Raw genomic sequence first — 71255 nt, forward strand, 5'->3', positions numbered from 1 at the left:
TCTAATAGTTCATTAACTAATGATTTTCTCGTTTTTTCCTTTTGAGTGATACATTTCCTTTTCCTTAATTTTATATTCTAGATATATGTAATATACATTCCCCCAACTACCAATATAGTAGTATTTTCTTAGGGTTATCATAAAGCTGCTCTTATTATCACTTGTAATGATATATTTACACTGATTCCTTCCTCTCAGCGAGAATATGATGATAAAAGTGGTTGGCTTTTATAATTTTTATATATACAGATACAGCCATTGAAAATGCACAGTACAACCCCGTACTATGGAAAGTTTCTACAGTTCACCGAGTTGTACCGCAGTAAGTGATTGGCTGGCCAAAATGACTGACAGGCAGCACTCATGATGAATTGGTTGTTAGTGAAACGGTTGCTTCATTTGATCTCTTTACTTTGCATGTTTAAATCAGCTTAATATTGAATATTAATATGGACATTTTACAACTAAAGGGAAATTTTAGTAGGTGAACATAAAAAGAAGAGGAGTATAACGCGTCTGAAGGTAATGAATGATATTAATTTAGGAACATAAACATATTATGTAAAATGTATATGTCTGGTTTTGGTAATTTAAATAAAAAATACACACCAGTATTCCACTTTCTTCATAAATATTTTAAGCATCAGTCTTTCATTCGGTTACATACTGTGGTTATTTTGGAAAAAGTTTTACGTACTTCTGACTGTATTAAGTTTATATACAGAACTTCATTAAAAGTATATAAAAGTATATACTAAGTAAAAGTATAAGTATTAACTTCATTAATATTTATTCATATTTAATTGGGCTCGATATCACGGTAAAAAAAACGCATACTTTTTATAATTTGATTAATAGGGAATATAATATGTAACCGTGTATCTAAATAAATTAATAACGATATAATTATATTTATATAGCTCAAAATATTACAGTAGTAGGCTTTCTTTGTAAACATCTGCATCAATTTGACTCATTCACCCGCGATTACTTGGAAACTTTTGGCCTGCCCTGTTCAGTTATAACTTGAACTGTCAAGCAGTGTGTTGGTATAATGACTTAGGCATCTGACTTGTATGCTGGGGGATTGAACCCAGCTCTTGCCATGAGTTTTCTTTTAACAGATAAACATTTCTTTGAAAAACTAAAATAGTAAATATTATTGACAATATATTGAATTTGATGGTATTTCTAAATATCACAACACATTCAAAGTTAACTGAGTTAAGTGATTAACCTTTTCTTTGAATACTTGTGCTCGTTATCGCAGTAAAAAACCTGATATTAATTTACTGTAATCCACATTCTTTGCAAACATGGTTTATTTTTAATTTGACTCAATCGCGCATGATTACTTTCAAAACACTTTAAACTGTTCGTCTCAGCTGTGTTTTCGAGCAGCCCTTGACAATCCAATTTCAATACCTGCTTACGGCACAAGTTTTTCTTCTAACAAATACTTTAAAAAAATAAAATAGTAAGTATAATGTACACTATATTAACATGTTTATATATATATATATTTATCATAACATATTCAATGTTAATTTATATTAATAATGAAATAAAAACGTGAATTATCAAACGGGAATACTGTCAACTGTTCAACCGATTTGATTCAAAACACTTTATTCAGTTGGGCAGTTTAACAGACGCCTCAAGCCTTAAAACGAAGTTGTATGTATTGTAATTAGAATCGAGAAAAACAAATTAAAAATACCACTGAAACTATAATAATGTGTCTGGTCATTATTTTCTCAATTCAGGTGTAAACCTGAAAAAGACACATCATGTTCACAATAAGCTATAGTGGACTATAGTAGTAGTAGTAGATTAATAAGATCCCATATTAATATAACTATCAAGTGATGTTAAATCACTACAACATGTATTTTTTTACAATAACAGCAAGTGGTGTTTTTACTACGTATTCTTAGAAAAGGATAAAACGTTATAACTTTTTATGAATTACAGAATATAAGCTTAATAATGTTAGAACAAGCATGTTAAAACCAGAACCCATGTTAGTTACCAAGTTAAAGACTTTGATGCAAAAAATATTTATGCAGAATTAAAATATTTATGATGAAGGTGGAAGGTTGTGTACTTTTGTCCACAAGAGCAATCTTTCTTTTATAAAATGTACCTATTTTTTAATGTTTAATGATTGACATTCTGTAATACACAATTTCAAATGATTAAAAATCTAAAGAGTATGCAACTTAAATTCTTAATTGTAAAAAGACTGTCCCTCAGCAGTGACTGGGATTCGAAACCAGGCGTTTTCTGGTGACAGCTCAAATGCTGTATATGAGATGTTAAGCTTTATTAGCTCCACCTGGTGATTTTACAAGGTGCTTCCAGATACTATTATCATATTTCAATTCAAATGTGGTATGATTTGCCATGCCTGCCGTGTTTTACCGCCATGTACTCCACACATTTTGAATGGCTGGATCTGTAGGTGCCATTGCTCCAGGTGAGGCGTGAACACACAACATCGCCATGACTCTGCTGTGCACGCTGACTGATTGTGCCACTGGGGCTTCGCAAGTCGCAAGTCAGTCCAAAGACTTTGAACAAACAAATGGTGAAACAGGGTTTCGTCTGTGGATCCATCTCCACATGGGGGAAGGGGACAGTGAAACAGTAAGGAAAATACAAGAGAAGAAACTGAAAGAATTATAATCACTGCAAAATAGGAAGAGGTGGTTGGACATGTTAAACAGTTTGGCGGTTAATTTGTGACATTTTTGGTGACAATCAGCACACGGATTTCTCCTCATGTTCCTTAAGATGTGCAGTATATATTTTCATTGTAGATTGGTTACTTCAAAAGTCCAGTAAAGTGACAGTGGAGATCCGATACACATCTTAAAGAAGACTCCCTGTAAGTCGATTAAACGTTTCATTTTCAAGTCAAATCCTTTACATGAAATAGACACCAACAATAGAAGGGGACTAGAAATGTCTTTTATCAAAATAAACCTGCTATTCACAGACCTCGGCCACAACATCTCCCAGGTACTTCTGCAGGATAAGGTCAAGCTCGGCTGCAGCCTGGCGGAAGCACTTGTCCACCTCAGATAAGTCACACCTGACCATTGTATTTTCGAAGTAGGATTTCAGCGCCTCTTTCACCTCCTCATAGCTGTCCTGCTTCATGATTCCTGTGCCCTGGGAGAACAAGAAAGGTGAATATTCATCATCATCCCTCAACGATTCTCCAAATTGCCTGACTGCAGACACCACCATGAGGAGGAGCTGGAGTGACATAACATCATCAGTAGGCAGTGAGTCAAGAGAGGAGGAGTCATTCCCACTGTTATCCTTATCCATGATCAAGAGTCTCACCCCCTGCATTACGCTGTCCCTAGTGGTGATCTGTAGACAGTGTGTCTTCCACCTCACCCACCTCCTGAGGCAATAATCTTGAATAAACAGAGGGCTGGAGGCCCAGCCCGGCTCCTGTCTCTCTCCCCTTGGGGACGGGAGATTTTCTCAGAACCATGTTGAGGTGAAATGGGAGTGGGATGATGCAGGTGTCTTGGAGAGGTGAGTCACCCCAGCCCCTGCATACCTCAGTGTGATTCAAGCAAGGGGGAGGGGTTTAAGGGACTTACCAATCCCGCGTATGCACCCTCTGATTCAAAGTCAGGCAGGACTTCATTGTACAGCGCCAGGCAGTCCAGCTGGATAGATGATATCATGTTCTGAGCCCAGGTCCGCACCTGTATCTCCTCCTCCTGGAGCAGCCCCTCCAGCTCGACCTGCAGGCCCTCCCTGAGCTGCCACAGGGCCGCTGGGGTCAGGCCCGGGTGAGCGGGTGTACCAGGGGGTGGGTGAGGGGGTGTGTGAGGGGGCGAGCAATGGGGTATGGGGGCTGCCAAGGAGGAGGTCCATGCCCTGTCCTCCTGCAGATCCCTCTCCGGGGCCTTAGGGTGTTTCCACAGCTGGGTCTCGGTCTCCTGCCTGGTGATTGGCTGGCTGGCCTGAGGGGACAGGGGCACAGAGAGGGCATGAGGAGGACAGAGAGAAAACTGAGAGGGTCTTCTCCAGGAGGACCAAGCCCTGCCCCTGGTCTCCCAGCAATCACAGTCACCATCATTGCAGCTGAAACCAAACTTTTGATAGACGTCACAGACATATCAGGCTCACAGACTTGCAGCTCTCGGCTGCCTGGGGCGAGACACAGGGGGAGTCTGCTCCCTCTTCCTCTGACAGTCCTATCAGATGACAGCGGCAGACCTGATCCAACCCCACCTTCCCTTTCACACACAGCCACACACAGGCATGACTGTGTCACCATCATCAACACCTCCACCATTATAATCTCCACTATCTTCGTCACCATCATCTTCATCACATTTCTAATAAATGATCTCCACCATCTTCATCACAATATCCTTCTTCATCATGACAATCATCATATCCACCATCATCATCATCAACACCTTTCCATCAACATCATCATCATAACCACCTTCATTATCTACACTACCATCTGCATCACCATCATCATCCTGAGCAGAACACATTGGTTGTCTTACACTGGACGAATCTTTGCTCAGAGCCTCAGTATCGGTTGCCCTTCTCCGGCCTTTCAGGGTCACGTCCGTCTCTGTCAAGACCTGTCAACAAGATGACTGCTTTAGTCTCACCAGCAGAAGCCAACCAAGTTTGTGTCTCAGTACAGGTTTATTCGTAGTCTGACAGTATTAATACAGTATTCTTTACATAGAGGAGGGTGGGGGTGTGGAACAAGCTGTCTAGCCATGTTGTTGAAGCCGATAGGGTGGCTTATCTTAAGAGAGAGCTGGATGAGACCCTACAGTCAGGACAGGAGGCACTACTGTATGTAGAGGGTGGTGGGTGTGTGGAACAAGCTATCCAACCATGTTGTTGAAGCCAATACTCATGTTCCTGTGGGATCTGCCCCAGGTCTCGGTGTGACACCCTTCTCTCTGCTCGGCCATTCCTCTCTCGACTTGAGCGAGTTTCTCCCGGCGGTGCTGGGGAGGAGAAAACAGAGTTACCAGCCAGTCACACAAACACACATCATCATCATGGGCCAAGATGACCCTACATGACAGTGGCCTGTCGTCCTCGATCCAGAAGCAGTGTCCAGCCCTCAGCTATCCAGCTTCATGATCCCCAACATCCCTGTCGAGACCTGTTGAGGCGCCAGTTCTGCTAGACCAGGGGTCTCAAGCCCATTCACAATCCCTGGAGAGCCAGGTGCATCTCCAGGTTTTCGTCCTAAACGGGGCTAGCCAATTAAAAATTTAATCTAATTATTTTCATAAGAAGATGTGGAAATAATGTGTTTAATCATATATTTTGATGTCTCTCACTGTTGAAGACTCAAAATATTCAAGGCATAGTTGGATATTTAAGGTCTGGATAAAGGTACAGTATTAGAATATTTTTTGTTTAATTAAAAAATTAGATCAACTTTGTAACCAAGACCTCTGGGCAGGAAACCAGATGATGCACCAGACCCTCTAGGAATGGAGTTTGAGACATGCTCACCCTCTCTCACACACAACCTCACACACACTCACCCTCTCACTACTACTACTACTACTACTACTACTACTAATAATAATAATAATAATGCAGACTCGCTTTTCTTGGGGTCTTGGGTCTGGCTCCTGTGTTGGCTGAGTCTCCTGTTACCTCCTTCCTGATCTGGGGATGTCAGATACAGTTCTGTTACAGACACGGGCTGGACTAGACTCACAAGCACACACACCCACAGACACACACTCCCACACACTAACACACACGCAGATGCACACACTGACAGGTAGAGTCTTTCTCTTCCTCAAGAGAAAACAACAGAGCCCTGCTACAGCGATGAGCTTTAATTTCAGGAGGAGGAAGAAGAGGAAGAATCACAATATGAAGAAGACCAGCAGTGGACTCACAGCTCTCTGGGTCTGTGGCCTGACTCTCAAACTTGTCTCCAGTCTCTGGTGGGTTTGGACATCTTCTCTGTTCACCTCTGTTGACATCTGTGGACAGGACAGTTCAGTTAGACAAACAAGTTCGACCAGACTTCACTCTCATAGTCAATCAATCAATCAATCAATCAATTTTTTTCTTATATTTTGCCTTTTAATCCAGAACATCAAAGCACTTTACAAAACATACCTGGAAAATAGAGTATAAATGTGCAATACTGTAGTTCCTGGAGTAACTGCTTGGATAATCCAACTACCACTGTTGTTACTCCTGCTGCTAATACTATGACCATGACTACAAATTCTAATACTAATTCTGATATTAATACTACTACTGCTGTCATTACTAGTAATAGTGATAAAAACAGAGCACTCACAGCTCTCTGGACGTTGGTCTGGAATCTAGAAAGTGGTTCCATTCTCAGGCGACTCTGGACCTCAACACCTGTTGATGGGTCACTTCTGTCAGACACACGAGTGGAGCCCAAGCCCACCTACACACACACTCACACACACTGACAGATATACACCCACACAATCACACACATTATCACACACTGCATGACACTCACCCACATATATTCACACACAGACATTACACACACTCACAGACACACATTCACACACTGACAGACACACACACATACACTACACACACTCACAGACACACACACAGACACAACACACACTCACAGACACGACATACATTTATACATACAATCAGACACTCACACACATACTCGCACACATTCACAGACACACACATAGACTACAAATACTTATAGACACACACCAACACACACACACAGACAAAAACACACACACTCATAACTACAAATAAGGTATAACTAACACTAACACAAATGCCACTAACATTAAAACAGTAACACTATCACTAAGAATTACACTATCATTATCACTGACACAAACTACTACTACACTACTAATACTAATAATAACAGTAATGCTATCACTAAAACTAACATGACTACTAGTGTAAATACTCTAACAGTAACTCTATAATTATAACTAATATTAACATGAATACTGGCATCAAAACTATCAGAAGCACAATCACCATTAATACTGACATGAACACTAGCATTAATATTAAAGCTACCGATTGTACTCTCACTAATATTAAATATGAATACACTCGCATTAGTATTAGTCCGTGACGTCAAACCACTCTTTTTGACGAAGGCGAGACACCTAGCTGGGCACAGTGAAGTGGCACGTGTCGCCATGGTTACCATACTTTTAATTTGTAAACAGTGGAAAAATGCATTTAAACTGTTACCTACACAAATTTATCAACTTGGAATATAATTTTCAAGCTCTAGAATACAATTTCTAAACAATCATTTGAATAATCATTCTTTAATTTGGGATTGAACAGTATGAACACTAAACGCACTATGGTATTTGATCGATACAGGCTGTATTGACTGTTTTCTAGATATTTAAAGAATTTAAAGAAAGAAAAGAATCAGTACTCACCAATCGGTGAAGTTAATCGATGATTCTAAGGTTTTTTAGTTGAATTAATTGGTTGTCGATAGATAAGTGATCAATATCTCTCCTCAGTGCGCTCCGCGCGCTTCCCGCGGTCTCGCTCTCTGATCCCGGCACTCTGGCTGGTGTCTGTGACGTCACAGCGCTCTTTCTGACAGAGCAGAGCGCGTCTCCGCTGGAAGAGACATAACAGCTGGAAATGGAGAGCGACAAACCGAGGAATACAATTTATTAAACAAAAAAAATAGTTTACTTCGCAGACTAATGCGTTGTATAGCATACTCCGGTAGAGCAGAAGAGAAAGGGCACAAGTCCCTGTAATAAGCGCTTTTAAGGTTGAAGAGCATCTCCTGGTTTTATTTCCACTCGAGCTCTCAGTTCCTCAGCCAGTTTGGTGATTTAATTAACTGTATAACTGTTATCAGACTCTGTTTAACTGTATATTTATAAGACTCCGTGAGAGACGTGTGGGAGACGCTGTATCCCAGGGCTGGTGTGGAATAACACACAGACAGGTCTTCTGTGTGATCTGAGTCCCACTGCTCAGAGGTACAGACTGGTCAACTGGTCACTATTGTAGACAAGACCATTGGTCTGCTGCTGCTGATAATCATATTACACTTATAAGAGTAGCAATACTGCTGTTCATTAAATCAGTAAAAATAATAATAAGAGATAAACACATATTGCTCAATTTTCAGTAAAACACTTCTGACAGAGGGTTGGAGGAGTGACTTACAGTAAAGACAATGAATCAGGGCAGTAATACTGAAGGGCTGGAGGTCCTGGAGAGGGTTAATAGAAGCTTCTTGCTTCTGACCTGGAACAGAGCCCACAGCTGCCAGATCAGTGACCCCTGAGCCCAGTTCACAGAGAGGAGAACCAGGAGCTCTTCTCTGTCTCTAAGAGGCTGTGAGGAAGGAGAAAAGGGGGAGATGTGACCTGAGTCCAGGCTGTTCTGTCTGATATTGTTCATGTAGCAGCACTGATTGTCTGAATGTCCTCTGGTTCTGAATTGTCAGGATAAAGAGAAGGAAGGAGATGAGCTTCTGTCTGTTCAGGAGGTAGGAATTTGGGTAAAGTACTGAGGGACCCAGAGCTCTGTGTGTGAGTCTGAGCTGTGAATCTGACTGAGAGGAGAAAATATGTTTGTTTTATTCTGCCTCTGAGAAGTCTTTTCCTTTGCCAAGCAATGTTACATCCCCTTCAGATACTCTGCACAGACTGTCAGAGTGAGAGAAGAGGAGAGAGAGATGGACAGATAAGAGCACACACAGCGAGAGAGACAGGAAGGTGGAGAGAGGGAGAAGGAGCAGAAAGACAGTGCAGGTGTTCAACCACACTGTGACCACAGGAGACAGGAGGCTTTTCTCAGCTGCTGAGGAGCTCAGTGCTCATGGCCACTCAGGCTCAGAGGCTCTGGCAGCAGTCAAGTCTGAGAGCTTCTCCTCATACTGACACTGGAGCTCTGAGAGTCAGCCTCCATTCTGAGAGGAACAGCCCCTCCTGTTCAGCCCTGAGAGACACACTGAGAGAGCTGTGTAGGGAGGGGAGAACACTGAGGGTCTCCCTGTGCAGCACTAGAGCTCTGAACACTGGGCTCTCCTGTGTCTCCCTGTGCAGCACTGGAGCTCTGAATATTGGGCTCCCTGTGTGTCTCCCTGTACAGCCCAGCTCTCAGCTGCCTCATCACACTGACACCCACAGCCTCACAGTACAGCCTGGTTTCCTGTGCTGGAAGAGCTCGGAGGAGCAAAAACCACAGACTCACTGCAGAGCCTGACCTGTAGCTCCAGTGAAGCTCTGCCTTAAATCACCGCTGTATTAACAAAGACTGAACTTTTTTTTTCATAATTGTGTTGCTTTTTCAAATTTGAAACTGACTCCTGCTCCGTGGCTCCTGCTGCTGCAGCTATTATGGTGAAGCTGTAACACAAGAACTCTGCTATATTGAACAGGAGAGTTTAAATACAGCATAAATGCTAATACTACTACTGCTACCACAACTGCTGCTGCCACTGATACTACTGCTACTACTAATATTTTACTGCTGCTCCTACTGCTGCTCCTACTACCCATAATGATAAGGAAGAGGATGTGAGCTGTTCCCTCACACTGTTCAGACTGGGGGTGTATCAGTGTATCAGTATCAGTTCAGCTCCACTATGCTGTTAGAGAGTCTCAGTCATGCAGTCGGCTTCACACAGAGAGACACTGGGGCCACAGCTGGAGGGGTTGGAACATCTGTGTGGACTGGAGCTGCGCAGAGACAGACTCAGGGTCTGAGGGACTCAACTGGAAGAGCTGCTGTCCAACAGGCTCAGTACATAGGGGACAATCACTGCTGAGCTTTTCTTTCTTTTTCATTTAAATTATTGATCACAGTCACAGGACAGCCAGTTCTTATTCAGTCCACCTTGTCTCTGGATTCCTGTGCTGACCTGAATGACCTCACTGCCACCTTAAGCACAGGCTCTCCTCACACTGCCCTTGAAGAGGACCAGAAGACATTACTGTCTGGAGACACGACAACTCTGTGGCTCACTGTAGGACACCAGTCATTGGACACTGCCTGACACCGACAGCAAGACAGGACCATGTTTAGGACACCAGTCACTAGACACTGCCTGACACCGACAGCAAGACAGGACCACGTTCTAGACACTTCCTGATACAGACAGCAAGAATTACAGGACCATATATACATAATTGATTATCTTGATACTGATTTAAAAATATAATACTTGTCTACAATTTTTTCTTAGTTTAATATCTGATCTCTTCCTGCCCCTGCAGCACCTGCAGCCCTGCTGTCTGTATCTGTATCTGTGTTTCCTCCAGTGAGACACAGAGCTGCTCCTGTCTCTCCTCTCCTCCGCACTGCTGGGAGTGTCTTCAGGGAGAGGAAACAGTGATGTGTCTCTGATATATATGGAGAAGACTGAAAGTGCCCTGTGTGATTGGCCGTCCCGCCTGTGTAAGAGGTTCCTGCTGTCAGTCTGAAAAGGCAGTGCTGTGTGTGATTGGCGGGGCGGGGGGCTGTGTTGTTACTGGGGGTCTGGGGTGCGGAGCAGCAGCTCAGTTGCCCTGTGGGCTCAGGGGTGAAGACAGGGGTCTCAGCTGTGCTCTGTCCTGATGACAATGGAGAGCTGCCTGTCCATCTTCTCTCTCGCTGTCCTGGTGCTGCACAGCTCAGCCAGTAAGTGACCAGTCTTCTGCTTTCCAGACAGACAACAAGAATTAAAGTTAAGATGGAAAAGCTGCACAACATAATTTGTAAATGAGCTCGGAATTTAATGTTTTAATGTTTTATTTTAAATCCAGGACTGTGGGTATTCATAAGAAAACATTAAAACTATTTTTGATTGGTCTGTAAGTCAGGTAAAATAATTAGTTGCTAAGAACAATTTTATATTTTTAATAGCATCACCTCTGCCAATCTACTGCTACTTACTATTATCTTCAGTTTATGTCTCCAGTATAATTATCTGTATGCAATATTCTTATTCTTATTCTTAAAACAGATAAGAGTGTTATAAGAGTATATTTTATTATTATGGGTTGTGGCTTTATTACAAATGGAGCTTTTATATAAATAATGTCTTGAGAAGGTGATATTTTAGCTTGAAGAATTATTAAGGGCAGGTATAATAATATATTTAAAGGCATGTTTAAACACTAGAAAATGTCTGAGGAAGTAATGTTTTCCCACTAAATAATTATAAGAAACTGAGGAAGCATTGTAGGTAAATGAATTATTAAAGATGTGTATTTTTTCATTATGTGATACTTTCAGTGTTAAAGCTCCTTAGATAGTTCAGTATTAATGGAGGTAAATCTGTGTTTAAAGTCTGGAACAGTTTTAATTCAGTAATAAATATAGAAAAATTAATTAAAAGAGACTGAGGCACTATTGGAGGTAAATATGATGTGAAACTATTTTTGACCCATACAGTGCCTTGCGAAAGTATTCGGCCCCCTTGAACTTTTCAACCTTTTGCCACATTTCAGGCTTCAAACATAAAGATATAAATTTTTTATTTTATGTGAAGAATCACCAACAAGTGGGACACAATTGTGAAGTGGAACGAAATCTATTGGATTTTTGAAACTTTTTTAACTAATAAAAAAATGAAAAGTGGGGCGTGCAAAATTATTCGGCCCCCTTGCGTTAATACTTTGTAGAGCCACCTTTTGCTGAGATTACAGCTGCAAGTCGCTTGGGGTATGTCTCTATTAGTTTTGCACATCGAGAGACTGAAATTCTTGCCCATTCTTCCTTGCAAAACAGCTCGAGCTCAGTGAGGTTGGATGGAGAGCGTTTGTGAACAGCAGTTTTCAGCTCTTTCCACAGATTCTCGATTGGATTCAGGTCTGGACTTTGACTTGGCCATTCAAACACCTGGATACGTTTATTTGTGAACCATTCCTTTGTAGATTTTGCTGTATGTTTGGGATCATTGTCTTGTTGGAAGATAAATCTCCGTCCCAGTCTCAGGTCTTTTGCAGACTCCAACAGGTTTTCATCCAGAATGGTCCTGTATTTGGCTGCATCCATCTTCCCCTCAATTGTAACCATCTTCCCTGTCCCTGCTGAAGAAAAGCAGGCCCAAACCATGATGCTGCCACCACCATGTTTGACAGTGGGGATTGTGTGTTGAGGGTGATGAGCTGTGTTGCTTTTACGCCAAACATATCGTTTTGCATTGTGGCCAAAAAGTTCGATTTTGGTTTCATCTGACCAGAGCACCTTCTTCCACATGTTTGGGGTGTCTCCCAGGTGGCTTGTGGCAAACTTTAGACAAGACTTTTTATGGATATCTTTGAGAAATGGCTTTCTTCTTGCCACTCTTCCATAAAGGCCAGATTTGTGCAGTGTAAGACTGATTGTTGTCCTATGGACAGACTCTCCCACCTCAGCTGTAGTTCTCTGCAGTTCATCCAGAGTGATCATGGGCCTCTTGGCTGCATCTCTGATCAGTCTTCTCCTTGTCTGAGCTGAAAGTTTAGAGGGACGGCCAGGTCTTGGTAGATTTGCAGTGGTCTGATACTCCTTCCATTTCAAGATGATCGCTTGCACAGTGCTCCTTGGGATGTTTGAAGCTTGGGAAATCTTTTTGTATCCAAATCCGGCTTTAAACTTCTCCACAACAGTATTACGGACCTGCCTGGTGTGTTCCTTGGTCTTCATGATGCTCTCTGCGCTTTCAACAGAACCTTGAGACTATCACAGAGCAGGTGCATTTATACAGAGACTTGATTACACACAGGTGGATTCTATTTATCACCATCAGTCATTTAGGACAACATTGGATCATTCAGAGATCCTCGCTGAACTTCTGGAGTGAGTTTGCTGCACTGAAAGTAAAGGGGCCGAATAATTTTGCACGCCCCACTTTTCATTTTTTTATTAGTTAAAAAAGTTTCAAAAATCCAATAGATTTCGTTCCACTTCACAATTGTGTCCCACTTGTTGGTGATTCTTCACATAAAATAAAAAATTTATATCTTTATGTTTGAAGCCTGAAATGTGGCAAAAGGTTGAAAAGTTCAAGGGGGCCGAATACTTTCGCAAGGCACTGTAGCTGTTTCTAGATAGGAGTATATATATATATTAGAGACTGTGGTAGTTTTATTACAGAAACTTCTTTTTCTGTATGGTTCATGCAGGTTTGCTGTGTTTAGACATTGAAAAGAACAGCCTGTACTGTAGAAAAAAAAATATTTACTGCTTAGACAATAGTAAAATATGATTTTGTATTATTATTAGGAACCAGGGTAGAACAGTTACAGTTGCTTTATTGAATGAAGAGTCCCAGGGCAGCTGGAGTCAATCCCAACAAGCACAGCGGACACAATGCGGGCGACACACTGGAAAGAACACCAATCCATCACAGGGCACACACACAGACACAGACATGCACACACTCCCACCAGGGTGAATTTTATAGCATCTGGGAGGAAAACAGAGAAGCCAGAGAAAAAAAAGATGTGAGCTCAGGTAGAACATACAAACGCCACACAGATAGCAAACAAGGTCTGGAACTGAACTGGAAGGCAGCAATTATATTGACTTTGCACATTTGAGTATAATTTGACAGATACATGAGTTGGTCTTCTAAGGTTAAGATTCAGATAATAAGGACTATTTTTCTTTTTGATAATGTGGAGATTTAATAAGAATGGTTTACTGCAATCTGGTTGGTGTGCATTTGAATGCTAGTTTTTAAGCATGGATAATGAAAATCAAATGATTGCTTAAATAATATTGTACAAGTTAAATAAATACTTCTCCTGCCTCCATCAGTTGGAGATTCATGATCAGAGTACTCAGGCTTGCTATTTATTAGGACAACTTCACAATAACACAGAGAGTTAATGAATTTACTAGTTAGCAAAATATATTAAACTTATCTGGTATATTTGGAATATGATTAATCTCTGAATCAGGTGTTAAATGATTCATGTGTTAGATCTTGGCATGTAAGGGCTTGAGATTAGATGTATGAAAGAAAGGGGTACCCCTCTTTTTTGTTTGTTTAAATGTGGTATTTTTTATTTTTCTTCATGATAATACACAACATGAAAACTCCTAAGAGGATGAGAACAAGCTTCAATGCTGTTTAATAGTTTATCCTGTAGATGGCGCTTTACCACTGCCAGTGATAAGAAATCCGCGGTTCTGGCAAGAGTGAAAAGGCAAAGTAATTAAAGGCACCGCCAGAACATTCTGCACACTAATTCGTGTCTGGTCTCCTCATCACTTTGCAGATTGATAAAACTGTTTAAAACCTCATAAATATAAAATAAAGTGAGCACAACGTGAATGATTGGATGTTGTGGCTAATGTATAGAGTTTTTGTATCCATCGCTGGTCAGAATGATTACGTTGTCTTGACTATTTTTCAGCTAAGCTACCAGCCATGGTCCTTATTGTCACTCCCGCCGTGGAGGAGTAAAAGCACCTATTTCCATTTTAGGTGATTTTGTGTGATTTGTGTTATTTAACTGCATTCTTTGTAATGGTGCTTGTGTTGTTGAGTGGGCAGTGGTTGAGTCTGTAGTTCTGGGAATAATGTAGGAATGCGCTGTGTGTCTGTTGAGAAGACCGTCTGTGGTGGTGTTAAAAGCAGTTTTAAGCGGCTTCTGTATATGTGTATGTAGGGCCAAGGAGGCTTTTTGCAACTGTAAGACTAAATTACTCTTTAGTTTTGATTCTAACTTATCTTAAGCTCTGTTTTTTACAACATTTTGAACAAGATTTGAACTTTAAATGTAGTGTATGGCAAAGTTGTGTAGGGCACAGTTGTGTTTGTTGATTGGGAGTGATGTGAGTTGGAGGGGCCCCCTGAAAGTCTATAGCCCTGAGGTCTGTGATAGTCTTAATGTTGCCCTGGGTATACAGGATGTGATTATCACACACAGAAATGTGGTGTTATGTTTGAGTTGTGGAAATAACTAGACATTGGTTTAGCATTTATGTAGAAGCCACACGAGGTAAAGATGTGTTGTTAAGAGTAAACATTGATTGAAAATATTACTTATGCCGTGCAACTATACACTGAAGCAAGATGGTGAACTCCATTGTAAGAAACATGGTAAAGCAAATGGTGACATGAAAGGAGTTGATGATAATAGTGGAAGTGTGAATCTGAAGTGCTTCAATCTGAATGAGAACTTGATAAGGTGGGTGCTAAACTTCCTAACTAACAGGTCTCAACAGGTCAAGTTGGGGGAAGTGCTTGTCTGACATTCGCTACACTTCAATTGGATCACCACAGGGCTGTGTCTTGTCCCCTCTGCTGTACATTTTGTACACTAACGATTGCATAAGCAAACACACAGATATACATCTCTTAAATTTGCAAAGGAACAAGTAATAGGTTTATTCTATGCTGAAAAAAAGAAGAAAGTAAACACAATGTTTCGGCCTTGGAGCCTTCTTTAGGTGGCTGAACCTGAACCTGAGCAGTAATGCTCGGTGTGTTAAATGAAACTGTGTAGTTCAACAGTTATTGAATTGTTTAAACAGTGGAAATCTGGAAAAATTGTGTATTGAAACAGTGAAAATGTCATGACCGCTAGCCAGCGGAGATCAACCCATAAGAGAACTAATCAGCACCAGCAGCGGGTTAATAATAACAAGCGCCGCTGCACGTGTTAATCCACCAGCACACACTCTACCGTGCAGCACACAGCTCTATTTAAACCATCCAGACCCGCTTCCCGCTGCTCGGTATTGAGTCTTTTCTCAGAGAGCTCTACCCTGCCTTTGTTTGTACTTCGCTTTCTATACTTAAATCAGTTCTTAAATCTCATACCGTGTACAGACCAGTATTCAGTTTCCGTTCTTATTTTGCAGTTATTACATGAGGCCTGATACATAGATACAAACAAGCATCAGTGATTCAGACTTCTGACACCAGAGGCACTGAAAACTCTACTGACCACAGCTCTGAGAAAAAGAGAAATACAAGTCCCAGCCCTCTGAATTCATAGAATTACTACATGTATGCTGGTAGTCTCTCCAGTATCTCACACATAGAGTCACTGTGCTGCTAAACTCTCCAGTATCTCATACTGCAGAGTATGAAGTATCTCTCAGTCACTATGCTGTTAGACCCTCCAGTATCTCACGCAAAGTCAGGATCTGAAAAGGCAGATAGTGGGTGTCAATGTTTTACAGAAGTTGAGTTAGTATACTTAGTATGCTTTCTGTGTTGGTTTCTGCATGTAATCTGCAGAAATAATGTAATAATGGAGTAGCAGTCCAGTAACACAGAAAACTAAACTATCAGAAATATTTTCAATATGTATATGTACATATATAGAATTTTTCCTCCAAACATGGTAATATTATTTTCTCTGTCTCCAGGTAGTGCTGATGTGAGGCTGGTGAAGGGTGCCAGTCCCTGTGAGGGAACAGTGGAAGTGTATCATGATGGAGAGTGGGGGACAGTAGCTGACTTTGGCTGGGATCTGGATGATGCTGCAGTGGTATGCAGACAGCTGGGCTGTGGATCTGCGGTTTCACCACCAGGAGGAGCTCACTTTGGACCAGGGTCTGGATCAATTCTGCTGAGCTGGGTCCTTTGCAAGGGGTCAGAGTCTGCACTGAGGGACTGTGGAAAACAAGAAATGAAACAGTATAGCATTTCTCATGGCTTTGATGCTGGAGTGAGGTGTTCAGGTAGGAGACACTGATCTAGAGTTTATCATCATGATCCATCAGTCCATCCTCTCATTTCCACAGCTGAGAGCTGTGACAACACTCCTCACTGTAACTACTGTATGTGTCTCTCTACCTGTGTTGTATCAGTGGTACAAACACAGGCAGGAGACCCTGTCTGAGTGTCATGCTCTGTACACCTAGATCCCTGTGATTATTCATGTCTTTCCGGTGTGTCTTATTGTGTAGCCTATTTACTTCCTGTGTCTGCTCTGCTCCTTGCTCAGCATTAAGGGTTCGGATGTCTTGAGACCACCTAGCACCAAGTCCTCTCCTCTGCGGCCTGTGGGCATAGGTTTCTACACGACATCGTCTGACCTCCTGAGTTAATCCCTGTTTTTCTGCTACGGATAGGGTCTATTTGCTCTCCTGCCATTTCATGGCATTTCACTTTTGCTTGCCACTGCTGGCAAACGGAGCAGCAATGTTTTCCTGTTGCTGTTTCAGTTTTAACAGGATAAAGTTGTTAGACTTGTGCCCTTGGCACCCCACATAGGACACAAACCCACTGCCCTGAAATTATGAGTTTCATGCTTTCAAAAGAGCTAGCCAGGGCCAAGGTGATTATTATAGTTGAGGAAAATATCACATGATATTAATAACAGTATTACTAGTGTAAGTAATAATTATATGTTGTGAATAATATTTATTATTATTATTCAATATCTATTGTAATTAACTGTGGAAGAAGTGTAAATTTGGGTATTAAATTTAGGAAAAGTCTTCTCCTGTATTTGTGTGTTTTTGCAGCTGGACAACAGGAAGTGTCTCTGTCTCTCTGAACATGTAGTTTATCCTGTCTGTCCAGGAACTTTAGTGTTAGTCAGTTTAAACAGCCAGACTGTGGTCTGTGAGTATCAGTGCCCAGGTTATATAGTACTGCTCCAGCAGTGCCAGGCTGTGACAGTCCTGGTGTTGTCTAGTGTTTTTCTGTGCCCAGGTCAGACAGTCCTGCTCCAGCAGTGCCAGCCTGTGACAGTCCTGGTGCTGTCCAAAGTGTCAGTCAGTGCCCAGGTCAGACAGTCCTGCTCCAGCAGTGCCAGCCTGTGACAGTCCTGGTGTTATCTAGAATATCTCAGTGCCCAGATCAGACAGTCCTGCTCCAGCAGTACCAGGCTGTGACAGTCCTGGTGTTGTCCAAAGTGTCAGTTAGTACCCAGGTCAGACAGTCCTGCTCCAGCAGTGCCAGGCTGTGACAGTACTGTTCTCTGGGCTCTATGAGTGATGTAGTTTAAATGATTCATAAATGTTCATGAGTTTTCAGTTTCTCTGACTGTTGTTGAGACTACAGGAGCTGCTCCTGCTGACTGTCTAGATGTCAGTCCTCCTTTATTCTCTTTTAAGGCCTCGGTGCAGTATGATTTTTTCACTGTCCTTCTGCACCTCTACCCTGCAGTATTATTGCCCTCTTGAATATTAAATTCAAAACTGAGTTTCTAATTTTTCCTTTTTTTTCCTAACATGACCGAGCATATTAATACTTCAGAAACGTTTAGATTAAATGCAAGTGATGATTTTAATATCTTTTAAATTGAAGATTACAATGATTTAATACAGGTAATCTAAAGAATATAATTTATCTGATTTTATTTTACTTTGACGTACTGTATTATACACACTGTTAATGTGCTCTAATACTGTTAAAATGTGTACAAATGTTTTGTTACATGTCAGGGGTGCAGTTAATAGGAGGCAGGAGTCTCTGCTCTGGCAGAGTTGAGGTTCTGCATGGGACATCCTGGAGTACAATCTGTGAGGCCGACTTTGACATGAAGGACGCGGAGGTCGTCTGTCGTGAACTAGACTGTGGATTTCCAGCACAGCTGCTGAGAGGGGCTCATTTCGGAGAGGGACAGGGGCTGATCAGGACAGAGGAGATCCAGTGTCGGGGAAATGAGACCAGAATCCAAGACTGTCCCACCTCAACCAGGGAGAACCAGAGCTGCACTCACAGCAGTGACATCGGCCTGGTCTGTACAGGTGAGAGCACTACTGTCTGTACTGATCCTCAGCAGTACAAGCACTTCAATATCTTGAAGAAAAATCAAAAGAAAAGATGTGCACAGTTGTTGTCAGTCAATATTTATATATTCTTACATGTAATAATGGTATTAGAAGAGAGTATAGTATTAGAAGATGGAGTAAATGTGATGTTAGAATTTCACACCCTAGCAAACTTCTTAAGCAAGATTATTTAAAAAAATATTATTACTATTGTTCAGACACAATAAACTGTGGTGTATCAAGTTAATTTTACAAAAAAAATATTTATGATAACCCGTCTACGGGTTTGTTTTATTTTACTGATGTGCGACTGAAAATAAACATGACTATTGATTTTTATAGGTTCATCCTTGTCAGCTCTAGACGGTGGAGTCTGGCTTTCAGGAGGAGAGAGTCACTGTGATGGCAGGGTGGAGATTTACTACAACAGCACCTGGGGAAGACTCCTCCAGCACTCCTGGGGCTACAGAGAGGCCTCTGTGGTCTGCAGACAGCTGGGCTGTGGCTCAGTGGTGCAAATATACAACTCCTCTGTGTATGAGACAAGCGACAGTGCTGTGTGTGTGACAGGTATTCAGTGCTCTGTAGTACAAGTCTATAACTCCTCTCTGTATGGCACATGGTAACACTGCTGTGTGTTACGAATGATGTGTCTACGAGTTAGAGGAAGAACACTGTGCGTTATTCTGAGAGTTTCGGAGGGTCGGAGAGAGGGGTAAAAAGGGAAGGAGATCGATGGCTACTTACCCTAGATGCTTGGCTGTAGTTGAAGTCAAGGGACGAAGGTTGAGTATCGAAGGCCAGAGGTTCAGTCAGGAAGAGTATTTCTCAGTAAAGAATGGTGAGGTAGGAGCTCCTAGAAAAGAGTCTAGTACCAAGCACAGACTTGAAGGTAGCGAGGGTTAGAATATCCCAGCAGTTGAGGGTGCGGACATTAGTGTGGTGTCATTGCTGGTTAATTGATCAGCTAGCGCTTGCTGGAATTACCTGTAGGTGTGGCCTCATTAGCGAGAGGTCATTTGCTGGATAGAATGCACTTGCTGGTGGACGTGACACTGCGTGTCTGACAGGTATTCAGTGCTCTGTAGTACAAGTCTAAATCTCCTCTCTGTATGGGACAGTGACAGCCCTGTATATCTGACAGGAATTCAGTGCTCTGTAGTACAAGTCTATAACTCCTCTTGATGGGACAATGACAGTGCTGTGTGTCTTACAGGTATTCAGTGCTCTGTAGTACAAGTCTATAACTCCTCTCTGTATGGGACAGTGACAGTGCTTTGTGTCTGACAGGTATTCAGTGCTCTGGGGACGAGACTCATCTGGTGAACTGCAGTTCTCCACAGATAGTCAACTGTAGTGATGGACAGGAAGTGTCCCTGATTTGCTCAGGTAGGAGCCACTTGGTCTATTTGATCTTTTTTTATTAGTTTAACTATATATATTTTGATACCTGCTGCACTGATCTGGTAGAAGAAGATTGAAGCCAAGATGTCTGAGTAAAGCAGGCTGAGCAGACAGACAAAAGTGAAAATAAACGTGGACAGAATTAAACAATTCACTTTCTCTACCGAAACACACAGGTCCTTCTGTAAAAACTTTCCTGGAGAGTTTGTCTCGGGTTGACTTCTTTGGCATCCTTTCCTCTCTCCAGTGAGAATCACGTCTGTCACGACCACCAGCCAGCGGAGATCAACCCATAAGCAAACTAATCAGCACCAGCAGCGGGTTAATAGCAAGCGCCGCCGCACAAGTTAACACACCTGCACATGCTTTACCGTGCGGCACCCTGTGCTATTTATACCATCATAACCCACTTCCCGCTGCTCAGTATTGAGTTATCTCCCTTAGAGCTCTACCTGGCATACCCTAACCTTATGACACATGGATTTTGGACTTCCCCTATTGCCATTTGACTTCGTACCTCGCCTCTCGACTTGGATTGTTTGCCTCCGGTGTCTGTCCTGGATTTCGACCATCCTTACTCCAATTGACCACGAACTCGCCTCTCGATTCGGATTGTTTGTTGCCTTGTCTACCGGCTACTCCTGCGGCTTCACAGGATCCATATCTCTACATTTGGGTATCCTCACAACAGTTCTCACTACAATTTCAGCTGACATCTTGCCCTCTTTTTAAAAATAATTTCAAAGGGTAAAAATTCACCTCAGCCCCTAAACATCTCCTATAAAGACCCCCCTTCTTTCCAAAACCCAGTCAACCAACCTGTTCTACATAATAACAAATTTAGATTTTTAGGAGACTTTTTTTCACACAACATACTAAATAATAACTAATTTAGATTAAAATCATAATATCAAAAAAACATCTGACTTGTTGTGTAATTTGGAAGGTAATTAGTTACATCAGCACAATTTTACAATTGCTTTTACTAAAGGGTATATGATGTTATCCTATCAATTTTTCTAGGGCTTTAATATATAATTACTTCAAGGGGAGAAGCAGGGGTTGGTAAAGTAGAGAAAAGTAGCACCCGGACCGCAGGGGGGAACCCAGGTGGATTGGCTGACTTGGCAGCCTCCGAAGCACGAAAACAAACACCCATGACACGTGGAGTGTCGGCAGAGAGGCGCTGCCTCATGATTGGGAGCTAGGCTCTCAGGGAAGGAAGACTCCCCTGACTCTTTGAGAGTCACTTTGAGAGGTGCTGCCTTGCAACCAGGCTCTGCTCTCAGGGGATAGAAAAAAGGGGATAGCCCCTTGAGTTGCATGAGAGGTGCTGCTTTGTGACTGGGAACGAATCCCTTAAGAGGGGAAGAGAAAGAGTGCCCCGACTCAAGGAAACATATTAAAGGTGCCGGCTGAGGGGTTGAGAATGAAGGGAAAGCTGCTTGAGAAGGAAACAAAAGAAGTCCCCAGAGTTGCTGAGAGTCGGATTTGAGGCGGCGCCCTGCAATTGGGATAAGACCTCAGGGGACCGAGAATAATGTGGCTGGGGTCCCCTCTGGCTGACTTTTTGAGAACCTCCCCAGAAAGGGTCAAGGTGGTGCTGCCATCCAGAGGTTGGGGAAGCGAGCTTCACTTACCCCCCAGAGATGGAGCCCCAGCCCAACATTTTCTCTCCCAACACCTGTGAGGACAAACAAAGTGTGTGCCAAAGCATAAGAAAATAAAGAAGCAAGAGAAAAGAACAGGAAAGAAATGCGTAGAGGCTATGTGTGAACCTGACCGAACAGTGGAGAGGAAAAAACCCTTGGTGCCAATTCAAGGGAAAACCTCTGGTGGTCTGGAGGAACAGACGCCCCCACTCCGGGCATTCTATCGCATCCACTCTGGGATAATGAGTAGCTGAAATGCCTGAGAGAATGTAAAGGTCAACTGAAGAGGAGGGAGGACAGCTGAGTGTCTTAATTGAATATCCGAGTGAGCTCGGGCAGTGTAGGTGGCAGCTTCAATTCAGATTACTGAATGATCCACAGTGAACTGGATTGGGTTGGAAGAGCATACAGATGCAGCCATTCAAAATGGGTGAGTTATTTTGCGGCATGCCCCGGTGGGCGTGTCGCGGTATCACGCGGTGTCACGTGATGTCACGCAGTGTCACGTGGTTAATCGCACGTCATTTGACGCTCTGCCCGAAACTATCCGGCGTCACCTTGTAAAACCGCCAGGGGGAGCTTAACCTCTCATGTACAGCATTTGAGCCTTTAATTTTGAACAGTGTATTACAGCATGTTAATCTTCAGTCATTAAAATGTTGGTATATTTTATGAAAGCAAGATTGCTCAGTTGGACAAAAGTACACAACCTACCTTTATCAGAAATATTTATGCATCAAAGCCTTTACCGAAGATATTACTAATAGTATTAATAATGGATGACTTTGGACAAGCTGTATACTCAAAGTATAATTTCTTTAGCACATTTGTACAAGCACTTGGAATCTGTCCAAGCCATACTTTGTCAGGCATTTTGTTTTACTTCAACGGGCATAAAAACTTCCTTGCTTTTAACAGGGCATTTCATAATTTCTAACTACGAAAATGATTTAAAATGCGACACCTATCATTCAACTAGAGCTTAAAATATCACAAGGAAAAATACACACCGGTATTCCATTTCTCCCTAAACATTGTAAGCTTCGAAGTCTTTAACTAACGTGATACCGGAGTCAACAAGCATACTTTTAGAATTTGATTAAAAGGGAATATAATATGGAATCGCGTATCTCAAGAATTTAATAACGGTATGATTAGATCCGTGTACTGCGGCAGGGCTGTGTAGGGCTGTTTCGCCTGCCTGCTCATGCGAGCTGTCTTGTAGCCTACTGGTCTAGGTGTGTGACTACCAACTGGTAGGTTGTGTGTTCAAATCCAGTTGGTGCTGGACCTTACAGTTTTATTTATTTATTTTTTAATCGCGTAACATAAACATATTACCGTATGCAAACTGTACTGTATACAATATGTATATGTATATTTAATGTCTTAACTGTGCCCGTTTAAGTATTGAATATTCATATCTAATTTTACCACTGAAGGGAAATCTTAACATAAACATACAGTATATGGCTGGTCTCGGTACTTTAAAGAAAACATACACACCAGTATTCCATTTCTCCCTAAACATTGTAAGCTTCGAAGTCTTTAACTAACGTGATACCGGAGTCAACAAGCATACTTTTAGAATTTGATTAAAAGGGAATATAATATGGAATCGCGTATCTCAAGAAATTAATAACGATATAATTATATTCATGTTGCAAAAGAACTGCAACGGACATAAAAACTCCCTTGCTTTTAACAGAGCGTTCCATAATTTCTAACTACGAAAATGCCAGGTGAAAGGATTTGTAAACATATTTTGTTAAAGCAAGTCAGTTTTTTCTGCAACACATAAAATACATTTTTCCAACAAAGTTTAGCCTTTGTCACTAATGAAACCACTAAATAAAGACATAAATATAGAAATCTTAAGATTTGTTTTATTTAATGTTGGTAGCAGGATGAACTGTCAGAGTGTATATTTTGTTCGCAAAGTTGCTGCAAGATGTTAACAGTGACAAAGGTATTTAGAAATGAGTTATTTCAAGATGAAAAAGAAAACATACACGAAACATGGTTTCATTACGACCAGAATCGGTCTTGAGATATTTTTAACTTGATTTACAGTATTTGAGAGGTATGTCTTAACACCGATACTACAGTGCTTAAGTACTGCTCACGTATATGTTTCTAGGTTTATATTATGCATTTCATACGGTCAAATTACTTTTGAGCAACTAATAAGAAGCGCGAAACGGTATGCATTTTACTTTCGTTTTGTGCTGGGACCCGTGGATTGATTAGAGATATCAAGTACATACAAGTCATTTTTTAAATGTTGTAGTTCGTCTTGAAAAAATGTTACGAGTACATCATCTATCAACAATCACACAGCTTCTGTTTCCATATTGCGGATTTTGGTTAGGTATTATCAAATCCAGTGGCGCTGTTAGTTTACTGAGTCCCATGTCACATGGTCTGTGATTGAAACCTGTAAAACCAGTTTAATTCCTCACAGCCAGCACTCTTCAGGTGTGAGGGTCTTCTGCTCAGAATGAAACGCTAAAATGTTTGTGTATATTCTAATGGTAGTGGGGGCAGGGTGTGTGGGAACAGGTTTGGTTGAAATTGCATTAGAGATCTATGTTCTTCACACCTGAAACATTTTCTCTGAAAGCATTTTCTTCGCAGTTTAGCCGATCTTGTTACAGCATGTTACAGTTTACTTTTATTAACCATATTAATTTTAAGTGCTTAATGTAAAATCTTGTAAAAATATATTTTCATTGTTCAAATATACATTAAGTCTGACTATCATATAATACGTTAAATACAAAACTAAAGAAAAAATAGGGTTAAATATAATTCAAAATATTTTGCTAACAATGTTAACTGTTTATGAATAATAAAATGTATTAACTAAGGAGTAGGATGGCACAATTGTTAGTATGTTTTTTTGGTTTGTTTCTTTTTCATAAATACAACAGTAGTACCTGATGTTTCAGTGGCTTTCAAAATTAAATTATGCATGCAAACCTGTGAACTAGAAAGATAACTAAGATATCCATCCATTTATAATGGTGGCAAAGTGGTTAGCATTGCTATCTTGCAGCACTGGGTTCCTAGGTTCAATTCCCGCCATCCTGTGTGTGTGGGGTTTACATGTTCTCTCTGGGTTACATGGTTTTTCTCCATATGTGTGATATGACTCCCTCTCGCACTCCAAAACATACTGGTAAGTTAATTGGTTTATGGGAAAACTGGCCCTGGTGTGTGTGTGTTTGTGTCTGTCTGTCCTGTGATGGACTGGCGCTATGTCCAGGGTGTATTCTGCCTTGTGTCCGTTGCTTACTGGGATAGGCTCCAAATCCTCTGTACTGGATAAAGAGATTAGAAATGGAAGTAAAGGCACTGTGTGGATGGAACTATACACAGTGTTAGAAACCCACTATGAAATGGCAGCATCTCACTGAGAATAAAATATTTTATACCGCTGGCTTAAGGAAACAGCCTTTCCACCACTCTTGCACATCAGTATCCATACCTAGTTATTTAAACAAATTGCCTCTAATTATAAACATCTTAATATGCTGGCTCTGTGGATCCGCATCAGCTATGTTTGCCCATTCCTTCAATTCATGTGCATCCAACACACAGTTCAATGCCAGCAACTACACATAATCTAAAATACAATCCTTATTTCAGTATCTATGTAAACATATAGTCTGTTAACTTCATCATCTTCATCAAAAGTATGCCTAACTCCATTAGGAAGTGTTCTTGTTATAAGTGTATTCCTCAGCTTTCCCCAAACTATCTTCTTCTTGCCAACATCTCTAGTCTTTTATCCTGCAATAACTCAGCCAACACTTAAATCTCCAAAAGCTGCTTGTGTTAATTTCTTTAAATCACAAATATCATGTGTAAATACTGGCCATGTAATACTCTGCATTGTGGAATAATAGTTTATTTTAAAGGGAACTAGAGAAACTAAGAACTAGAGAAATCAAGAAAGGCTTTTTTTCTAGAATTAATAAATGCACATCCTGTTCACTGGGGAAATTAAATCCACACTGAGCAATCTTCAATATGTTCAGAATATGACAGCAAGAATCCTATCAGGGATGCATTACACCTGTTTTCAAGTCCTTGCACTGGTTACCTATCAGATTTCGAGTCAACTTCAAAATCCTTATCCTCCTTATATACTGTCCTACAACTGTTATTATTGATCTCCGAATTATTGTACTTGACATGACTTCATTCAGCCTTTCCTGAACGTCTATGACAGGCAGAGAGAGTGCTGTTTCTGGTGCGATCTTTTACAGCTGACATTTCACTGTTTTAAACGAACAAGAAATTAGATTGCTCATAAATCACTTATTCTATATAAACACAGCGTAATTGCCCTCCGAAAATCTTCTTTTTCTTGTTCGTTTTAGAGACCTTGATCAAAACTGATTTTAGATGTCAGAAAGGATTTATTTTCTCTGTATTTCCTACATTGCTTTGTCGAGATTTTAACTTTATATCTAAGCTCAGATTTCAACTATAAATCGTACAGTAATTAATAGCAGTAAATACTGATGTTTATACATAAAAAAGTCATGCCTTGGAGTATAGACCCCCAAAGGAATGCCATAGACTCAAACTGCAAAATAAACACATACAGAAAGAAAGTATTTGTATTGTAATTGCAAATCCTGGTACTGTATGAGTGATTGGTATGACTTTCCTCATTACAAATCTCTTATTAGAATTTAAATTTCTCTGTAACTCCAGGTCAGAACAGAGAAAATGTAACTGCCTTAAGGAGTTTACGATTATGAAAAATAGAAGGATAAGCATGATACGTATGTCTTCTGTCATTTTCTAAGTCATGTTACTGAGCACCAAATCTTATTGAGAATATGAATCCATTTAAGGTTTATACCATTAAAGTAACGGTTTATTCCATGCTGAAAATGTTTGTACCAGACTTTTTTGAGGCCTGTTTAATTGTGTCTGAAGTCTGATGTTGTAAATTTTATTGTTAAAAAGATCCATGAAAATGTCACTACTAAAGTTAGCTGGTACTGTTGGTATTGTAAGTGGCAAGTAGATTTTGTGTAGTTGCTAGCGTTGAACTGTGTGTTGGATGCACATGAATTGAAGGAATGGGCAAACATAGCTGATGCGGATCCACAGAGCCAGCATATTAAGATGTTTATAATTAGAGGCAATTTCTTTAAATAACTAGGTATGGATACTGATGTGCAAGAGAGGTGGAAAGGCTGTTTCCTTAAGCCAGCACTATAAAATGTTTTATTCTCAGTGAGATGCTGCCATTTCATAGTGGGTTTCTAACACTGTGTATAGTTCCATCCACACAGTGCCTTTACTTCCATCCATTTCTAATCTCTTTATCCAGTACAGAGGATTTGGAGCCTATCCCAGTAAGCAACGGACACAAGGCAGAATACACCCTGGACATAGCGCCAGTCCATCACAGGACAGACAGACACAAACACACACACACCAGGGCCAGTTTAAATCTAACCTCAGAACCTTTCTTTTCAGAAGACTTAGTGTCTGTATCTGCTTCATTTTCTAATTTTGGTAGCACCTCTAACTGCTTGTCTTTCTTATATGCATTTACTTTGTAATCTGTGGTCCTTTTATCTGTTTTTACATCTACTGTATTGCTTTGAGATGCCACCTTTAATGGTGATATATCAAATAAAGTTTTTTATTATTGTTATAGGGAAACATGATCAGATTTTCCCTGGTTCAGAAAAAAAAGATCTAAAGTATACTAGTTTGTCACTCTTCTCATTCCCTTTGCTAAATGACTTTTCATACTAATCTGATCAATCTAACTGCCAGTTTTCTGTGCTTTCTCTATCCTGCTAGATTTGCAATTATTCTAAAAATTTTTATCTTGAAATAACTCATTTCTAAATACCTTTTTCACTGTTAACATCTTGCAGCAACTCTGCAACAAAATATACACTCTGACAGTTCATCCTGCTACCAACATTAAATAAAACAAATCTTAAGATTTCTATATTTATGTCTTTATTTAGTGGTTTCATTAGTGACAAAGGCTAAACTTTCTTGGGAAAATGTCTTTTATGTGTTGCGGAAAAAACTGACTTGCTTTAACAAAATATGTTTACAAATCCTTTCACCTGGCATTTTCGTAGTTAGAAATTATGGAACGCTCTGTTAAAAGCAAGGGAGCTTTTAAGTCCGTTGCAGTTCTTTTGCAACATGAATATAATTATATCGTTATTAATTTCTTGAGATACGCGATTCCATATTATATTCCCTATTAATCAAATTCTAAAAGTATGCTTGTTGACTCCGGTATCGCGTTAGTTAAAGACTTGGATGCTTAAAATGTTTAGGGAGAAATGGAATACTGGTGTGTATGTTTTCTTTAAAGTACCGAGACCAGCCATATACTGTATGTTTAAGTTCCAAAATTAATATCGTTTATGGACTTCACACGCGTTGCAGTATGCTCCTATTCTTTTTATGCTCAGGCACTAAGATCTCCCTTCTGCTTTGTGAAAGGATGGTATCAAAAGCAATCTTAAGTGGTGAGAAAGCTGTGATCAATGTATTTAAGGGACTTAAAATTAAAAGGAGATGCTTCATATTGCTTGACTAATTTTAAAAACTAAGTTAAAAATGCAGACGCTCCCTCGGTGCGCTGCTCTGGTGCGCTGGCTCTTACACAGTGCCTGTCTGCCGTAAGCGTTACAATATACATACCCAACACTGCTTGTACCCATCTGTCATGCAAATAAAACACCTTGAATTGAATTGAATTGAGGGGAGAGGGGGGGGATACTAAAGCCAATACTGGCTCAATACCCTCAATGGGCTTTGACGTGCTAATGCGTTGGTTTAACAGTCCGGGTGTGGCAGGCTTCCAATGTCAACTCGACTCGATTGGAAGACAATGAACGTATTTTGTGATATTTAGAAATATAAATTTGTTTGGTGCGAGTGAGGTTTATTTTAATCTCTGACCAAGGGAAACGTTTCATTTTTTCAAAGAAATGTTTGTTAAAAAATAAAGTCATAGTTCCATGGGATTCAATCACAGACCATGTGACATGGGAGTCAGGAAACTAACACACAGCGCCACCGGATTTAATAACGCAATAAAAACGCTATAAAATAATGTGACTAGGCACAGAAAAAGTTTACAGCACAGTACAATAATAAATGCTGACCATGACTTTAGAAGCATAAATTACCTTACACTCAATTTAAACACAAGCTGTCTTTTAATCAGGCTAATGCATTTCTACATTTTCTGTATGAACCAGCTTAGAGGTTCATACAGAAAATGTAGAAATGCATTAGCCTGATTATGATTAAAAAACACATAATTAAACACGCGTTTGCGATTTAAATCAGAACACGATTTAAATCAATATAAATGTTTATATTGTAACGCATACTGTCCAGCCTCCATTTCTCTATAAAAATTTACTCTGTTGCACACACACACACTAGAAGCAGGAACCGCTGTCAGAAGGGAAGATATGTTCAAAATATCGCAAATATCGATCATGTTGCGATATTTTGAAATATAAAAGTCAATTGATTGTCCATAATATCGCTATTCTATTTTTTCGAAGAAATGTTTGTTAAAAGAATAGTCCAGTACCAGCTGGATTTGAACACACAACCTACCAGTTGCTAGTCACGCACCTAGACCAGTCGGCTACAAGACAGCTCGCATAAACAGGCACGCGAAACAGCCCTACACAGCCCTGTCGCAGTACACGGATATAATCATACCGTTATTAAATTCTTTAGATACGCGATTCCATATTATATTCCCTTTTAATCAAATTCTAAAAGTATGCTTGTTGACTCCGGTATCACGTTAGTTAAAGACTTCGAAGCTTACAATGTTTAGGGAGAAATGGAATACTGGTGTGTATTTTTTTCTTTAAAGTACCAAGACCAGCTATATACTGTATGTTTATGTTCCAAAATTAATATCGTTTATGGCCTTCACACGCGTTACAGTATGCTCCTATTCTTTTTATGCTCAGCTACTAACATTTCCCTTCAGTGGTAAAATTCAATATCTACAACGGGCACAGTAAAGACGTTTACAGTAAGTCTTTCTCCGACAGACCAACGGACCACGAGTGCCCCGTCGGTCAACCAATCACGCACCGCGGTATTTTGCGTCATCGCGCGTCACGATGCACGACGCCGTAGCCAATTACCTCCGGTACGTGTCTGTACCGCGCACTTTGAATGGCTGCATCTGTAGCTAACCAGAGACTTGGAGAAATGCAGTAATGTTTGTAATAATGTGTAATTAATACTGTGATAACATGTTAATGAGTTGCTTATAACAGACCTGAAGTGTCACCAGAGTTAAACAGCTTCATTCTCGAAATCCGCCGTTTTTTTCCATCTAAAAATGACATCTGCCTCTTGATCCAGCCCCTCCAGCAATTCCTGTTTTCCTCCTCTGCCTCCCAGGATCCATTGGCGATCCCAAGATGCTGGCGGAGGTCCAGAAGTGCCTGACCAAGATCCAGGAGATCCTGCTGCAGATGAAGAAGTTCTGGGAGACGACCGGCATGGCGCTGGACAACCTCAAGCAGAGGACCTTCACCGGAGAGGACATGCTGGACTTCCTGGAGGACTGCGAGATGGACTTCCTGTCCAGCCTGGATAAGGCCGAGCCGATCAGTGTTGTTTTTTTTCCCAGAGCGATTCTGGTAGATCAATCTCAGAGCGGGGGTGGACAGAGCTGTCCTGCCTAGCGTCTCTCTCTGTCGGGTTGAGCTTCTCTGATCTGGTACCTGTTGGCCCAGATCTTTGTCCTGCACTCCCCAGACACTCTGACTTGTCCAGACATTGTGCTGCAGCACCAACAATCCTACAGGCAGCCCCTGAGCTGCTGATGCAGTGGTTACTGTGGCTTCTGATGGGTGCCGTGCTTGTCCAGTATAGGCACGGGTGGTGTCGTGGGGAGGCAAAAGTGTAGCCTAAGGCGATGGAGACCAAAGGCTACGAGATTGAAGAGCAAGGTGGGAGGTTTAGCAGGGGACGCAGGTGATCATGAGCTGTAGCTGTGGATCAGAGAGTAGTCATGTGCTAAACATCCAGACGGCTCCCATTGCCTTCTGGGCTAGAATTCGGTCAGATCCTTCACGGGTCAGGGATAATCCTGCGGGTGGATTATCGCTGCAAGGGTTTGCGAGACATGTGGACCACCCCCCAATGCCTTCTGGGATAGCCCCCCCCCGAGCGAGCAGATGATTCCTGGCGGGCCGATGGGTGCGTTTTGATTCCGATTGGTCCACGTTATCTCCAGGCCTAGGTGCGGCAGGGATAAATCCTGTTGCTCTCAACTGCGCTTCACTGAACGGACTCAAACCCCCTCTCGCACCCAAGATGGCAACTGGCAACCCACTGAAGCTACGCATGTGTGAGCCTGGTCAGTACCTGGAGGGGAGACTTCTGGGAAAAACTAAGGCTGCTGCTGGAAGAAGTGGTAGTGGGGCCACCAGGGGGCACTCACCCTGCAGTTTGTGTGGGTCCTAATGCCCCAGTATAGTGACGGGGAAACTGGACTGTAAACAGGTGCCGTCCTTCTGATGAGACATAAAACCGAGTTCCTGACTCTCTGTGCTCATTAACAGTCCCAGGATGTTTCTCGAAAAGAGTAGGGGCGTAACCCCGGTGTCCTGGCCAAATTTCCCATTGGCCCTTACCAATCATGGCCTCCTAATAATCCCCATCTCTGAACTGGCTTCATCACTCTGTTCTCCTCCCCACTGAGAGCTGATGTGTGGTGAGCGTTCTGGCGCACTATGGCTGCCATCGCGTCATCCAGGTGAGGGCTGCACATTGGTGGTGGTAGTGGGATTCCCCATTACCTGTAAAGCACTTTGAGTGGGGTGTCCAGAAAAGTGTTATATAAGTGTAAGCAATTATTAATTTTTATTATAAGATCTGCTGCTATTTATCCCGACCACGTGGGTCTGATTGGGGAAATGGAGTCACGTGGTTCAGACATCAGCGCCCCCTTTTCCCACAGCAGAAGGATCGCCAGCAGCAGGAGCGTTTCTTCTCTGCCCCGCGGCAGTGAGATCTCACTTTTCCCCGCACCACTCGGCTCAGCCTCACGTCTGTGCTTCTCCTCCCCTTCCCCGCAGATCTGGAAGAGCTTCTGCAACGTCTGCATGCACGTCCGTGGGATGTTCATCCTGCAGTCCAAGGAGGCCTACAGGTTCCTGGAGGTCAGCCCCTCGGCCCTGAGCCAGGAGCAGTGGCAGCATGAGTACGACAGCGTGGTGGCGCAGCTGGACAAGCTGAACCCCCCCACCCTCCGGGAGCTGCCGGACCAAGATGCTGGGAAGGCTGTTGAGGGGCCGAAGTAGGGCGGTGCTTCAAGTCGGGGGGGCTGCTGGGATATCGACTGCTCTGAAGGGGTCGACTTCTCCCTTCGCCCCCATTGTGGGGTTCTTGGGGCTCCGGCGATGCTCTTCACACGCAATAAAAAGTCGATCAGCACCTCTTGCATAGTGGCTTTTTTTGCAGTGATTATCTGTACCAGAGGCTTGACCCCTTATTTCTGGGGGGGCGAGGAATGACGTGCCTTTCGTCGAACCTCTGTATGGTGAAGGCAGATGGGCCTCGAGGGGCCCCTGCTTTCAATCCCCTGCCCATCAGCGGGTCCTCTGCTGTCTCGATCGTGTGGTGCAAGAGGGGACGAAGGTCTGACAAAGATGGCAGCTCGTGTCTGAAACTACATTTCCCAGAATGCATTGGGGTGGGGTGGGGGGGGGGGGGTTGACCTGTGCCATCCTCCGTCACCTGACTGATTTGGAAGCAGACCATTGGTCAGGTGACTGCTTCAAGACAGGAAGCTGAGGACTCTAGGTCTGCTTTCTTCCCGCTGGTTGTACTTCAGATATATAGAACAGCATAGTGCCTTACAGCGCTGCGGCCCCAGTTCTGACTCCTGGAGTGCTCTATCTGTGTAGAATATGTATGTTCTCTCTGTGTCCATGTGGGTTTCCTCCCACAGTCCAGAGACATGCTAGTGGGTTCATTGGCATCTAGGAAAATTGGCCCAGGTGTGTCACCTTAGACTTTTTCTACATTTCTAAATCTCACAGTGTTTTCCTGCTTGCACAGTAGCGGTAGAAACCATGAAGTTAATTCTTACGATCGGCTTTAATTCAGACCTCTGTCTGCTAATTAGACACCCCACCATCCCGATGCTCAGGGCATGACCATGACTCTCCCCCCCCTCAGCTGCGTGTAAAACACAGGAGGAGGAAAGAGGCTGGTTCTCTTTCGTCTGGAGTGATTCATGGGGGGTTTGACTGGATTTGGGGATGGGGATCGGGGTCCAGTCTGTTTACGGAAATAAGCAGCCATCACATTAATAATTCAGTAGATCACACATATTAAAAGAACATGGCATGCTGTAACCTTTCACAGAGAACATTTCAGCTCCCATGAGAAGGTCAGATGGTACCGGCTGCTCTGGTGAAATCCGCCGACATTGTGAATACATCACGAGTATTCATACATACAGTACTAGTATTGAGAAGTAATTGTGAAGACATCCCCTGAGTTGGCTGTTCGTCGCATGAAATACTAGTATCAGGTGCCCTAGTAGTTTTCCCTATTTTGGGCAACAGCCATATAACTCCCAGCTGGCAGCCCCACTGAAGCTCAGCAGGTGTGAGCCTGGTCGGTACCTGGATGGGAGACCTCCTGGGATAAACTAAGGTTGCTGCTGGAAGAGGTGTTAGTGGGGCAAGCAGAGGGTGCTCACCCTGTGGTCTATGTGGGTCCTAATGCCCCAGTATAGTGATGGGGGACACTATACTATAAACAAGCGCTGTTCTTCAGATGAGACATAAAACCAAGGTCCTGACTCTGTGGTCATTAAAAATCCCAGGGCATTTCTGGAAAAGAGTAGGGGTGTTACCCCAGTGTCCTGGACAAGTTTCCCATTGGCCCTTACCAATCATGGCCTCCTAATAATCCCCATCTATGAATTGGCTTTATCACTCTGCTCTCCTCCCCACTGAGAGCCATGACTCCATACTTCACCTCTACATTAGAGCTCCTGACAAGCCAATCTCTGTACTAATCACCGTGTTACTGTCACTAGTAACTAAATTGAAAGTTAACATGAGGACACAGCCAGGACTTGAACTCCTTACCCTCAGGCTGAGAGTCCTGCTCGACAGAGACACAAGCCTTGTGACTGAGTCTCTTTACTCATCAACGTGTTACTCTCAGGAAGAATGTGATTGGGAAGAAAAAGAACAGTTCTCTGGCAGGACTTCCCTTCAGATCCGCACAGCTGCTGTTCCTCGGTCCTGAGTTGAGAAGATTCGTTCCTGTCACGACCGCCAGCCAGCAGAGATCAACTCGTAAGCAAGCTAATCAGCACCAGCATCGGGTTATTATTAACAAGCGCCGCCTCACGAGTTAACACACCTGCAATTGCTCTACCGTGCGGCACGCCGGGTTATTCATACCATTCTAACCCGCTTCCTGTTGCTCGGTATTGAGTTAACTTCTTGTAAACTCTACCTAGCGTTTCTCTACCTTTTTGCCTTCCTGGAATTTTGGACTACACCTTTTTGCCTTCAGACTACGGATCTCGCCTTGCCCCTCGGATTGTTTGCTATCAGTGTCTATACCGGATTTACTACTGCTCTCTTTTCGACTTCGATTCTGTCTCACGTTTTGGATTGTTCGCCACCAGTGTCTTTACCGGATTTCGACCTACCTTACACCTTCTGATTCAGCTCCTAGTTTCGGTTTGTTCGCTTACTTACCTCCCTACGACTCCGGCATCTGCATTGGATCCATTTCACCTCTTCAGAGCAGCATTATAGAATACCGAGCCTTATTATGGATCATGCGGACGCACAGACACTTCGTTCCCTTCTCCCGCAGCATTCCCAAACTATCACCCAGCTTCAATCTTCACTCCAACAGCTCACTAACCAGGTCACCTGGCTTTTTTCTTCCCCTGTTTCGCCGGCTCCTGCACTGATTCCTGTAACGCATTTTGCACAAGCACCTGCTCCAACCCCCGCGGCCCCGCCCACCACTCCCTCAACCTTACCATTTGTCCTCCCGGAGAAGTATGATGGCAAACTTGCAGGCTGCATGGGCTTTATTGCTCAGTGCTCCCTGGCTTTTCAGCTAAAGCATGAGCGTTTTTCTACTCCTCGGGAGCAGATCGGATTCGCCCTTTCCTTGCTCACAGGCAAAGCATTGGATTGGGCAGCAGTATTGCTTGCTAGGGGAGATCAGCTGTTCTCTGACTTTCAGCTTTTTGCTGACCATCTCCAGGCATGTTTTTCTCAAAGCAACCCGGATTTGACTTGCCTTCGGCTTTCCTCTCTTCGCCAGGGCAACTGACCACTGCAAGATTATGTGGCTGAATTCCAAGCCCTCGCCACAGAGTCTGCCTGGAACCCTGAAACTTTGGTTTGCCTTTTCTCTAAGGGTCTCTCGGATTTAAAGGACCACCTGATGCTCAGGCCTCTACCCACCTATCGCTCAGGTGGTTGAATTGGACACCCACAACCAGCTTCGGAGAGCAGAGAGACACCCAGGAAGCAGACCTGTGCACCCATGGATCCTCCCCTTTTGGCACCCACCCTGCCACATGCACCCCTGACCTTGGAGGAAAAGGAAAGGCGCCGTCAGGAGGGGCTGTGTCTGTACTGCTCTGCGTCGGGTCACCTGCTCGCCTACTTGTCCTTCGAGACTCCCACATCCATCTTGAGCTCTCCCACTGCCTACTCTTAGAGTCAGTAGTGCTGTTTTTTCACAATCCTCTTCGGGGCCTTTATTCCCAGCTGAGATTTCATGGATGGACACGCCCCTTCCCCTTTCGGTTTTGGTGGATTCAGGGGCAGCGGGGAACTTTGTGGATGCCTCTTTTGCTAAGAAGTGGGATATTCCTCTTGCTCCGGTTTCACCCCCTGTCTGCATTCAAACTTTGGATGGGTCACCGATTGCTCCTGGACAAATTACCTGGCAGGCTATTTTTTCTATCCCTTACTGTTGGTGCCACTCACGTGGAGAACATTTCACTCCTTCTCCTGGATTCCCCTGCTTACCCTGTGATCCTGGGCCTTCCCTGGCTCAAGAAGGATGATCCCCACATCTCCTGGGCCACCAAGAATGAGATCATCGCCCAGAGCCATGCCTGTCGTGACAACTGTTGTTGCCCACCGCTCAAGGTTGCTGCTGCAGTAATCCCCTTGGAAGAGCAGTCTATTACCCCCCCCCCCAATATGCACATCTGAAACAAGCCTTTGACAAACAGAAATCTCTATCGCTCCCCCCTCACTGCACCTGCGACTGTGCAATAGATTTGCTTCCAGGAACCCTCTCACCCAAAGGACGGATCTACCCCCTCACAGGCAGAGAATGAAGCCCTGCAAGATTATATCAAGGAGACCCTGGGTTCCGGTTTTATTCATCCCTCCTCGTCCCCAGCCTGTGCAGGGTTTTTCTTCATAGGGAAGAAGGACGGCTTCTTGAGGCCCTGTATTGACTACAGAGGGCTGAACTCCATTACAGTCAAAGATCGCTACCCCTTGCCTTTAATCCCGGCCGCTCTGGAGTCCGTACGTGGAGTGTCCATCTTCTCAAAACTAGATCTACAGGGGGCTTATAATTTAATCAGGATCCGTGAAGGGGATGAGTGGAAGACGGCCTTAATGACCACGCACAGCCACTATGAATATCCGGTTATGCCTTTTGGACTCACTAATGCCCCGGCAGTCTTCCAGTCCTTCATGAATGACCTTTAGGGACATTATTGGAAAGTTTGTTTTGGTATACTTGGACGACATCCTCATTTCTTCCGACGACCCTCAGGAACATTTCCATCACATCCAGGAGTTCTTGTCCAGACTCATCAACAACCAGCTCTACGCCAAGCTCGAGAAATGCGTTTTTCATGCTTCTAAGATTCACTTTCTGGGCCATCCTGGATGCAGACGCACTCTGGACCTCCTCACAAGGGACTTCTGTTGGCCTTCCATGCGATCTGATGCAGCAGAGTACGTCCGGGCTTGCCCGGTCTGTGCCAGGAGCAAGACTCTGTGCGCTAGGAAGGCTGGTCTTTTTCACCCCTTTCCGATCCCACACCGCCCTTGGTCCCACATAGCTGTTGACTTCATTACGGACCTTCCTAACAGTCAAGGTCATACGGTAATCATGGTGGTCTCCGATCATTTTTCCAAAGCAGCCCATTTTGTCCCCCTCCCAGCATTGCCAACAGCCCAGGAAATGGCGTCAATGTTTGTGCAACAAGTCTTTAGGTTACATGGTTTGCCTGACGATGTGGTCTCGGACAGGGGACCTCAATTTGTCTTGGCCTTTTGGAAGGCTTTCTGTCAAGCTCTAGGGACACATGTATCTTTGACTTCAGGTTATCATCCTGAGGCAAATGGTCAGGTGGAAAGGACCAACCAAAGCCTCCTGACCTTTTTGAGAACCTTCACCTCCAACTCACAGGATGATTGGTCATCGCTGCTTCCCTGGGCAGAGTATGCCCACAATTCTCTTACCTTCTCCTCCACAGGTCTCTCTCCCTTCCTCTGCTCATTAGGTTATCAGCCCACTGTCATCCCTGTCACACCTCTGGACACAGCAGTGCCATCAGTGCAACAATATATTTCCAAGCTGCGAAGGACCTGGAGAATGGCGAGGACAGCTCTCACCAAGTCGGCCCAGCGCCACGCCAAATTCGCCAACCGACACCGCAGACCAGCCCCTCATTTTCGGAGAGGACAGTTTGTTTGGTTATCTACACGGAATCTACCTCTACATCACCTTTCCAAGAAGCTTGGGCCTAGGTATATCAGCCCCTTCCTGATTCTCTCCCGGATCATCCCGGTTACCTTCCGCCTTGCTCTCCCCCCTACCCTCAGAATCAACCCCTCATTCCATGTCTCCCTCCTGAAACCCTTTTACCGCTCGCCCCTTGCGGCTCCCCAGCGTCGCCCGACTTATAAGGTCCACAAGATCATCGACTCCAGATGGAACCTCGGTACCCTTCAGTACCGACTGGGAGGGTTTTGGCCCCGATGAGAGATCTCAGGTTCCGGAGAAGGATATTTTGGACACTACACTAATCAGCGACTTTCACCGTCTCGGCTGTCGAGAGCCGCCCGTGAGGGGAGGGTACTGTCACAACCGCCAACCAGCAGAGATTAACTCGTAAGCGAGCTAATCAGCGCCAGCAGCGGGTTATTATTAACAAGCGCCGCCGCACGAGTTAACACACCTTCAATTGCTCTACCGTGTGGCACGCCGGGTTATTTCTACCATTCTAACCTGCTTTCCATTGCTCGGTATTGAGTTAACTTGTCGTAAGCTCTACAGCGTTACAGTTCCCCTGGAATACCTGGGCCTCAGAGCCCGCTAACTGTTCGAACCCTGGCCCACAGGGGCCAGACACGCTTTCCCTGAGATCTCGGTGGTTTTGACCTCCATGAAAAGAGTGGGCGTGGTTTTCTTTTCCAGACTCCCAGTCCTGCTGCTTGGAGCTCGGCGGACTGGGCACAGCAGCGTCCTGCAGACTTGCGCTTCAGAAGAAGGCAGAGTCCAGGGGAAACGAGACTGGCTGTGGTGTCTCTCCATGTTTCCTAACAGCCGTCCAGCCTGCAGAACCACACACGCAGGGCGCCCAGCTCCTGTCCGAGGGGAACCGGTCCTTCATCATTCCCAAGAGAAGACAGGAGTGAAGTTGACACCCCTAGGATTGCTCCCTGAGTGTAGGCTGGGCTGCAGTCTTGAATTAAAGAGATCTCCTCAGTTTATTTAATTGATGTATTATTTTGATGTTGTATCTCACTTCTGCTGGTCCTATAGGGGCTTATTTTAATGTTTGTGTCACAGTAAGGTGAACCCTGTGGGCGAGGAATGTTCCTGCCTCGTGTCCGACTACGCCACCTAGCAATACAAACGGGGTGTTAGGGCCCCTCTCCATTACCACAGGTTCTGTTTATCTCCCAGAATCACCAATGCACACAAAGACCAGTGACAAGCATTTGTATTGTATAAGTGCCCTTTTTATTTTCCAACTACATTCACATTCACTATCAACCAAAAGCACAACGAAAACAGCAGCAGCAGCAAAAGGTCCTTCCCAGGGTCATAATAAATACAGAGGGGCAGCAGTCTTTTCTGTAAAATACTGAACAGAGGCCACTCGAATGTTTCTACTTAGTACCTGTAGTGTCTGATGGCCCACTTGGAAGAGAGGGGTATCACCCAGTCCTATTTCCCCCAGTCTCCGTTCAGGTATCAGTAGAAATCCTCTGCGGACTGTATTACATTCCCCTCAGTTTGAATCAGCTAGCTGTGTCAGTTTCCTTGTTCCTTGCCTTCCGGTATTAGAAGTCTCTGCACAGTACCTCTGTGCAGATTCCCTTGTGCTGCCTGTGTCGAGTCCAGGGTCCAGTGGGAATCAGGAGCCCCCTCTGTTCTGTCTCAGGTCTTTTTATCCCACTCCTATCCAATCCCTTTCAGGGAGTTTTCTGCTGTCCCTGTCAGAATCGGGTTTGCTTAGTATTTTTCCAGGAGGAAGCTTGTGCTGTTTCAGGGGTGTGGGAGTGCCGAGCTAGGTGTCATGGGACCTTATCAGTTCACCCCTGGTCTGGCTAAAACTGGCTCATCGACTCCTCACACCTCCAAGTCTTGATACCTAATTGCTTGGGTGTGAATGTTTTTACTGACTGTTCCTGCTAGACAGTATTCATTGGGACAACTGCAGTCGCCCCCCTTGTGTGAGAGGCAACATTGACACCATCCCGGAAATCAACATAACCTAATCAATCACAGCCTGTTTCTGCCTCCGTGGCCCACATCCTGCAACACTAATCAACATAACCCAATCCATCCCGGCCTGTTACTGCCTCAATGGCCCACATCCTGCGACACACACTTCGAATTAGCTTTGACCTAAATACTATCTACTCTAAATGTTGAAGTAAGAGACAAGATGTTAAAAGGGTTAATAACTTAAGTCAGTTCTGCCTGAAAATTAGACTTCTAAGCAACAGGGGTTTATGGCAGGAAAGGGGGTTAACTGATAAGGATTCCAGATGCGAGCATGGAACCCCCTGGGGGCATAATCTTAAACTGACCATTTGGCCAGGGTCTCTTAACTGGCCAAATACCATGACCCCCCCCCCCCCTTACCATTACACCGAATGACGTCCGAAGCAGCAAGGAAGGACTATATAACCTAAAAGTTTGTACCGGCACATCGAACAATACTTCGGTTTTGTTGTTTCTTGCGGGAAACAAGACTTCGGCTTTATTGTTCCTTTCATGCAATAAACTCATCTGTTTTACTTCATCTCGGGATCAAGAACCTTATTCCTTCTGTTACAACAGTATCTTGCCCTATTTCGGGCTCTTTTAACTGAAGGGCTTTGGCTATATCAGGCTTAAGACCGCTCAAATAAATTTGTTTAATCACAGCAGAGGCGTCACTATTCACATCATCTTCGTCACTTAGTCCTGAGCATTCCAGCCAGAGTGTGACGAAGCGGTCAGTGAAGTCAGCCACATCCTCGCTTTCTTTTTGCTGAAACGCAGATATCTTTTTCCAATCTGTCTTTGGTGGATAATTTTGTCGCCAAACCCATTCCCATCGCCCTCCCCTGCCGTTATCCTCACACAATTGTATAAGTTCTCCGACACGCTTTTCCCCTGTCCTTCTGAGGATCATAGCGGCAGTCAGGGGGGAGATACCATAAGTATCTTTTAATTCCTGAAGCGCACTCCAGGTTCTCTGCATCCCTAATTTTGGGTGCGGTACTTCTCTAGCCCACCGGTCAATATCCTCCGGTTTTGGATTTGATCGTATTGGGGTTCAGGGAAGGTAGGTGCTAGAACGGACCCCCTCGGTGGGGTGCGAGACGGAGTTAGAGTGGCGCTGTCATCAACGGCGCCAGCCCCTGCTACATCAAGTCCTTTCCCACTTCGAGTGAGAGTACAGATCTGCGGGCGCCCTCCCTCTAACAGGGGAGACCCTGATCCGTCTTTATCACACTCATACCAAGTGTTATCCCAATCAGCCCCCATCTCCATATGGCCACTGTGGGAATTGACAGTTTGTTCCCCTGTGGGAGAACAGGATATAACTTAGTCGCCGGCTATAACACATTAACCAGTGCAGCGTGACCAGGAACTAATTCCTTCTTTAGTTTCTCATTCTCCTGTACTGCCTCTTTTAGCTTTTTTTCTAGTTCCTCTTTTGCCGTGAATAAATTATCTTTCCTCTCATTTAACGCTTTTATTTTTTCTGTGAACTCCTTCTCTTTTTTATCCCATTCTGATTTCTCCTTTATGCTAATCTGCCACCTCAGGTGTCGGCCGATCACCAGGGCTGCAGCTAAATCTTTGTTTTTGCTCCAATGTTCATACGCTTTTTTACAGGCATCTTCGCCCCAAACTCCTTCTGACAGACTCAGCTTCTTCCTATATTTTTCTTCCCTTTCAGTTAACTTACACTTTTCCGATATGTAATCAGATGCTTCTACCACTTTCTCAAACACCCGATTAGCACACACGTTTGGTTTCTTTAAGATTTACTTTTGTCGTGTGTGAGGTAACAGCTCATTCAGTAGGGGGATGTTTTCACTTGTCGCACAGGAAAAACCTGTGCATTACTGCACTTGTTCAGCTAAGGGCGTCTGTTACCTCCAGATCTAAATGCCTCTCAGAGACTTTTAGAGAGGACTTACACCGCACTGTTCACAGGTAAGGAACGAGACCTCGAAAACCCCCTTTCTTGATCAGTAATTCACCATCCCCAGAACGCCAGCATCGCTGCTTTTGCCCCGGGGTGGACTTACACACTGAGCTCAAGCAGGGCGATTCTCGGGTCTCAACGTCCTTTAAATCCTGCTACTTAATGCTTTGCTCTTTTATTATGAGGTGTGTTTATGTTAGTGTCGTGCGTGTGTATATGTATTTCACAAACAAGGAAAACACCAAAAACATACATACATATATATATATATCTTCTACTTCTGTTTCCTTTAAAACAAAAAACCACGCCACGCCAATCCGTGCACGATCAAGGCGTAGCTAATCTCAGGACCCCGGGCGCAATTAAGGCCCACACTAATCCTGGATTATACGTGCATTTAATGCACCACTCAGCTCCAGAACCCCGGGCGCAATTAAGGCCCACACCGATCCTGAGCCTCAGAACTCCGGGCGCAATTAAGGCCCACACCAGTCCTGAATTACGTGCATTTAATGCACCACTTGCTCCAGAACCCCGGGCGCAATTAAGGCCCACACCGATCCTGAGCCTCAGAACTCTGGGCGCAATTAAGGCCCAAACCAGTCCTGAACTTCAGAACTCCGGGCGCAATTAAGGCCCACACCAGTCCTGAACTTCACGGTAAAGAAAGAAACAACAAAACCGAAGTATTGTTCGATGTGCCGGTACAAACTTTTAGGTTATATAGTCCTTGCTTGCTGCTTCAGACGTCATTCGGTGTTATGGTAAGGGGGAAGGTCATGGTATTTGGCCAGTTAAGAGACCCTGGCCAAATGGTCAGTTTAAGATTATGCCCCCTCGCATCTGGAATCCTTATCAGTTAACCCCCTTTCCTGCCATAAACCCCTGTTGCTTAGAAGTCTAATTTTCAGGCAGAACTGACTTAAGTTAACCCTTTTTACATCTTGTCTCTTACTTCAGCCCTCTTCCATTTGCTAGTTCAAAGTTGTACAACCCATTTGTATCTGCTAGGTGGCGCAGTCGTCGTGCACAAAGAACGCTTTGAAAAGAGTCAAAGGCAAGTCATTACGAGTTGGTCGTTTGTGTTTTCCATTCAGATGCGAAATGCTGAAATGATCTCTCGGCTCCTCGGTTGTCATTTCCACTCCATAAAGGAATCACAGCACGCGTCGGCTTCCAGCACGGTGGGTCGGGACACGATGCCGGGGGTCGGAGAGAGCGATGTCTTCCTCGTTAGTATAGGACCTGTCACCTGTCCCCACCTGTCACGTGGGAGACCGGGGTACATCAGGACGCGCATTGAAGTGAAAGCAAGATGCGCTGCGACATGCACTGTGCAGATTCCACCACACTAAGAGGTGAGTGGGTCTGTTCGATCACAGCGCTAAATGAATCCCCAATCCCCTTTTGTGCGTGGTGACAAAAGAAGTCTGTTTCCACCCGGGGACCTTTTGCATGTGAGGCAAACGTGATAACCACTACACTACAGAAACGGTGGTAAGACGTGCCCAGCGGCCAAGCGCTGAGCTTCGCCAATGCGATTCAGCTGCTTCCAGTGCCTTTATTGGAGTGCGCCAGAGACCAGCACGCCTGTCATGGACGGAGCAGGAAAGGCGGCGCCACATTCTACAGCCCTCTCCACGCAATCGACGAAATCGGGCTACTGAAGTGGAGAAAATCGTCTCTCCAGAAAGTGCAAATATCATCTTGGAGAGTATAAATCCTATTGCTGAAGGACCAGGGTAAAGTTAGCTTGAAGTTCGAAAACGATTTTGGCACGCCTGTAGCGCTTTCACAAAATCTCTTAGAGTTACAAAAACACTTGCTTTGTGTATAAAATACATTGTGAATGCTTTCTCAGCCTTTACTTTCTCGTTTTTATGACATTTTTCTGACCAAGCACGAATATTCTTTTGTCCATATCTCCGCAATGGAAGCACAGAACGCCTTTAAACCAAATGCATTTTAAAGACCACGAACCCGGGGGACCGCTGTGCACACGTTCACAACGCGAGAAATACTGTTCAATACGGCTTCGTGCGAAAAACCTGTATATGACCATAGGAAGCAGAACAGCGTAGTCTCCAATTACCCAGACTGTAAGCACGGGAATAAAGCTTTGTTTGATTTCTGAAACCCTTCCTTTACATCCTGTTTTCATTCAGGTAAGGGTCAACTATATTCACAATACTACTGACAGCAGGAAGATTAAAATATTCTTTACTCAGCGGCTTATTAAAAACAGCTCCCATGATGTTCATACCGACTTTTTACACAGAACACTGACACAGCTTTGTGTTCTGAATCTCTTTTTCTCGTGCTTTTATTTCATGTGGCACAATGCACTGGGATGGGGGTATTCTGTTCACAAACCAATAGCGTTTAAACCACAGCACCCACAATTCTGCAGGTTAGTGTTTTGCACACTAAACAGGTCCTCTGACTTTTCCCAGCTTTGTTTTGGGTTGTGGAACCTTTATTTTTTATGATTTTTTGAAGATAACACTACAGGTAACACACTGGGATAGGTGGGTCTTCTTCATGGCTCAATAGCATTTCAAATACAACAGCCACACTGCTGTACCCAAGTGTTTTACACACCACACAGGTCCCCTAACCTTATACAACCTTGCTGTGGTTGTGGCCCCTTTCTTTATTTTTTTTAATAAAAATTTTAGTTTTTCAATATGGCACCATTAGACAGGCGGTACATGGGGATTGGGGGGTGCTATTCATGAGTAAATAGCTCTTCAAGCACAACAGCCACAGTGCTGCAACCAGGTGTTTTACACCAGACATTTCCCCTAACCTTATACAACCTCGCTTTGAGTTGTGGAACATTTCTTTATTTTTTAATGATTTTTTGACTGTAATCAAGTGTTGTCCTCACTAGGCAGGCCTCCTGATCTTTCACAGTCATGCTTTGTTGTGTGCAACTTTAATTCTCTTTTTAGGATTTTTTGAACATGGCAACTTCCACCGAGACGGGTGGGGGGTGTTGGGGTGCTCTTCAATAGCTTTTTCATCTATACACACAAACGGATTTAACCAAGACACTCAGAACCTGTCACACAGGGGCTGACTGCTGAGGATAGGGATCCAATGCGGTGCCCTTGGTAGGGTTGGCGCGAGACGCAGGAGTAGTCGGAGTTAACAGGCAGGGGTCCGAGTCCGGGAAGGCGTAGTACAGGCGTAGGCACAGAATCGACAGGCGAAGGCGTAGTCAAGGGACTGGCAGGGGTCGGAGTCCGGGAAGGCATAGAAGTTGCGTCGGTAGGCAGAGGCGTAAACGAAGAGACAGACTGGGGTCAGGATCCGAGAAAGCGTAAAACAGGCGAAGGTACAAAATCGAGTGGCTAAAGCGGTTGTCGGAAAAGCGGGGTTGAGGTCCAGGGGAGAAGTCATAGTAAGGCAAAGGCGTAGTTAGTAGGTAAGCTCTGGGAGAGAATCTCAATCGTGAGCAATGACCGGGGGACAGATGAGGGTTTAAGTAGAGGACTGATTGACGCGTGCACATTTGGTATGGGGAGAGCTCGAGGGAATGCGGGAGCGCTTGCCTGCGTGAGGGAGATTCGTGACAGAACCAACAGAATCAACCTTAACTCATAGAAAAACCTGCACCCCCCAGAGACACCTGCACCCCCTCCTGGACCACTCTGGTATCAACACCCCCAAACCCATCCATACCAGCTAACAAGACTCAGAATCGGTGCAACCCTCCAACCTGGACCAAGAGCAGGATGGGACAAGAACCTGCACCACACTACGTACACAGGTTTGTATTTTTGGCTGAAGATGAAAATGTCTAACATAGATTGTTTTTGTTCTAGCAAACAATAATTATAGTTGTTAAAATCCAAACACACATAATGAGATCACTCTCTGTCAGTATGTGTAACATTCTGGGTCTGGGCTCCTCTGTATTTGGGCTAAAGAGAGTTCAACAACATTATTAAATGCACTGACATCATAATCTAACAAGAGACATTGTTTAGGGGAGACTTGACCACCCACTGTCCCCCTGGTATCGTGAAGCTCATTGTCCTTTAGCTTTCCAAAACCAGAATCATTTGGGACTCCGGGGGGGATCGGTGTATGCAAAATATGAATTCCTTATGCAAGAAATTGTATATGGTCAATATAGCGATCATATCTTATCAGTAGATGGTAATCTCCAAGGAACAAGTAATAGGTTTATTCCACACTGAAAAATGATCAAATGATTGATGAACCCAAGTGATTTGAAAGAAATGTTAAACAACTCAAAGCGAGGTTGTATAAGGTTAGGGGGCCTGTCTGGTGTGTAAAACACCTGGTTGCAGCACTGTGGCTGTTGTGCTTGAAGAGCTATTGACTCATGAAGAGCACCCCCTATCCCCATGTACCGCCTGTCTAATGGTGCCATATTGAAAAACTTAGATTAGCATCCAGCGGGGCTTCTTAGTGAGCCCAAGATCTCATCAAGAATCGGCTCCAGCAACAGGGCTGGGCGCATTGTTCCATTCTCCGACCACTCTCGGTGTAAACAAGTCCCTCCTGGTCTCTGCTTGAATTGCACTTTCCTGCGTTTGCTTTGGTGTAACTGGCTTCCCCTGCATGGGCGAATGTGAAGAAGATCCTTAGTAAGTCATTGAAGAAACCCGAGAAGAGGTCGGAGTGGCCTCTGTCGTTCATCAACGATCCAGTCAGGCAGTACTCCTCTGTAAAGCGCCGTTCGTTCACATCGATTGGCTTTTTTTTGCCTTCATTCGTGCAAGTAGTAAAAGCAGACGCCCCTAATCTGCCGTGACCCGGATTCGAACCGGGATTGTTGCGGCCACAACGCAAAGTACTGACCACTATACGATCACGGCGAGTTACCGATACACACGTGGCAGGGCAGAAAAGGCTGTGCTCTCTTCGTGTGACATAATTCGGAAAAGTCCTGACGTTGCATTTCAACTGAGTCCCAGTATACATCGACCCTTCGACACTCTGAGTGACAACTCTCTTGCGAGTTTTCTCATATTTATGTAGTTTGCTTGCATGATGCCCGGAACAGCAGGGTTGTGTGCTCCCATATGGTCTAGTGGTTAGGATTCCTGGTTTTCACCCAGGCGGCCTGGGTTCGACTCCTGGTATGGAAACGTGTCAGTTTTGCCTCCTGCTTTCCAAAAGATCAGCACCGTGTACGAAGGAGCCGCATTAAAACTACTCGAACGTGCAAAACGTGCGAGAAGAGGGGGCGCTTGTTTCCAGCCGAAACTTCTCGCGTGTGAGACGATCTGATCATCGCTGCAGGAGGTGGGAGGGTTACTCTGGTAGACAGGGCTGACCTTCGGCAATAGGATTTATACTCTCCAAGATGATATTTGCACTTTCTGGAGAGGCGATTTTCTCCACTTCAGTAGCCCGATTTCGTTGATTGCGTGGAGAGGGCTGTAGAATGTGGCGCCGCCTTTCCTGCTCCGTCCATGACAGGCGTGCTGGTCTCTGGAGAGAGAGCACGGTCCATCAGCGCACTCCAATAAAGGCACTGAAAGCAGCTGAATCGCATTGGCGAAGCTCAGCACTGGGCCGCTGGGCACGTCTTACCACCGTTTCCGTAGTGTAGTGGTTCTCACTTTCGCCTCATACGCGAAAAGTCCCCGGTTCGAAACCGGGTGGAAACAGACTTATTTTGTCGCCACGGACAATAGGGGATTGGGGATTCGCCTAGCGCTGTGATCGAACAGACCCACTCACCTCTTAGTGTGGCGGGATCTGCACAGTGCATGTCGCCGCGCATCCTGCTTTCACTTCAATGCGCGTCCTGATGTACCCCGGTCTCCCGCGTGACAGGTGGGGACAGGTGACAGGTCCGCGTGACAGGTCCTATACTATCGAGGAAGACATCGCTCTCTCCGACCCCCGGCATCGTGTCCCGACCCACTGTGCTGGAAGCCAACGCGTGCTGTGATTCCTTACGGAGCAGAAATGACAACCGAGGAGCCGAGAGATCATTTCAGCATTTCGCGTCTGAACGGAAAACACAAACGACCAACTCGGAATGACTTGCTTTGGACGCTTTTCAAAGCGTTCTTTGTGCACGACGACTGCGCCGCCTAGCAGATACAAATGGGTTGTACAACTTTGAAGTAGCAAATGGAAGAGGGCTAAGCCTCCTCTGTTTTAGCCCATGTTCGATCTGTCTCCCAGAACCACCAGGGCGCACACACACACACCCGTGCCGTTGAAGTGCTCTGCTTCATTTCTAAGGGCAAGTCAACATTCACTCCTACCCCGAGAACAGAAAAGACAGCGTCCGCAGCAACAACAGCTGAGGTCTCTGCACAGGAGCTAAGCTGCCCCCATCTCCTCTGCTCTGCTCTGCGGCTCCTGCGGAGCGGAGTCCTGCCTGGAGCCGTGTTTGCAGGCGGCGGCTCCCCGCGCTCTGTCTGTGCGTCATGTCCAAGAACTCCTGGGAGGAAGAGAGAGCCCTCCCACTCGGGGGCTTTTCCACGGTCTGTGTGAGGAGGGGCGGGTGTGTCCAGTAGCTTATCGAGCGGAAGCCTGGGGCGGCGGAGAGCTGTGATCGTGCAGACCTTGAGGTGTCACCTCTTTGTCTGCTTTCCCGCCCCCCCTCCGCCCAAGCTCTGCTCCAAAGTAGCCCGGCAACCCCTCACACCTGCACGTGTCACAACCTAAGGTGTGGTCATGAGACACCCATGGAGTGTTGTTCTGTTCTTGCTAATTGTTTCCTGCCCGTCGCAGGCAGGAGTCCATGCGAGGAAGATGCTCTGGACAGAGCTCAGAGGGCGCAGCTGGGTGGCTTTCCTTCTGAGTGACGTTCCTGCAACACTCTCCCGCTCCTCTTGGTGCGCTCATGCCGCAACACAGGAAGGCTGGAGCAGGTGGCTGTGCGCTCTGTGCACCACCGAAATAGCTCAGCTGGGAGAGCCTTAGACTGAAGATCTAAAGGTCCCTGGTTGGATCCCGGGTTTCGGCATTTTGTTTCATCGCGCCCTTTGTTCCTCTCTCCAGCGCCCCCTGCCTAAAGTGACGCTTCCCTTTCTCAGCCCGAAACGCAAGCGAGACACCAGCAGCGGTCCCTGCAGGTTTCCCTAGTGTAGCGGCTATCACGTTCGCCTAACACGCGAAAGGTCCCCGGTTCGAGACCGGGCGGAAACAGCCTCGTTGTGCACACTCCTGTACTTCACAGAGGTCTTGAGCGACTGGTCATTTGTTCCCAATGTATTTCCGGTGCCTTCATGCACTCTTGTACCCAACGCACGTTCCTTCTGTACGCGGAGCCGATCATTTGCAATTGGGCTGTGCCGACAGACCAGGACGAGCTCTGTCGGCTCAAAAGCAGCGAAGGACCTGCAAGAACAACAGAAAGATTAGCATCCAGCGGGGGCTTCTTAGTGAGCCCAAGATCTCATCAAGAATCGGCTCCAGCAACAGGGCTGGGCGCATTGTTCCATTCTCCGACCACTCTCGGTGTAAACAAGTCCCTCCTGGTCTCTGCTTGAATTGCACTTTCCTGCGTTTGCTTTGGTGTAACTGGCTTCCCCTGCATGGGCGAATGTGAAGAAGATCCTTAGTAAGTCATTGAAGAAACCCGAGAAGAGGTCGGAGTGGCCTCTGTCGTTCATCAACGATCCAGTCAGGCAGTACTCCTCTGTAAAGCACCGTTCGTTCACATCGATTGGCTTTTTTTGGCCTTCATTCGTGCAAGTAGTAAAAGCAGACGCCCCTTTAGGGAGCCTGTCAGCACCCGGAGTTTCCCCCTTCTGTAAGCTCTCCATAGCCTCTCAGCTCTTCTACTGTCAAATCCCCCTCAAGTACTTCCCTATCTTCTTCAATAAAAACGTTTTCTAGCTTTGAGGTAAAAAAATGAATTTCTTCATCCTTTACCTCTGTAGAGCTGTAAAGTCTTGAGTAGAAGTGTCACGCCCTCTGCAGCCAGAGGGCGGTCCTTCTCTGTCCTGTCCCTAGTTTCTGGTCTGCTGTCCTTCCTGTCCCTCTCTTTTCCTTGGGCTAAATATTTCCGGGTCTTGTACTCTGTCCTCGCTCAGCACTGACGTTCGGATGTCCTGAGACCTGCCTAGCACCAGGGCACCCCACGTCCGCTTCCTGAGGGCACAGGTTTCTATACGGCATTCCTGAACTCTTTGCACTAATGAGCCTGGGCCTTTTTCCCGTCTCGCCGCTACGCATATGGGTCTTTCTCCACCCCCCTGCTCCCCATGGTTAGTCCTCTTGGACGTCCGTGACAAGAAGGCCTCGATGCAGGAGAGGATAGCACTCAGCTCTGTACTCTCTCTTCCCTCCTCATCAACTACACTTTCCATGACAGACTTGGAGCCTACCACTTTCCTGAAAAAGAAGCGAGTACACTTCTCATTTTCTTCCAAGAACTGCATTCAGCTTCTTAACAGCACTCCTCGACTACTTTCTTCCGCTATGCTCCAGACATCCTTTTTAAAAAGGGTGATATCCTCGAGCACATCGAAGCCACTGTCTCGTGTAGAGACGCTGCAGCTGCCTCTGTTTCCTGGCTAGCACTCCTCTCCGTCTGGCAGCAGCCTTCTTTCCCTCAGCAATGAAAAAGGCCTTTGTCCTCACCTTCACCTCCTCCCACCACTCTCCTACTGACCCGTACAGACACTGCAAGGACAGCCACTGTGATAGTTTCTCCTTGTAGCGTGATACTACCCCCTCGTTCTCTAGCAGCTTTGTGTTGAGTTTCCAGAGGCCTGGGCCAAAGACAGTCCCGCCCTGGAGTTCCACTCTACACCCTAAAGCCTGATGATCTGAGAAGAAGACAGGCTGAAGAGTGACCCCAACAACTTTCACTCTCTCTGAGACAAAGCAATAGTCAATTCTGGAGCTGCTATTCCTCCCTGACCATGTATATCCTGCTGTTGTGGGATATATACATCTATATGTGTCTGAGAGTTTAAAGTCTTGAACTAAGTTTTGCAGGGCCAGTGAGCTGGAATCCAATTTTATCGGAGAGCTAGACTGCCTATCTGTGTGCTCTAAGATACAACTAAAATCCCCTCCCACTATCACGTCTGTGCTACATAACAATAGGGGGGAGAGTGCCTTGAGTAGCTCCACCCTTCCTCCCACGTCAGTAGGACAATACACATTGATTAGACGCAGGTTAACGGTCCCCCATTAGACATCCACACACAGCAACCTGCCATCCTTGACCTATGACCCTCTGAATACTTTTCAATTTGAATGCCCATCCTTTGAAAAGAATGGCCACGCCAGAGGTTCTGTTCTTATTGTCCCCTGACCAAACAGAAGGCCCTTTATCCCACCTATCTTCAAAGCTTTTATACCTCTCTTGATAGGCTAAAGCACACTCCTGCAACATCAACACATCTCCCTCTCTCTGCTGGAGGTAATCAAAGACAGACTGGCATTTAACTCTGTCATTGATACCTCTGGTGTTAAGAGAAATTATGTTTAGAGCCATATTACATAAGAAAGTGGAACCAGTCTTTACAAAACACATTTCTCTTCTGTCTCACCTGTTACCTTCTTCTTTTTCTTTTTACCAATTTCCTGCCAGCCATCCTCTGAATGAGCCTTCATCAGGGTGGCAGCAGTAAAAGCGTTCACGGAGTCCATTTCAAGGAAGGGGGTAGAGGGAGGGGTGGAGGGGTTCCAGCTGTCCCCATCGCCATGCTCTCCTTCCTCCTCGCTCGGGGAGAAAACAGAGTCATTTTTCCTTTTCCTCAAGTCCAGCTCCTGGGAGCACTGAGGGGAAAGGGGTGCAGCCGATGCACCAGTCTCCTCTTCCCCCTCACCCACCAGCTGCTGCAGATCCTCCGTGATGGACTGGATGGAGGAGAGGAGGGCATCTGTAGCACTTGCAGAGTCTGAGAAAAGCAGCTCCGCTGAATCCTGGGTATCCTCGCTGGACCCGCTCCACCGGGGGGCCCCACACTGGCCCTCGTTCTGAGGAGCAGGAGTGGGGGAGGGGGCTTTGCTGTTCTCGGGGGTTTTCAAACCCTCATGCTTGTCTGGTGCAGTCTGCGGTTGTGGGGGCGTAGTGGATTTCTCTTCCACCGGCCCCGGAGCCACAGCAGGACTGATCCTGGCTGGAGGCTGAGAGTCTTTGTCCAACAAGGGTTCTTTGTTTGACTTGTTGTTTGCTTTGGATTTTCGGGCCGGTTTGGCTGAAACAAGCACTGCCTCATCCTTTCTCATTTTGAGTTTATTGGCGTAGGCATGAGGGCAGTTCTTAAAAACGTGTCATTCCGAGCCACATAAATTGCACTTTGGCAGCATTGAACAGTCAGAGGCTAAATGTCCCTGTTTGCCACAGGTCTTGCAGCATTTCACAGTGCAGGACGATGCCAGGTGTCCCACAGCACCACAGCGCCGACACACCTTTGGTTGTCCCACATAAAAAACATAGCCATTGCAGGCGCCCAGCCGGATTGTAGAGGGCAGGTGCCTTAAGCCTCCATTTACATTGTCTGGTAGCAAGCTAACCTCGAATTTCCTTGCTCCTGTTTTTATACCGTCAACATCTCTAACCTCAGTTCCATGGTGGACGGTGCAGTACTGGTTAAGCCAGGTGTGAATGTCCGTCTTTGCCAGATCCGAGAACATAACAACATGCACCGTTTTCCTCTCTCTCTGTGTCAGAGGCTGCAAGTTGATCTTCTCAAGGGCAGGAACTTTCCCTGTTTTTGCCTCAAACACATCCACACATTGTTCAAACAGAGAATAGGTAGCTAAAACAACCTCAAATGCTTTCTGACCTGGGAAAGCGAAGATGAAATCCAAGTGCCGAGGTTCAAAGCCAAGTTCCTTCTGCAACACTTTTCTGCTGAACTGCATGCGATCCATGAAGAGGTCATCCAAAAGCTCAAAACGTACAGCATTCTTGCGGGATCCAAAAGCTGCCATTTCGTAAACTGCAAAACAAACACTGCTTCCACAAAACAAGAAAACAATCCAACTACTCCACCTACAGGATGATCAAGGTATCACCCCTGCCAGGTAAGTATAAGTTGTATAAGGCCCTGCAAGCGGCCCGCACCCACAGCACAAAGCGTGCAGCCTAGGCCAGCTCCTCGCCCCGCACGCCACTGCCTCCTGCTGGGCCCACTCTTTCGCACACTCACACGCCACACTAACACTCAAAAGGGTGGGCAAAACGAGAAAACGAGCGCGCCGTTTCCTACACATCTGCAGTCGCCAATGTGCATTCGCAGCATATCCCGGGACGCAATTCGGCCTCATTTGCATAACACCAGACCGGCAGATCACTACGTAAGCTCGCGTCGTGCGCCTGCCACACACCGAACAAACACCGGAGCCTTTTCAGCAATTTCCAAAAAACGGGCATGCTCGCCTGCCCACAAGGTTTGTCTCTAACCCGCTCTCCAGAGCCTGCTGCCTTCTGTGCTGTTCTCTCGGCACCGCTGCAGCGCACACAACCCCTGCAGCGCGGGGAGAAAGTTTCCACGCTCCGCCACAGGGAAGGCTCGCTCCGTGCGCACACGTCCTTTCAATGCCAGTTCAACAAGTGCTCCGCATTAGCAGCGTCGTGTCGCACCTCACCTCACCTCGCACAGCCCCCTCCTTGAATGTCTGGCGCTGGGCATGCCCCGCTCTCCTCCACCTTATCTTATCACGTGTGACCACCGACAATGGTCACAATGCCGGGGAATGGCACCTGTAAAGTGTTAATTGGGGCACAGGAACAGCCCGTCTCGTCTCGGGGGCCGGCTTCAAAGACAATACAGCAAACACAGCGGGGCGGGGGAAGTAGACGACACGACACATGCAGGTACATTCAGCTCCGGTGGGAACGAGTCATTTGTCGGTCTTTTCAAGTGCTGGGAGTCGAGTAATCCTTCGCTTGTATCGTTTCTCCCCGGTGACTAGATCTCACCCTGCGACTCTCGACTGGGCTCACCCACGGCAGCCCAGCAGGTGTGAGCCTAGCCGGCACCCGGATGGGAGATTCCCCCCGGAAAAGCTCAGGTTGCTGCTGCTCCTACAAGAGGTGTGACTGGGACCAGTAGGGAGCGCTCACCCTGCGGTCTGTGTGGCTTTCTTATGCCCCAGCATCCTGATGGCGACACTCTGCTGCACAAACAAGCGCCGTCCTTCTGGGGAGGCGTAAAACCGAGGTCCCGACCCTCCTTGGCCATTAAGAAATCCCAGGGCGTCTCTCAAAAAGAGACGCCGGGGGTGTCTCTCTGGTGTTAGTGTTCCCCTTTACCAATCAGTCGGGGTCTCCTCCTAATCCCCGTCTCATATGTAACAATCAATGATGAGGCCCCCCTGTCCCGCGATATTGTACTTGTCTCCTGGCCGCTGGCTGGCGCCGTGTGATTTAGTACTCGCGCAAGAGACCGGGGGCAGAGCGTGAACGTGGTCCCCCGCCCCCCACAAAGTGTGCGCTCCAGGTTCCCTCTCGGGGCTCTGCAACACAGCGGAAAGGCAGCGAGAAGGAGCCTCTTGCTCTGACGCCGCAAGGCCACAAGAGGGCGGAGGTGCCGCGCGCCCGGCCGACGTGTTGGACTGGTGCGCTTTATGTGCTGAAATAAACACGCGACAGCCCAGAAATGTTTTGAGTGCTGTGCATTGGAGGTTTTTGTCTTGTGAAGACTTGCCTTGTGCTCCTCCGAGCAGTTTGTTTGTTCTCCTCCAGTGCGGGACAAGTCAACACAAGGGAGCACATTCGCCAACATCCAGGTACACAATGCGATTTGGAAAGAAGCTCCTTTCCAAAGAGCTGCACACGAACGATCCTTCAGTCCCGCTCGGGGGGCACGGAGCCCCAGCCACACACAGCTTCAAGTAGCGAGTCAGGCGCCATGGCTTTTGCTTGCGGCCACACCACCCGGAATGTTCCTGATCTCGTTTGATCTTGGAAGTTAAGCAGGGGTGGGCTTGGTTAGTAGTTGGAAGGGAGACTGCCTGGGAATACCAGGTGCTGCAAGCTTTTGCTCTCTTGGCCAGCAGGGGTCGCCGTTGGTACCGTAGGTTTTGGGAGGAAAACCTGGAGGATGGAAAGGTGATCTATAGCCTCATCTCTAGAGATGTTTTGTTGCTATGGCATGTGTGTGACCCATATAAAAAAAACCCATTTGTAAAACGAATATCGAAGCTGCCTCTAAATCTGCAAATGAAGATGAGTCAATAAACCACTTGTTTTTCGTATAACTATACATATATTCATTTATTACTGATTTCATTCATTGGGCACGGATACAATAGAGGTACAGCCATTCACTGTTTGACATGTCTGCACTGGTACAGAACCTAGCAATCAGAAAACGGGTGAAACTGTCTTGAGAATTAGCATACAGTACCGAGGCTCCCATGACCAAATAAAGGCTAACCTCGATAATCAGCCTAAATAATGCAGACTACAGCAAAATGACTGACTTTGAAAAGGGAATGAATGTCCGGAAGGAGTAGCGTAACCAGCTTGAAATGCTTCTCCGGACCTCTAACTAAAAGAAACCGGGAACCAGCAGTGGCATCGACTCCTTTCAAACTGGGATCCTATCGCAGCTCGTGGTGTCATAACTCTTCCGTATCTGATATTGGACCAAGCACATCAGGGGAGAGCGCGAACGCAGTCCCCCACTACCAGAAATTATGCAGTCGAGATTCCCACATCTGGAGAATTCGCAGGGGTCAGCACAGCCGGAGTGCAATGGCGTGCCTCGCTCTGGGTGAACCTCCTTCTTGATCAAGGTATCTCCCCTGCCAGGTAAGTATGAGCTGTACAAGCCCCTGCAAGCGGCCCGCACCCACAGCACAAAGCGCGCAGCCTAGGCCAGCTCCTCGCCCCGCACACCACCGCCTCCTGCTGGGCCCACTCTTTCGCACACTCACACGCCACACTAACACTCAAAAGGGTGGGCAAAACGAGAAAACGAGCGCGCCGTTTCCTACACATCTGCAGTCGCCAATGCGCATTCACAGCATGTCCCGGGACGCAATTCGGCCTCATTTGCATAACACCAGACCGGCAGATCGCTACGCAAGCTCGCGTCGTGCGCCTGCCACACACCGAACAAACACCGGAGCCTTTTCAGCAATTTCAAAAAAAGGGCCTGATCGCCTGCCCACAAGGTTTGTCTCTTACCCGCTCTCCAGAGCCTGCTGCCTTCTGTGCTGTTCTCTCGGCACTGCTGCAGCGCACACAACTCCTGCAGCGCGGGGAGAAAGTTTCCACGCTCCGCCGCAGGGAAGGCTCGCTCCGTGCGCACACGTCCTTTCAATGCCAGTTCAACAAGTGCTCCGCATTAGCAGCGTCGGGGCTCCGGCGTGTCGCACCTCACCTCACCTCGCACAGCCCCCTCCTTGAATGTCTGGCGCTGGGCATGCCCCGCCCTCCTCCACCTTATCTTATCGCGTGTGACCACCGACAATGGCCACAATGCCGGGGAATGGCAACTGTAAAGTGTTAATTGGGGCACAGGAACAGCCCGTCTCGTCTCGGGGGCCGGCTTCAAAGACAATACAGCAAACACAGCGGGGCGGGGGAAGTAGACGACACGACACATGCAGGTACATTCAGCTCCGGCGGGAACGAGTCATTTGTTGGCCTTTTCAAGTGCTGGGAGCCGAGTAATCCTTCGCTTGTATCGTTTCTCCCCGGTGACTAGATCTCACCCTGCGACTCTCGACTGGGCTCACCCACGGCAGCCCAGCAGGTGTGAGCCTAGCCGGCACCCGGATGGGAGATTCCACCCGGAAAAGTCAGGTTGCTGCTGCTCCTGCAAGACGTGTGACTGGGACCAGTAGGGAGCGCTCACCCTGCGGTCTGTGTGGCTTTCTTATGCCCCAGCATCCTGATGGCGACACTCTGCTGCACAAACAGGCGCCGTCCTTTGGGGGAGGCGTAAAACCGAGGTCCCGACCCACCTTGGCCATTAAGAAATCCCAGGGAGTCTCTCAAAATGAGACGCCGCGGGTGTCACTCTGGTGTTAGTGTTCCCCTTTACCAATCAGTCGGGGTCTCCTCCTAATCCCCGTCTCATATGTAACAATCAATGACGAGGCCCCCCTGTCCCGCGATATTGCACTTGTCTCCTGGCCGCTGGTTGGCGCCGTGAGATTTAGCACTCGCGCAAGAGATCGGGGGCAGAGCGCGAACGCGGTCTCCCGCCCCCCACAAAGTGTGCGCTCCAGGTTCCCTCTCAGGGCTCTGCAACACAGCGGAAAGGCAGCGAGAAGGAGCCTCTTGCTCTGACGCCGCAAGGCCACAAGAGGGCGGAGGCGCCGCGCGCCCGGTCGACGTGTTGGACTGGTGCGCTTTATGTGCTGAAATAAACACGCGACAGCCCAGAAATGTTTTGAGTGCTGTGCATTGGAGGTTTTTGTCTTGTGAAGACTTGCCTTGTGCTCCTCCGAGCAGTTTGTTTGTTCTCCTCCAGTGCGGGACAAGTCAACACAAGGGAGCACATTCGCCAACATCCAGGTACACAATGCGATTTGGAAAGAAGCTCCTTTCCAAAGAGCTGCACACGAACGATCCTTCAGTCCCGCTCGGGGGGCGCGGAGCCCCAGCCACACACAGCTTCAAGTAGCGAGTCAGGCGCCATGGCTTTCGCTTGCGGCCACACCACCCTGAATCTTCCCGATCTCGTCTGATCTTGGAAGCTAAGCAGGGTTGGGCCTGGTTAGTACTTGGATGGGAGACTGCCTGGGAATACCAGGTGCTGCAAGCTTTTGCTCTATCGGCCAGCAGGGGTCACCATTGGTACCGCAGGTTTTGAGAGGAAAACCTGGAGGATGGAAAGGTGATCTATAGCCTCATCTCTAGAGATGTTTTGTTGCTATGGCATGTGTGTGACCCATATAAAAAAAAACCCATTTGTAAAACGAATATCGAAGCTGCCTCTAAATCTGCAAATGAAGATGAGTCGATAAACCACTTGTTTTTCGTATAACTATACATATATTCATTTATTACTGATTTCATTCATTGAGCACGGATACAATAGAGGTACAGCCATTCACTGTTTGACATGTCTGCACTGGTACAGAACCTAGCAATCAGAAAACGGGAAAAACTGTCTTGAGAATTAGCATACAGTACCGAAGCTCCCATGACCAAATAAAGGCTAACCTCGATAATCAGCCTAAATAATGCAGACTACAGCAAAATGACTGACTTTGAAAAGGGAATGAATGTCCGGAAGGAGTAGCGTAACCAGCTTGAAATGCTTCTCCGGACCTCTAACTAAAAGAAACCGGGAACCAGCAGTGGCATCGACTCCTTTCAAACTGGGATCCTATCGCAGCTCGTGGTGTCATAACTCTTCCGTATCTGATATTGGACCAAGCACATCAGGGGAGAGCGCGAACGCAGTCCCCCACTACCAGAAATTATGCAGTCGAGATTCCCACATCTGGAGAATTCGCAGGGGTCAGCACAGCCGGAGTGCAATGGCCGAGCCTCGCTCTGGGTGAACTTTAAGAACTTTATTTTCTTTTCACAAAAAAGTACAGGGCATCACAATTTAGAAAGCTTTACATTAATATACATACTTAAAACAGTATATATGATCACATCTCATTACATTTGACACGGTACCAGTTACATAGCAACAATTTCTTTTTTTCTGGTGCAAATCACATTCTTTACTTAAACATGATAATGTTTTTCACAGTTTCTTGAGATATTGACCTATGCTCTCTATTTCCCACAGATTTTCTGCTTCCTCCCTCCCTTCTCTCCACAGATCTCTGAGGTAATAGTTCTCTCGGGTGATGAACAGGGCCAGGCTACCTGCTGCCTTGACTGGGACCTCGATGCCTTTGAACAGCCCCATGTTCCTCACTCTCCACAGGGCGTCTTTCCCACTGTTCACCACGGCCCAGAGTTCACCACGGCCCAGATCCTGTCAAACTTCCTCCTGACGTGTTTGACAGGAGAGATGCCGTATATGACGAAAGCAGCGGTCAGGGTAAATTGGGGCGAGAGAGCTTGCAACCAATCTTCAAACTGTGCCCAGAAGGCCTTAGCAAAAAAGCAGGACCACAGGAGATGGGTCACAGTCTCCTCCTCGCCGCAGCCCACCCTAACGCAGCGAGGGCTGGGGGTGAGGCCCCTACGGTACAAGAAAGTTCGTACCGGTAAGCACTGGTGGACGACACTCCAGGCTAAATCTCTGTGAATGTTGCGCAAAAACTTAGAGGATGTGTGTTTCCACACCTTCCTTGTTTGGGCTGATGTTAAAATGCCCACAGGGGTCTGCCTATTGTTCTGGGGTGCAACGAAATCTTCCAGTTTTTGGACGCTGACATCTCGGAGGGGAATATGGCCAATTGGGTGAGATCTTAGAAAACTTTTAACTGTCCCATAAATTGCAGGGCATGTGTCAGAGAGTGGGACATCCAGCTTGGGTCTGACACCCCACACTCTGAACACCTCCCTACCTATCCAGAGCCTGGAAAAATAAGTCCAGGTACGCGCTGCACGTGCTGTTGCAAAGCCTCTCAGCACAGAGGCCAGGAAAATGCACAGCAGCTTCGTAGCAATATCTGGGACAGACTTCCCCCCTGAGGGTAGCGGCCTGTACATTATTTCCCTTCTGAGTCTTTCCTGCTTCCCACCCCATAGAAATTGAAACATCAATCTCCTCAGCACCGCCGCAACACGGTGTGGGATTGGGAAGGTAGAAGCCAGAAAATTCAAGATAGGCAAGAGCTCAGCTTTGATGACCAGCACCTTCCCTGTCATGGTGAGGTCTCGGTCCTTCCATTGCATCAGTTTTTTGTTTAAGATTGGCAATTTGTTCTGCCAATTTACTGTTCCCATCTCTTCTCCAAAATACACCCCCAGGACCTTAATTCTCTTCTCTTGCAGCCTGAGATCATGTCCTTCTTTTGGCTCCCTCCAGTTCTGATAAAAAATCTCACTCTTAGATTTGTTAATTTTTGCAGAGGAAGCCAAAGAGAAACGATCACAGCACTGCAGAGCTCTGCTAATTGAGGCATTGTCAGAGAGGAGCAGGGTGACGTCATCCATGTATAGAGATGTCTTTACCTCTCCTCCCCCACTTCCAGGCACTGGTATCCCATTAATGGCCTGATCCTGGCGCAAGGCACAGCCTAAGGGCTCCATAGCCAAAACAAATAACAAGGGGGATAATGGGCAGCCCTGCCTCACCCCTGAACAGACTTCAAAGGGGCGTGATCTATTGCCATTAACCATTACTCTGCTGTTGCTACCTGTGTACAGCAGGTTAATCCACTTTCTCATGATGGGGCCAAACTTCATGTGCTCAAGTACCGATGTTAAGTACTGCCGGTTTAGGCGGTCAAAGGCCTTTTCTAGGTCTACACCTAAAATGCACAGAGGGAGGGAGCGATCCTCCGAGTACAGACAGACATCCCTCAACAAGGCCAGGTTGTCGCTCATCAGGCGTCCTGCTATCCCACAAGTCTGTTCTTTCCCTACCAGTGAGGCCACTACATTTTGTAGCCGCAGGAAAAGGGCTTTGGACAGGATCTTAGTGTCCACGCCTAACAGGCTGAGGGGTCTCCAGTTCTTTATGTCATTCTTTGCTCCTTTCTTAAACAAGAGAGAGATAGTGCCTTCTCTTAAGGAGTCAGGCAGCAATTCTGTCTTATAGCTTTCCTCGAATAGGAACAGTAGCGGATCCTGAAGCAGGTCCCAAAAGGTGCAATAAAATTCTTTAGGGAGCCCGTCAGCACCCGGAGTTTTTCCCTTCTGTAAGCTCTCCATAGCCTGTCTCAGCTCTTCTACTGTCAAATCCCTCTCTAGTACTTCCCTATCTTCTTCACTCAAAACGTTTTCTAGCTTTGAGGTGAAAAAAATAATTTCTTCATCCTTTACCTCTGTAGAGCTGTACAGTCTTGAGTAGAAGGCCTCGGTGCAGGAGAGGATAGCACTCGGCTCTGTTCTCTCTCGTCCCTCCTCATCAACTACACTTTCCATGACAGACTTGGAGCCTACCACTTTCCTGAAAAAGAAGCGAGTACACTTCTCATTTTCTTCTAAGAACTGCACTCTGCTTCTTAACAGCACTCCTCGACTACTTTCTTCGGCTATGCTCCGGATGTCCTTTTTTAAAAGGGTGATATCCTCGAGCACATCGAAGCCACTGTGCAGCATCGTGTAGAGGCGCTGCAGCTGCCTCTGTTTCCTGGCTAGCACTCCTCTCCGTCTGGCAGCAGCCTTCCTTCCCTCAGCCATGAAAAAGGCCTTTGTCCTCACCTTCACCTCCTCCCACCACTCTCCTACTGACCCGTACAGACACTGCAAGGACAGCCACTGTGATAGTTTCTCCTTGTAGCGGGATACTACCCCCTCGTTCTCTAGCAGCTTTGTGTTGAGTTTCCAGAGGCCTGGGCCAAAGACAGTCCCGCCCTGGAGTTCCACTCTACACCCTAAAGCCTGATGATCTGAGAAGAAGACAGGCTGAAGAGTGACCCCAACAACTTTCACTCTCGCTGAGACAAAGCAATAGTCAATTCTGGAGCTGCTATTCCTCCCTGACCATGTATATCCTGCTGTTGTGGGATATATACATCTATATGTGTCTGAGAGTTTAAAGTCTTGAACTAAGTTTTGCAGGGCCAGTGAGCTGGAATCCAATTTTATCGGAGAGCTAGACTGCCTGTCTGTGTGCTTTAAGATACAATTAAAATCCCCTCCCACTATCACGTCTGTGCTACATAACAATAGGGGAGAGAGTGCCTTGAGTAGCTCCACCCTTCCTCCCACGTCAGTAGGACAATACACATTGATTAGCCGCAGGTTAACGGTCCCCCATTCCACATCCACACACAGCAACCTGCCATCTATGACCCTCTGAATACTTTTCAATTTGAAAGCCCATCCTTTCAAAAGAATGGCCACGCCAGAGGCTCTGTTGTTATTGTCCCCTGACCAAACAGAAGGCCCTTTATCCCACCTATCTTCAAAGCTTTTATACCTCTCTTGATAGGCTAAAGCACACTCCTGCAACATCAACACATCTCCCTCTCTCTGCTGGAGGTAATCAAAGACAGACTGGCATTTAACTCTGTCATTGATACCTCTGGTGTTAAGAGAAATTATGTTTAGAGCCATATTACATAAGAAAGTGGAACCAGTCTTTACAAAACACATTTCTCTTCTGTCTCACCTATTACCTTCTTCTTTTTCTTTTTCTTTTTACCAATTTCCTGCCAGCCATCCTCTGAAAGAGCCTTCATCAGGGTGGCAGCAGTAAAAGCGTTCACGGAGTCCGTTTCAAGGAAGGGGGTAGAGGGAGGGGTGGAGGGGTTCCAGCTGTCCCCATCACCATGCTCTCCTTCCTCCTCGCTCGGGGAGAAAACAGAGTCATTTTTCCTTTTCCTCACGTCCAGCTCCTGGGAGCACTGAGGGGAAAGGGGTGCAGCCGATGCACCAGTCTCCTCTTCCCCCTCACCCACCAGCTGCTGCAGATCCTCCGTGATGGACTGGATGGAGGAGAGGAGGGCGTCTGTAGCACTTGCAGAGTCTGGGAAAAGCAGCTCCGCTGAATCCTGGGTATCCTCGCTGGACCCGCTCCACCGGGGGGCCCCACACTGGCCCTCGTTCTGAGGAGCAGGAGTGGGGGAGGGGTCCTCGCTGTTCTCGGGGGTTTTCAAACCCTCGTGCTTGTCTGGTGCAGTCTGCGGTTGTGGGGGCGTAGTGGATCTCTCTTCCACCGGCCCCGGAGCCACAGCAGGACTGATCCTGGCTGGAGGCTGAGAGTCTTTGTCCAACAAGGGTTCTTTGTTTGACTTGTTGTTTGCTTTGGCTTTTCGGGCCGGTTTGGCTGAAACAAGCACTGCCTCATCCTTTCTCATTTTGAGTTTATTGGCGTAGGCGTGAGGGCAGTTCTTAAAAACGTGTCCTTCCGAGCCACATAAATTGCACTTTGGCAGCATTGAACAGTCAGAGGCTAAATGTCCCTGTTTGCCACAGGTCTTGCAGCATTTCACAGTGCAGGACGATGCCAGGTGTCCCACAGCACCACAGCGCCGACACACCTTTGGTTGTCCCACATAAAAAACATAGCCATTGCAGGCGCCCAGCCGGATTGTAGAGGGCAGGTGCCTTAAGCCTCCATTTACATTGTCCGGTAGCAAGCGAACCTCGAATTTCCTTGCTCCTGTTTTTATACCGTCAACATCTCTAACCTCAGTTCCATGGTGGACGGTGCAGTACTGGTTAAGCCAGGTGTGAATGTCCTCCGTCTTTGCCAGTTCCGAGAACATAACAACATGCACGGTTTTCCTCTCTCTCTGTGTCAAAGGCTGCAAGTTGATCTTCTCAAGAGCAGGAACTTTCCCTCTTTTTGCCTCAAACACATCCACACATTGTTCAAACAGAGGATAGGTAGCAAATACAACCTCAAATGCTTTCTGACCTGGGAGAGCGAAGATGAAATCCAAGTGCCGAGGTTCAAAGCCAAGTTCCTTCTGCAACACTTTTCTGCTGAACTGCATACGATCCATGAAGAGGTCATCCAAAAGCTCAAAACGCACAGCATTCTTGCGGGATCCAAAAGATGCCATTTCGTAAACTGCAAAACAAACACTGCTTCCACAAAACAAGAAAACAATCCAACAACTCCACCTACAAGCTGATCAAGGTATCTCCCCTGCCAGGTAAGTATGAGCTGTACAAGCCCCTGCAAGCGGCCCGCACCCACAGCACAAAGCGTGCAGCCTAGGCCAGCTCCTCGCCCCGCACACCACCGCCTCCTGCTGGGCCCACTCTTTCGCACACTCACACGCCACACTAACACTTAATAGGGTGGGCAAAACGAGAAAACGAGCGCGCCGTTTCCTACACATCTGCAGTCGCCAAATGCGCATTCGCAGCATGTCCCGGGACGCAATTCGGCCTCATTTGCATAACACCAGACCGGCAGATCGATCCGCATGCTCGCGTCGTGCGCCTGCCACACACCGAACAAACACCGGAGCCTTTTCAGCAATTTCCAAAAAACGGGCATGCTCGCCTGCCCACAAGGTTTGTCTCTTACCCGCTCTCCAGAGCCTGCTGCCTTCTGTGCTGTTCTCTCGGCACCGCTGCAGCGCACACAACTCCTGCAGCGCGGGGAGAAAGTTTCCACGCTCCGCCGCAGGGAAGGCTCGCTCCGTGCGCACACGTCCTTTCAATGCCAGTTCAACAAGTGCTCCGCATTAGCAGCGTCGGGGCTCCGGCGTGTCGCACCTCACCTCACTTCGCACAGCCCCCTCCTTGAATGTCTGGCGCTGGGCATGCCCCGCCCTCCTCCACCTTATCTTATCGCGTGTGACCACCGACAATGGCCACAATGCCGGGGAATGGCACCTGTAAAGTGTTAATTGGGGCACAGGAACAGCCCGTCTCGTCTCGGGGGCCGGCTTCAAAGACAATACAGCAAACACAGCGGGGCGGGGGAAGTAGATGACACGACACATGCAGGTACATTCAGCTCCGGCGGGAACGAGTCATTTGTCGGCCTTTTCAAGTGCTGGGAGCCGAGTAATCCTTCGCTTGTATCGTTTCTCCCCGGTGACTAGATCTCACCCTGCGACTCTCGACTGGGCTCACCCACGGCAGCCCAGCAGGTGTGAGCCTAGCCGGCACCCGGATGGGAGATTCCCCCCGGAAAAGCTCAGGTTGCTGCTGCTCCTGCAAGACGTGTGACTGAGACCAGTAGGGAGCGCTCACCCTGCGGTCTGTGTGGCTTTCTTATGCCCCAGCATCCTGATGGCGACACTCTGCTGCACAAACAGGCGCCGTCCTTCGGGGGAGGCGTAAAACCGAGGTCCCGACCCTCCTTGGCCATTAAGAAATCCCAGGGCGTCTCTCAAAATGAGACGCCGCGGGTGTCACTCTGGTGTTAGTGTTCCCCTTTACCAATCAGTCGGGGTCTCCTCCTAATCCCCGTCTCATATGTAACAATCAATGACGAGGCCCCCCTGTCCCGCGATATTGCACTTGTCTCCTGGCCGCTGGCTGGCGCCGTGAGATTTAGCACTTGCGCAAGAGATCGGGGGCAGAGCGCGAACGCGGTCTCCCGCCCCCCACAAAGTGTGCGCTCCAGGTTCCCTCTCAGGGCTCTGCAACACAGCGGAAAGGCAGCGAGAAGGAGCCTCTTGCTCTGACGCCGCAAGGCCACAAGAGGGCGGAGGCGCCGCGCGTCCAGCCGACGTGTTGGACTGGTGCGCTTTATGTGCTGAAATAAACATGCGACAGCCCAGAAATGTTTTGAGTGCTGTGCATTGGAGGTTTTTGTCTTGTGAAGACTTGCCTTGTGCTCCTCCGAGCAGTTTGTTTGTTCTCCTCCAGTGCGGGACAAGTCAACACAAGGGAGCACATTCGCCAACATCCAGGTACACAATGCGATTTGGAAAGAAGCTCCTTTCCAAAGAGCTGCACACGAACGATCCTTCAGTCCCGCTCGGGGGGCGCGGAGCCCCAGCCACACACAGCTTCAAGTAGCGAGTCAGGCGCCATGGCTTTCGCTTGCGGCCACACCACCCTGAATCTTCCCGATCTCGTCTGATCTTGGAAGCTAAGCAGGGTTGGGCCTGGTTAGTACTTGGATGGGAGACTGCCTGGGAATACCAGGTGCTGCAAGCTTTTGCTCTATCGGCCAGCAGGGGTCACCATTGGTACCGCAGGTTTTGAGAGGAAAACCTGGAGGATGGAAAGGTGATCTATAGCCTCATCTCTAGAGATGTTTTGTTGCTATGGCATGTGTGTGACCCATATAAAAAAAAACCCATTTGTAAAACGAATATCGAAGCTGCCTCTAAATCTGCAAATGAAGATGAGTCGATAAACCACTTGTTTTTCGTATAACTATACATATATTCATTTATTACTGATTTCATTCATTGAGCACGGATACAATAGAGGTACAGCCATTCACTGTTTGACATGTCTGCACTGGTACAGAACCTAGCAATCAGAAAACGGGAAAAACTGTCTTGAGAATTAGCATACAGTACCGAAGCTCCCATGACCAAATAAAGGCTAACCTCGATAATCAGCCTAAATAATGCAGACTACAGCAAAATGACTGACTTTGAAAAGGGAATGAATGTCCGGAAGGAGTAGCGTAACCAGCTTGAAATGCTTCTCCGGACCTCTAACTAAAAGAAACCGGGAACCAGCAGTGGCATCGACTCCTTTCAAACTGGGATCCTATCGCAGCTCGTGGTGTCATAACTCTTCCGTATCTGATATTGGACCAAGCACATCAGGGGAGAGCGCGAACGCAGTCCCCCACTACCAGAAATTATGCAGTCGAGATTCCCACATCTGGAGAATTCGCAGGGGTCAGCACAGCCGGAGTGCAATGGCCGAGCCTCGCTCTGGGTGAACCTGCTTCTTGATCAAGGTATCTCCCCTGCCAGGTAAGTATGAGCTGTACAAGCCCCTGCAAGCGGCCCGCACCCACAGCACAAAGCGCGCAGCCTAGGCCAGCTCCTCGCCCCACACACCACCGCCTCCTGCTGGGCCCACTCTTTCGCACACTCACACGCCACACTAACACTCAATAGGGTGGGCAAAATGAGAAAACGAGCGCGCCGTTTCCTACACATCTGCAGTCGCCAAATGCGCATTCGCAGCATGTCCCGGGACGCAATTCGGCCTCATTTGCATAACACCAGACCGGCAGATCGATACGCATGCTCGCGTCGTGCGCCTGCCACACACCGAACAAACACCGGAGCCTTTTCAGCAATTTCCAAAAAACGGGCATGCTCGCCTGCCCACAAGGTTTGTCTCTTACCCGCTCTCCAGAGCCTGCTGCCTTCTGTGCTGTTCTCTCGGCACCGCTGCAGCGCACACAACTCCTGCAGCGCGGGGAGAAAGTTTCCACGCTCCGCCGCAGGGAAGGCTCGCTCCGTGCGCACACGTCCTTTCAATGCCAGTTCAACAAGTGCTCCGCATTAGCAGCGTCGGGGCTCCGGCGTGTCGCACCTCACCTCACCTTGCACAGCCCCCTCCTTGAATGTCTGGCGCTGGGCATGCCCCGCTCTCCTCCACCTTATCTTATCGCATGTGACCACCGACAATGGCCACAATGCCGGGGAATGGCACCTGTAAAGTGTTAATTGGGGCACAGGAACAGCCCGTCTCGTCTCGGGGGCCGGCTTCAAAGATAATACAGCATAATACAGCAAACACAGCGGGGCGGGGGAAGTAGACGACACGACACATGTTGGTACATTCAGCTCCGGCGGGAAAGAGTCATTTGTCGGCCTTTTCAAGTGCTGGGAGCCGAGTAATCCTTCGCTTGTATCGTTTCTCCCCGGTGACTAGATCTCACCCTGCGACTCTCGACTGGGCTCACCCACGGCAGCCCAGCAGGTGTGAGCCTAGCCGGCACCCGGATGGGAGATTCCCCCCGGAAAAGCTCAGGTTGCTGCTGCTCCTGCAAGAGGTGTTACTGGGACCAGTACGGAGCACTCACCCTGCGGTCCATGTGGCTTCCTTATGCCCCAGCATCCTGATGGTGACAAACAGGCGCTGTCCTTCGGGGGAGGCGGAAAACTGAGGTCCCGACCCTCCTTGTGTCAGTGTCTCAGGGAGAGGATGTGCACTGTGAGACTGACAGGGCTGTCTGGGAGAAGCTCCTCCTACAGGTCTAGGCACAGAAGAGATTCACCAACAGAGTCGCACAGCGAATGTGATAACCGCTACACTACGGAAACATGCAGGGGCTGCTGCTGGTGTCTTGCTTGCGTTTTGGGCTGAGAAAGAGAACGATGGGAACTCGTGCCCAGTGGCCAAGCGCTGAGCTTCGCCAAAGCTATTCAGCTGCTTCCAGTATTTATGTTGGAGTGCACTGATTGACCGCGCTCTCACACCAGAGCCCAGCATGCCTGTCATGGACGGAGCAGGAAAGGCGGCCCCACATTCTACAGCCCTCTCCACACAATCGACAAAATCGGGCTACTGAACTGGAGAAAATCTCCACTCCAGAAAGTGCAAATATCATCTTAGAGAGTATAAATCCTATTGCCGAAGGTCAACACTGTCTACCAGAGTCACCCCTCCCACCTCCTGCAGGTTTCCGAGCTGCAGCGATGATCAGTTCGGCTCACACGCGAGAGGTCCTCGGTTGAAAACATGCGCTCCCTCTTCTCGTACGTTTTGCACATGATCGAGTGGTTTAAATACGGCTCCTTCGTACACGGTGCTGATCTTTTGGAAAGCAGGAGGCAAAACTGACACGTTCTCATACAAGGAGCTGAAACCAGGCCACCTGGGTGAAGATCAGGTATCGTAACCGCTAGACCATATGGGAGCATACAGCCATGTTGTGAGTGCGTCATGTAAGCAAACTGTAATTGCTGCCTTCATGACCTGCTTGGTGGAGAAAACACACAAGAGAGTTGGCACTCAGAGTGTCGATGGTCGATGTATACTAGGGCTCAGTTGAAATGCAACGTCAGGACTTTTCCAACTAGTGTCACACGAAGAGAGTACATCCTTTCCCACCCCCCTGTTTCTGTCTCGGTAACTCGCTGTGATCATATAGTGGCCAGTATTTTGTGTTGTGGCCGCAACAACCCCGGTTCGATTCCGGGTCCTGGCAGAATAGGAGGAGTACTGCCTGACTGGATGGTTGATGAATGACAGAGGCCACTCCGACCTCTTCTTGGTTTTCTTCAATGACTTACTAAGGATCTTCTTCACATTCGCCCATGCAGGGGAAGCCAGTTACACCAAAGCAAATGCAGGAAAGTGCATTTCAAGCAGAGACCAGGAGGGACTTGTTTACACCGAGAGTGGTCGGAGAATGGAACAATGCGCCCAGCCCTGTTGCTGGAGCCGATTCTTGATGAGACTTTTGGCTCACTAAGAGGCCCCCGCTGGATGCTAATCTTTCTGTTGTTCTCGCAGGTGCTGCGCTGCTTTTGAGCTGACAGAGCTCTTCCTGGTCTGTCGGCACAGCCCAATTGCAATTTCCACCTGGTCTCCCAACTGAGCTATTTCAGCGGTGCACACAGCCCACAGCCACCTGCTCCAGCCTTCCTGTGTTGCGGCATGAGCACACCAAGAGGAGCGGGAGAGTGTTGCAGGAACGTCACTCAGAAGGAAAGCCACCCAGCTGCGCCCTCTGAGCTCTGTCCAGCGCATCTTGCTCATGTGGACTCCTGCCTGCGACAGGCAGGAAACAATTAGCAAGAACAGAACAACACCCCACGGGTGTCTCATGACCACACCTTAGGTTGTGACACGTGCAGGTGTGAGGGGTTGCCAGGCCAGATTGGACCAGAACTTGGGCGGAGGGGGGGTGGGAAAGCAGACAAAGAGGTGACACTTCAAAGTCTGCACGATCACAGCTCTCCGACGCCCCAGGCTTCCGCTCGATAAGCTACTGGATACACCTGCCCCTCCTCACACAGACCGTGGAAAACCTCCGAGTGGCAGGGCACTCTCTTCCTCCCAGGAGCCCTTGGACACGACGCACAGACAGAGCGACGGGAGCCACCGCCTGCCACACGGCTCCAGGTAGGACTCCACTCCGCAGGAGCCGCAGAGCAGAGCAGAGCGGAGCAGGGGAGATGGGGGCTGCTTAGACTCGAGCTGTTGTTGCTGCGGACGCTCTCTTTTCTTTTCTCGGGGTAAGAGTGAATGTTGAGTAGCCCTTAGAAATGAAGCAGAACACTTCAACGGTACTGGTGTGTGTGTGCGCGCGCCCTGGTGATTCTGGGAGACAGATCGAACCTGGGCTTAAAGAGAGGGGGCTTAGCCGTCTTACATTTGCTAGTTCTGCTTCTACCTCCTTAGAGGATCGGACTGCCTTTCACTTCTCTGTGTCTTCTTTCACAGGATTGTGCACCTTTTCATTGCTCTCGCTTTCAGAGCCTCTGCACGGCACACGACTCGACATAAGGACACGCGTTGAAGTAAAAGCAGGAAGCACTCACAAGTACACTATAAATAACACTAATACAAATACCACTAATATTGCAACAGTCACACTATCACTAAGACTTACACTATCATCCTCTCTAACACTGACACAAAATACTACTACACTAATAATACTAATAATAATAGTAATGCTATCACTAAAACTAACATGACTACTAGTGTAAATAATCTAACCTTATCTCTGTAATTATCACTAATATTAACAGGAATACTAGCATTAAAACAATCAATAGCACTATCATCATGAATACTCACATGAAAACTATAATTAATATTAAAACTACCGATTGTACTCACACTAATTTTAACATGAAGACACTAATATTAGTATTAGTTGCTGTCCGTGACGTCACACCGCTCTTTGTGACGAAGGCGAGACACCTAGCCGTGGCCAGTGACGTGGCGCCTGTTGCTGTGGTTACCATACTGATGATTTGTAAACAGTGGGAAAATGCATTTAAACTGTTACCTACACAAATTTATCAACTTGGAACATACTTTTTAAGTTCTAGCATACAATTCCTAAACAATCATTTGAATAATAGTTCTTTCATTTCGGATTGAACATTGTTAACACTAAAGGCACTATGGTAATTGATCGTCACAGGTTGTATTGACTGTTTTCTAGATATTAAAAACAGGGTCAAAACGGGAAAAGAATTAGTACTCACCAATCCGTGAAGTTAATCGATTATTCTATGGTTCTTCAGTTGAATTAATTAATTGTCGATAGATAAGTGATCAATAACTCTCCTCCGTGCGCTCCGCTCGCCTCCCGCAGTCTCGCTCTCTGATCCTGGTGCTCTAGTTGGTGTCCATGACGTCACAGCGCTCTTTCTGACGGAGCAGACATGTCTCTGCTGGAGGAGACTCCTGTCCGGAGCCCAGGGGGCTTTTCTTACAGATATAACATCTCCAATAATAAAGGCGATTCGTAACAGCTGGCAATGGAGAGCAACAAACCAAGTATAAAATTCATTAAACCAAAAAAAATAGTTTACTTCACAGACTAAAATAATTGTATAGCATACTCCCGGAGAGCAGAAGAGAAAGGGCACAAGTCCCTGTAATGAGCTCTTTTAAGCATTTTAAACGAATCTCCACAGAATAGAAGCCAGGAGGATCAGACACCTGATCCTGAAGGTTGAAGAGTATCTTCTGGTTTTATTTCCACCCGAGCTCTCAGCTCCTCAGCTGGTTTGATGATTTAATTAACTGTATAACTGTTATCAGACTCTGTTTAACTGTATATTTATAAGACTCCCCATGAGAGATGTGTGGGAGACGCTGAATCCCAGGGCTGGTGTGGAATCACACACAGACAGGTCTTCTGTGTGATCTGAGTCCCACTGCTCAGAGCTAAAGCCAGGTCAACTGGTCACTATTGTAGACACAACCATTGGTCTGCTGCTGCTGAGAATCATAATACACTGTTAAGAGTGGCAATACTCACAACCAATTAATTCAACTGAAGAACCGTAGAATCATCGATTAACTTCACTGACTGGTGAGAACGAATTATTTTCCCATTTTGACCCTGTTTTTAATATCTAGAATACAATTCAACTGAAGAACTCAGATTGTCAGGATAAAGAGAAGGATGGAGATGAGCTTCTGTCTGTTCAGGAGGTAGGAGTTTTGGTAAAGTACTGAGGGATCCAATGCTCTGTGTGTGAGTCTGAGCTGTGAATCTGACTGAGAGGAGATACATTTTTTTATTCTGCCTGTGAGAAGTCTTTTCCTTTGCCGATCAATGTTACATCCCATTCAGATACTCTGCACAGACTGTCAGAGTGAGAGAAAAGGAGAGAGAGATGGACAGATAAGAGCACACACAGCA

At 46.6% G+C, this 71255-nt stretch overlaps 2 protein-coding genes, 6 non-coding genes and 1 pseudogene across 8 annotated transcripts; 5 read left to right on the forward strand and 4 right to left on the reverse strand.

The window, feature by feature from the left end:
- Positions 1–2991: 2991 nt before the first annotated feature.
- LOC148825485 (uncharacterized) lies at positions 2992–6385 on the reverse strand. The gene is made up of 7 exons (XM_088926231.1): positions 6344–6385; positions 5931–6017; positions 5629–5691; positions 4896–5012; positions 4551–4631; positions 3624–3992; positions 2992–3177 (listed from the first exon to the last, which is right to left on the reverse strand). Exons 1-7 carry the CDS (start codon positions 6383–6385, stop codon positions 2992–2994), a joined length of 945 nt encoding a protein of 314 aa, XP_088782357.1.
- Positions 6386–18479: 12094 nt separating this feature from the next.
- Positions 18480–32128, forward strand: LOC148825486 (uncharacterized). The gene is made up of 4 exons (XM_088926319.1): positions 18480–18690; positions 20005–20103; positions 30219–30433; positions 31904–32128. The coding sequence occupies exons 1-4, from the start codon at positions 18480–18482 to the stop codon at positions 32126–32128; spliced, it is 750 nt and encodes a 249-aa protein (XP_088782445.1).
- Positions 32129–47092: 14964 nt separating this feature from the next.
- Positions 47093–47165, forward strand: trnam-cau (transfer RNA methionine (anticodon CAU)). Its single transcript has one exon. It is a non-coding gene; the product is annotated as a tRNA-Met (tRNA).
- A 7179-nt stretch (positions 47166–54344) lies between these two features.
- LOC148825488 (5S ribosomal RNA) lies at positions 54345–54463 on the forward strand (annotated as a pseudogene).
- Positions 54464–55085: 622 nt separating this feature from the next.
- On the reverse strand, positions 55086–55248 carry LOC148825489 (U1 spliceosomal RNA). The gene has a single exon (XR_016093633.1). It is a non-coding gene; the product is annotated as a U1 spliceosomal RNA (small nuclear RNA).
- A 1839-nt stretch (positions 55249–57087) lies between these two features.
- On the forward strand, positions 57088–57206 carry LOC148825490 (5S ribosomal RNA). Its single transcript, XR_016093253.1, has one exon. It is a non-coding gene; the product is annotated as a 5S ribosomal RNA (ribosomal RNA).
- Positions 57207–57829: 623 nt separating this feature from the next.
- LOC148825491 (U1 spliceosomal RNA) lies at positions 57830–57988 on the reverse strand. Its single transcript, XR_016092527.1, has one exon. It is a non-coding gene; the product is annotated as a U1 spliceosomal RNA (small nuclear RNA).
- Positions 57989–64979: 6991 nt separating this feature from the next.
- LOC148825492 (5S ribosomal RNA) lies at positions 64980–65098 on the forward strand. The gene has a single exon (XR_016093265.1). It is a non-coding gene; the product is annotated as a 5S ribosomal RNA (ribosomal RNA).
- A 623-nt stretch (positions 65099–65721) lies between these two features.
- On the reverse strand, positions 65722–65885 carry LOC148825493 (U1 spliceosomal RNA). The gene has a single exon (XR_016093609.1). It is a non-coding gene; the product is annotated as a U1 spliceosomal RNA (small nuclear RNA).
- Positions 65886–71255: the final 5370 nt, after the last annotated feature.

The sequence above is a fragment of the Atractosteus spatula genome, chromosome 10 (genome assembly GCF_055471065.1).
Source record: "Atractosteus spatula isolate fAtrSpa1 chromosome 10, fAtrSpa1.hap1, whole genome shotgun sequence".
NCBI lineage: Eukaryota > Metazoa > Chordata > Actinopteri > Semionotiformes > Lepisosteidae > Atractosteus > Atractosteus spatula.

Excerpts from the sequence above, each read along its gene's own strand:
- LOC148825485 (XM_088926231.1), bottom strand. The coding sequence starts at position 6,385 with ATGGAACCACTTTCTAGATTCCAGACCAACGTCCAGAGAGCT. Across the intron at positions 5,692-5,930 it reads GGCCACAGACCCAGAGAGCT|ATCAGGAAGGAGGTAACAGG; the intron begins GTGAGTCCACTG and ends TGACATCCCCAG. Across the intron at positions 5,013-5,628 it reads GACCCAAGACCCCAAGAAAA|CACCGCCGGGAGAAACTCGC; the intron begins GCGAGTCTGCAT and ends TCTCCTCCCCAG.
- LOC148825486 (XM_088926319.1), top strand. The coding sequence starts at position 18,480 with ATGAAGGACGCGGAGGTCGTCTGTCGTGAACTAGACTGTGGATTTCCA. Across the intron at positions 18,691-20,004 it reads CATCGGCCTGGTCTGTACAG|GTATTCAGTGCTCTGGGGAC; the intron begins GTGAGAGCACTA and ends TGTGTCTGACAG. Across the intron at positions 20,104-30,218 it reads AGTGTCCCTGATTTGCTCAG|GATCCATTGGCGATCCCAAG; the intron begins GTAGGAGCCACT and ends TCTGCCTCCCAG.